General features: G+C 34.4%; 2 protein-coding genes and 2 pseudogenes across 2 annotated transcripts; all 4 read left to right on the top strand.

Annotated features, from left to right (window-relative positions):
• The first annotated feature begins 411 nt into the window (after positions 1-411).
• LOC128182219 (multivesicular body subunit 12B-like) lies at positions 412-13,833 on the top strand. The gene is made up of 6 exons (XM_052850816.1): positions 412-619; positions 3,381-3,488; positions 9,121-9,211; positions 9,480-9,612; positions 10,087-10,227; positions 13,698-13,833. The coding sequence occupies exons 1-6, from the start codon at positions 467-469 to the stop codon at positions 13,831-13,833; spliced, it is 762 nt and encodes a 253-aa protein (XP_052706776.1). The 5' UTR covers positions 412-466.
• A 1,493-nt stretch (positions 13,834-15,326) lies between these two features.
• Positions 15,327-29,852, top strand: LOC128179382 (antiviral innate immune response receptor RIG-I-like). Its single transcript, XM_052846794.1, has 16 exons — positions 15,327-15,523; positions 15,942-16,076; positions 16,391-16,726; positions 17,385-17,570; positions 19,009-19,485; positions 19,689-19,870; positions 19,962-20,143; positions 20,246-20,435; positions 20,525-20,687; positions 20,821-20,916; positions 21,041-21,198; positions 21,286-21,424; positions 21,526-21,765; positions 21,900-22,067; positions 28,916-29,174; positions 29,471-29,852. Exons 1-16 carry the CDS (start codon positions 15,358-15,360, stop codon positions 29,850-29,852), a joined length of 3,459 nt encoding a protein of 1,152 aa, XP_052702754.1. The 5' UTR covers positions 15,327-15,357.
• On the top strand, positions 22,381-27,045 carry LOC128179383 (uncharacterized; annotated as a pseudogene).
• A 4,846-nt stretch (positions 29,853-34,698) lies between the features above and the next one.
• Positions 34,699-39,691, top strand: LOC128182218 (antiviral innate immune response receptor RIG-I-like; annotated as a pseudogene).
• The last annotated feature ends 21,257 nt before the right edge of the window (positions 39,692-60,948 follow it).

Raw genomic sequence — 60,948 nt, 5'->3', positions numbered from 1 at the left:
AACTCATTTGAGGCGGTGGAATTTTTTATGTGATTCATTGTTGTATAAAGGGATAAAATTCATTAAAAAGGAAAAATAATTGTGGTATGTTCCCTATCAAAAATCTTTTCGCAATCAACAACTTCGCCTTTTTTTTTTTGCATTGGTATTTGTTATTGAATTGAATTTATTTTAATTGATTTAAGCAGTTCATGAATTGTATTAATTCACTTCTCACTTTAACTGTTTAACGGCGGGTATTCTTTTATATATTTTAGCAGGAAATTAGTCTTTAACAGCTGTAAATTAAAGTAACTAATGGACTAAAACCGAGGAAAACGAGCGGGAATCTAATAGTTTTTTTCATTGTGTATGTATTATACCTTATGTTCAAAATATGTTTGATATAGTCATCATACGTAGAACAGTGATAAAAATTTGTGAATTCTTTTGTGCAAACCCGGTTAGTTTAGAGGTTCACTTTACTATGATCTATCGTAATAATGTTTTTATATATTCTATTTTGTATCTCTGTTATACAGTTATTCTCTTTTCAGGTGACATGGCAGAGAGTTACAGACCAATCACTCAAGTTGCCATTGCATCAGATCCAGGAAGGTGTCCACCTGGATTCACTCTGGTAATATTGTTTGACTTTCAAAAAATGGTCTTTTTTAGCTCACATGTTGTCCGTCGTCCGTCCGTCCGCCTGTCCGTCCGTCTGTAAACTTTTCGCATTTTTTACTTCTTCTCTAGAACCACTGAGCCAAATTTGGTACAAAGCATCCTTATGGGAAGGAGATTCTAAATTGTTAAAATAAAGGGCACAACCCTTTTTAAAAAGGAGATAATTGCGAAACTGCGAAAATTGGGTGGGTGTCTTAAAAAATCTTCTTCTTATTAAGAACCACTGCACCAGATATGCCAATATTTACACCAAAGCTTGTATATATAGTGAAGATTCTAAATTGTAAAAACCGCGATCCCCGGGTCAATATTGGGTGGGTGTCTTAAAAAATCTTCTTCTTAAGAACCACTGCACCAGATATGCCAATATTTACACCAAAGCTTGTAAATATAGTGAAGATTCTAAATTGTAAAAAACCGCGATCCCCGGGTTAATACTGGGGTCCCAAGAGGGGTTCAAAGTTGATTATAAAAGACAAATTTAAGAGAAATATATGGGGAAAAATGTTTTTAAAAATGTATTCTCAAGGACTACAGTGCTATAATTAGTGAGATTACTATACAAGTACCCTAAGATAGTGTAGATTCTAAATTGTGAAAACTGTGATCCCCGGACTAATACTACGTACGGCTCCAAAATATGTTCAAAGTTATTCTCTTTTGAGAAGTGGACAGGCATAGCCTACATCCATGTGGATGTAAGCTATGCCTGTTCACTTCTCAAAAGAGAATAGTTCAAAGTTTAACTTAGACTTGTATATATAATGGGAAAATGGTTTTTAAACTCTTCTTTTTAAGAATTACAATGCTACAGTTTGTGAGATTACTATGCAATCATTTTAAATTAGTGCAGATTCTAAATTCAATTTGTTTAAATCATTTTTCATTAAAAGAAGTATTCAAAAAAAAAAAAAAGAAAAAAAAAAGAAAAGAAACCATGATAAGTTTATCATAGTTAAATTATCTGGAAATACATGTGTATGTTTATCGACTAGTTTTTTGGGTTTTTTTTTTTGGAATTTCGATCCCGACATCAATTACTCACATATCGGGATCCAAGTGATCGGGATCAAAGATCATAAATTCAAACATAGACGGAATTTTCCAATCCCGATTAAAAAAAGATTTCTAAACAAAGCGCCTAGCGCTCAATCTAGGACTTGTGACACACGGGTGACACCGGATTCTTGGGAACATGGGTGTCTCCCCGTGATCCCCGGTCCCAAAACGGGCCATATTAACACCGATTTCTGGCGCCAGGACGCTGAGTAGACCCTATCATACTGTTAAATAGGGAGTCTAAACTGAGCGCATAGCGCCCAAACTAGGACTTGTGACACCCAAGTGACACCAGATTCTTGAGGGTACGGGATGCCCCCCCGGGATCCCCGGTCCCAAAACGAGCAATATTAACACCAATTGCCGGTGCCAGGGCGCTGAGTAGACCCTATCATACTGTTAAATAGGGAGTCTAAATTGAGCGCATAGCGCCCAAACTAGGACTTGTGACACCCAAGTGACACCAGATTCTTGAGGGTACGGGTGTCCCCCCGGGATTCCCGGTCCCAAAACGAGCAATATTAACACCAATTGCCAGTGCCAGGGCGCTGAGTAGACCCTATCATACTGTTAAATAGGGAGTCTAAATTGAGCGCCTAGCGCCCAAACTAGGACTTGTGACACCCAAGTGACACCGGATTCCTGGAAGCATGGGTGTCCCCTGGGATCCCCGGTCCCAAAACGGGCAATATTAACACCGATTTCTGACGCCACGGCGCTGAGTAGACCCTATCAAACTGTTAAATTGGGAGTCTAAACTGAGCGCCCAGCGCCCAAACTAGGACTTGTGACACCCAAGTGACACCGGATTCTTGGGGGCACGGGTTTCCCCCCGGGATCCCTGGTCCCAATACGGGCAATATCAGCATCGATTTCTGGCGCCAGGGCGCTGAGTATATCCTATCATACTGTTAAATAGGGAGTCTAAACTGAGCGCCTAGCGCCTGAACTAGGACTTGTGACACCCAAGTGACACCGGATTCTTGGGACACAGGTGTCCCCCCGGGATTCCCGTCCCAATAAGGGGCAATATTAGCACCGATTTCTGGCGCCAGGGCGCTGAGTGAACCTATCATTCTGTTTAATAGAGATTAATATTGCCCCTTTTTGGGCGCTATGCACTCTGTTTAGACTCTCTATTAAACAGAATGATAGGGTCTACTCAGCGCCCTGGCGCCAGAAATCGGTGCTAATATTGCCCCTTTTTGGGACGGGAATCCCGGGGGGACACCCGTGCCCCAAGAGACCGGTGTCACCTGGGTGTCACAAGTCCTAGTTTGGGCGCTATGCACTCTGTTTAGACTCTCTATTAAACAGAATGATAGGGTCTACTCAGCGCCCTGGCGCCAGAAATCGGTGCTAATATTGCCCCTTTTTGGGACGGGAATCCCGGGGGGACACCCGTGCCCCTTAGAATCTGGTGTCACCTGGGTGTCACAAGTCCTAGTTTGGGCTTGACTGACCCAGTCCTAGTTTGGGTTTGACTGACCCATGAGCTATGCGTAAGCATACGCATAGCTCATGGGTCAGTCAATAAAGTAAGTTTTTTGGCTTTATTGATAAAAATTCAAACTCCTGTGCTTATTGCTGAGTAGCTTCACTTTGGTGTCAGATGACTGTTTGCATAAGTCTTTTTAATTATTAAATTAATTTAGATTGATCGTTCCTACGATCGTCGGGATGACGCTGATCTGTGGAGAGATGGCTTGTTTGGGAGAAAAGTGGTTCGATATCTCTGTGTAGAAAAACTGACACCATCACCGGTAGGTTTAGCCCTATATGAATATATTTTCTACATCTAATTCAGTGTTTTAGAATTAATTTTCAACAGGTATTTTAACCAATTTTTGTTTTTTTACCTAAATGAAGATATAATTTAAAATACTAATAGTTCATTTCATATATTTTAAAATAGAGTGTTTGACTCATTTATAACAGGAAATTCGTTCAATATGTAAACTCTAAGTTTAAACACAATTGATGGTTTCTATCTAATTTCTATTTAATAGACCAATCCACACTTTACAAAAGTTATGTCCCTTGGCCGCCATCTTTGGGGAAAAACCCATATATTTCTCACAGTAGCCTTTGTAGTTTGAAGGGTTGTAACTTCGTCATTTGACATTAAAAATCTGCTCCCGCTGTGAATTTTATTGCCCAAAGTTGGGGCAACCCACACATCGAAGGAATAAATTAAATTCCAAGAGATTTCTTCACAGGACGCCCAAATATCGCATAGCCCCCTAACTCCGTCACTACCCTAACTCCGTCACTTTCGGGAAACTCCTCGCCGTTTGAAATCAAGTACGATTATGACGTCATTTTTTACATGTCAAAAATCTTTAATCAAATGTCAACAATTTGCAACGGTTAAATATAAGAATGTGTCAAAAAATAACAGAATTAAACCTTGTTCAGTTTATGCACCATTAATTGTGTGAAATCAGCTAAAACTTTTTCACGGGTGCACTAAAATATCGATATTTCTGACATGCGGGCCCATTCGATCATTTACGGTGGTCAGCCATTTTTGGAAAGGTCAAGATGAAACATTTCACATGTAATACATTTTTGATTAAGGTAATTAATACATTTTTTTCAGTCCGCAATAGCCTTCATGCACTACTCTTGACAATAACGTCAAATCGCTCATGCCGATACTTTTGCCGTATACAGGGTATAGATATATCCGGTATATCGCTATTTAGAATATGCTAAATTTCTAAAAATGTAATAAATAAATAATATAATAAATAATATATTAATTTATGGTAAAAAATATTTGAAATATGTAAGGACATAAATCAAACGGCATCCATACATTCTGAAAAGGCCATTGTGATTGTTGTAACATGGACCCATTTTTTTTCTGGCGATCATTTCATTTCAATGAAATTAACGAGGCTGAGTACAGAACGAGTACGCACGCTTTCGCGCAGCGTTTCATTTGCATTGTGACGTCATCTTTTTGCTTTGTTGACGCCATGGCCTGATAGTTTCAACTGCAGATATTCAGCAAAATATGTTGAAAATAGCTCGTTTGATGCGTAATGTTGATATTATATTGTGGAAAAAAAAATGTCTCGAAGTATAAGCTATATTTGGGCTCGGGTCGAAAACGTGAAGAGCGTTCAGCAAGCCTAGCCCTCTGTCACGTTTTCTTAACCCCTTTAAATATAGCTTAATTCATATATTTTAAGACAGTAACTATTTATTTTATATTAATGACCCTTAATATGTGATGTTATATATTTATTTATTACTTAAATATGTTTAAATGTTTTAATAATACTATGAAGGTCACCATTTCCGCCGTTGTCAAATAAAAAATAGCCATTATCTGACAAATTTGGGAAATTGGGCATACAAAAAACAACTTTGATAAGACCCCTGGAACAAACCAGGAGGTAAAAGGTTTTTTAGCTCACCTGAGCTGAAAGCTCAAGTGAGCTATTCTGATCACTTTTTGTCCGTCGTCCGTCCGTCCGTCCGTCTGTCCGTCCGTCTGTCTGTCCGTCTGTAAACTTTTTACATTTTGAACTTCTTCTCTAAAACCGCTTATCCAATTTCAACCAAATTTGGCACAAAGCATCCTTATGGGAGGGCGAATATAAATTGCAGAAATAAAAGTCCGATCTCTATTCAAAGCGGAGAAAAACTTGAAACTGTAGAAAAAGGGGGGTGCATTTTAAAAAATCTTCTTCTCAAGAACTACTGATTCCAATTCAACGTAGTTTAGCATAAATTATCCTTATGGGAAGGAAAATATAAATTGCAAAAATTAAGGTCTAATTCTGTTTCAAATCTGAGTTATTACGAAAATAATAATAAAGGAAAGGCGTGTTTCAATCAGTTTAATAGCTTCGGATTCGGCATCCGGTAAAATGGGTAGACAAGACTTGGCCTGGGCAAAACAAAAGATTGGCAGTTATTAATCTGCCAATCTCATTAAAATTTCAGGATATTTGATGGACCAGTATATTTGTATTTGCTGTAAATATTGCTGCAAAATAATGCGTATTTGGAATTGACGATTGTCGATCTGCCCCGGTTTTTATTTTGCCACGGCCCGGGTTTGCGTACCCATTTTACCAAGACTCGCATTCCATACTTCTAAAACGAGGTTCTTTGTTTAAAGCAGCCATGACATTATACGAAAAAGGGTCGATCTGACTATGATCAATTTGCTTGTTGTGCAACAGTTCGCGTATGAAGGGAATTTTTTGAAACATGAAAAATATATTGGTGCCTATTTTGTGAAGTAAATTGAGGCTAAATATTTCAATGCGTTGACAGTTTTCACACATGACGTGTATGTTAGCTTGTTCTGATTTTCGTTTCGTTTTCATTATTTATGCTTTGTAACCTGGAAACTGTCGTCTGTATTTCGTGATTTTTACGTATCAAATCAAACAGAGACTTCGGTAAATCAAACAGCTACGTTAACTGTTTACCTGCGCAAATTAAGCAAAATCTGATGTATGAGTACTGAAATACAATTCATTCTATCGGTAATTCGGCATTATCTTTTGCGTAATGGTAGATTAATGCAATAGGTTTTTGTTGAGATGCTCGGCATTTTCTCTAGTTTATTCAGTTTGAAAAGAGTTTGATATCGCTTACGGAAATATGTAGGTATCTATATGTATATATATATGATTCATTTCGAAAAAATAAATTGTGTTCTTTATTTGTTATACATGTAGTGCATGTTTCTTGTGTTTGATTGTTTACAATTTCTATTTACTAACCATATTTGAGTGTTAAGCTTCGAATTATAAGCAAGATACAGAGATTTGCTCACAATTCTATGTTTGTACACAGATCTTAAAAGCTAAAGATTAAATCAAAGTACTGATAGTATTGAAAAGCGCTAACCCAGCTTCTGTATGTATATAACAAATATATGTATATAGCATTTCAGCTTCTGTATACGCACTATATTTCCTCATCACTGCATGACAGTCCCTGCAATGATGTATGTAAGCCCCGTACATTAATTTTACAATAGCCCGTAAATTAGATTCACAATAGCCCGTGCAGTTATGTGCATAAACCCCTGAAACTGGTTCCCTAACCAGTTTAAATGATGTATACTTTTGCTTATAGGTGGCGGTTATTCGATGCACCGGAAGTTGAAGTCTAACGACAATAAAGCGCTGAGCTATGCTTAGCGCTTTAAAAAGTAAAAAAAAATTGTCAATATTTATTACGAAAATTTTCAAAATCTGTTCTTATTGAATTGTAAACTTAACCTTTTTAGCTCACCTGAGGATGGGGCCACAATGGGGGGGGGGTCGAAGTTTAACAAATGAATATATAGAGTAAATCTTTAGAAATCCTCTTCTCAGAAACTAATCGGCCAGGAAAGCTGAAACTTGTGTGGAAGCATCCTCCGGTAGTGTTGATTCAAAGATGTGAAAATCATGACCCCTGGGGGTAGGGTGGGGCCACAATGGAGGGTCGAAGTTTAACATATGAATATAAAAAGTGAATCTTTAAAAATCTTCTTCTCAGAAACTAATTGGCCAGAAAAGCTGACACTTGTGTGGATGCATCCTTATGTAGTGAAGATTCAAATTTGTGAAAATCATGACCCTCGGGGGTAGGGTGGGGCCACAATGGGAGATCGATGTTTTACATAGGAATATACACAGTCAATCTTTAAAAATCTTCTTCTCAGAAACTAATCAGCCAGGAAAGCTGACACTTGTGTGGATGCATCCTCAGGTAGTGTAAATTCAAATTTGTGAAAATCATGACCCCCGGGGGTAGGGTTGGGCCACAATGGGGGATCGAAGTTTAATATAGGAATATATACAGTAAATCTTTAAAAATCTTCTTCTCAGAAACTAATTCGCCGGCAAAGCTGGAACTTGTGTGGAAGCATCCTCAGGTAGTGAAGATTCAAAGTTGTAAAAATCATGACCCCTGGGGGTAGGTTGGGGCCACAATTGGGGATTGAAGTTTAACATATGATTATATACAGTAAATCTTTAAAAATCTTCTTCTCAGAAACTAATTAGCCAGGAAAGCTGGAACTTGTGTGAAAGCATCCTCAGGTGAAAAATAATGATTTATTTTAAAATAATAATGGGGGGGGGGGTCAAAGTTTAACAAAGGAATATATAGGGTAAATCTTTAAAAATCTTCTCAGAAACTAATCAGTTAAATGATTCTTTATAATTGTTAAGACTTTGGCCCCAGGACAATTCTTTGGCCTCACGAGAAGGTTTAGAGTTTGATGTACGTTTTTATCCCATATATAAACTATTGTTAGGGATCTTTTTTAGAACTGCAATACTCAACATATGATATGACTATAAAATCATCCTGTTAGAAAAGGGACTAATGATTATAAACATAAGAATATCCAGGGGAAAATGGATTTTATTTATACAGGATTTACATGAATTATTGTACATTGTCCAGATAGTTTGTATTATGACTCCATTGAGCTGATTTTATCATACCTATTGTTCCTCAGGTGAGCGATGTGGCCCATGGGCCTCTTGTTTTATTTGACCATTTGATGCCTTTTAGCAATAACTATAATATATAGAACAGAAAAAGAAATCCCTAGGGCAGAAGTTTAAAAAAAATGTAGAAAATTGATACATTTCAAGCAAAATCCCATAGGGTCCTATGTTAAAAATTAACAAACTTTGAGATGACCCCTTAAACAAACGGTGTGGTAAATGTCTTATTTTTTTATCTTTAAATAATGTTTATATCAGTAGAAATTCGTGTAAAAAATTTCATTCAAAAATCTAGGGCAGAACAAATTAGACCCGGCCTCGTTAAATACAATTTAAATTGTATGCACCATTTTTACTTATTATAACTTGGTCTAGATACAAATTGAGTTTTAACTAAATTGTTAATGTGTCTTCATTCCCTGCCATATCATAGAGCATGTGGGTGAGGGAGTTAGGTTCATAAGATATAATTAGCACGCGTGATAAACGTCGTATTCAGAGGGTTATTTGAATAAGAATAAGAATATTTTTGTTAATAATTTTATAAATTATATTGTTTCAGATTATATTTAGTGATTGCAAATGATAAAAACCACAAAAAATAATTTACAGAGAAACGCGGGATGTTTTCTGCTTATGGTGACGGAGTTTGGGTACTCGGGGATATTTGGTTGCAAAAAGAAGGGAAAAGTTGTTTTTTCCCTTTTGACCTTTGGGTTGACCCCGCAAAGGGGAACAACTTTTGCAAAGTGTGGAATGAACTATTGAAATGTTATGCTCTTGATACCTGTTTGCACTGGCACATGTTTAAATACATGTAGTAGAAATGAACAGGAAGTTCAAACTTACAATTTGCTTAAATTCTTTAGTGAGAAGATTATATTTGTACAGAGTTGTTTTCTTTCACTTTTGATAGGGTAGAGATGTATTGGTAGATGTCACTGTCATCGGAGATAGAGATGCCATTCCAGCGGGATTTAGCTGTGTAGATTACACGTGCGATACTCGTATGTTCTTTTTTACAAGTAAACAATCTCATATTAAGTTTATTATTGTCACTTAAAAGGAATAACATGACATTTTGGTATCAAAAGCTTTTACTCTGGAAAATCCATTTGTGTACCTATTTCTTTGAACTTTGAGATGCAGTTGAAGTGCTTGTATAAGAAATTTTATTTTATTCTGCAACTTAATTTCTCCATAGTCAACATTGCTGTCATTTTATAGCAATAATACTCAGATTGAAGTTTTGATAAAGCATTTGTGATTTTTCAGGTGAGAAGGCTGTGAGAAAGAAGATGCTATGTGTAAGATACATGTCCAGTGATTTAACAAATGATGCTATATGTGAACTTATCCTCCTTACAAGGGGAGTCAGGCGGCCACCAAATGGGTATACATTGGTCGGGTAAGTATCTGTTTATGTCAAAAAGAACACTTGTTTAGTTGGAGTTTCATATAATATAGGGAGTTATTTCCCTTATCTAGATTAACTGAATTATAACAATATACCGGTAGATTAGATAATGATATATGCAGTATTTTCTCAATGTTCGTTGTTGAATATAAAGAACAATTCCATATAAAATTGAAAAGTAGAAAGACTAAAAAAAACTCTCCTTAGTTACTATGTAACCATAAATTTCCTATTAGTATTTTGAACATCTTCGCTAGCCAAGTGTCCGATTCGTTTTTCTCATCTCCCCCTTGGCAGCAAGGGGGAGAGGAGAAAAACGAATCGGACACTTGGCTAGCGAAGATGTATAAATTTGAATTGATATTGAAGTTTCTAGGGTTAATCACAATCAAGAGATTTACTAAAAGAACAATAAGTATGGTAAAAAAATTGATCACATGGTTCAATAGTGTATTTATTTACCAGAGAGCTGAATTACATGGGACTGTGCTACAAGATGGCTTGCTTCAATAAGCCTGGAGTTCAGATGGATTCCCACCAGGGTCATGCTAATAACTCCACCTTCCACACACAGGGCTACACAACTCAATCCACACCAATGAACATGTAAGTCACCATATTGATTTCTGGGCAACCACACAAATTTTGGCAAGCACTTACTCTTTTGAACGCGCCTCTAATATTTGCTTGATTGAGAATTCCCTTTGGTTTATTTTCAGGAATGTTTAATTTACCTATAGATACATATCCCATACATTTACATGCATGCAATAATAATGCATCTGTTCTGCCTCGTGTGAATTTTATGTGAAAATTACAAACAAGGGAATAGATGTAAATTCTATTAGGAAGAAATTAAATGATATTCTTGTGAAAATCTTGTATGCTATGTCTCTAAAAATATATCTTACTTCGGTACACTAAATCTTAATTTTTTTATATGCAAGAATATTTTTCACATGAAATTTTGATGTTAATTTTTTATATGAAGTGAAGTATGATTTTAATTCTGTGTATTATAACCAGCAAATTCATTGACACTTCTGGGTATTCTGCCTTTGCCAACAGAAAGTTAACAAACACAACAATCCAGTGCTTCGAATTTATTGTGTAAGCGGTAAAAACTGAAACAAAATCAAAGTATGAATTACTCATACGTTCTAAAAAACAATGTACATGTAAAGACAAAATGCATATAATAATAGTTTGTAATGAAAGAATAGAAATGAAAATAACAATTTGAAGATAAGGTCCAAAACAATGAATTTTAACACAAATGGGTTTCCATAAAAAATTGTAACAAACGTACGTAAGATTGACAATGACAATAACAGCGTTCCGTACTTTTTAGAGTGAAATGAGAGATTTACTTATAAACTGCATTTATATAAAATACGAACAGTAAACATATAAACGAATAGTCGCCTATGTAATATAAATCAACAGAAAACTACTTACAGTGTGTGGCAGCATACGAATACAAAAAACACGTTGGATGGACTGAGTGTCCTTGTAAAGTTGTGTGGGTCACACAAACAACAAAAACAGGAAGTCGGCAATATGGAAAAGTAACTCTAGATTATATAATGAAAGGATAACTCTCGGTTCAAAAAAGAAAGATAACTGCAGAAAATACATATCAAAATGATAATGGAAGATAACTCTAAATGTATTTAGATAATAATTAAACTTTAGCAAAATACACAATCATACAAAATTTTGTAAACAATACACTCCCCTTCTGATATCTTTAGATATCACTGTCCAACATATATACAAAATAACCAAAATATTCCAAACAAACGAAATACCAAACAGTTCTGAATAACATGAAGCACTGTTACAAATATTCAAATTGCCATCAAGAGCACAGTCTCTGTAACCGGGCGCGTGTAGAATGTGTTAACGCCATTCTTGTTAATTCACACGAAGTTGTACTTTACGGACTCTCTGGTCCGATACGCTTGGGAACACTTGATCCACTACTGCCATCTTCCAGTCACAGCGATGGGCCGAACTGTCCTTCAATAAAACGACATCGCCGACGGATAGGTTTCTTTGGTGCTGTGTCCACTTTTGTCGACATTGAAGGGTGACTAAATATTCCTTACGCCATCGTTTCCAGAAGAGGTCTGCGAGTAGTTGGACTCTTTTCCATTGTGCTTTGAAGGCATCTCTCTCGTCAAAAGGTCCAGGCGGTTCTCCTCCTTTGTCTGTTTTCTGGGTCAGAAGGGTATATGGAGTGAGAATGAATGGGTACTCTGGATTAGTTGGAACTGGCACCAGTGGTCTTGAATTAAAAATGGCACTAGCCTCAGTTAAAACGTTACGAGGGTCTCGTGTGTCTACTTCTTTGCTGTACAAGTAATCAACAATGAATCTAGTATCCGTCTTGTACGGCCTATCATCCTCTCTTATGCGCTACCCATGTGGGATGAGTGTGGTGAGTTGAATATCCATACTGTTCTGTTGTCAAGAAGAAACTTGTTGACAGGTGCATCTTCTACGTTAATAGCCTCAATTCCAAGACTTTCTGTTGAGCCAACGAAATTTGTGCCACGATCTGATCTAAACTCTTTAACGCTTCCACGTATAGGTACAAATCTCCTGAGTGCATTAATGAAGGATGAGGAACTCATCTCTTCGATGACTTCAATGTGAACAGCTCGCGATGAGAGACATGAAAACATTACAGCCAAGCGTTTTGCATGAGCCAGTCCTCCTCTAGTTTGACGTGCAAGAACTTCCCAAGGTCCGAAGGTATCCACTCCTACACTTGAGAATGGAGGTCATGGTGTTAATCGATCTTCAGGTAAGTCAGCCATGAATTGATGTTCTGGTTTTCTCCTCATCTTTCTGCAAGTCACGCAGCTGTATATCATCGAGGATATGATACGCTTGGCTCCTGTTATCCAATATCCAGCAGATCTTATTGAGCCTTGTGTGAAGTGGTGTCCTTGATGTTTGGTAAGTTGATGGTAATGGCGCACCAACAGTGTAGCTATGTGTTGTTTGCCAGGAATAATGACAGGATTTTTCTCAGTGACTTCCAATTCTGAATTCATCAATCGGCCTCCTACACGCAAAATGCCATCATGGTCTAAAACTGGATTCAGCTTTACAAGTGAATTCTTCTTATTGAGAGCTCAGTTTTCTCTGATACTTCTGATCTCTTCTCGAAAAGCTTCACTCTGGACTGCTCGAATGATGTGTTTTTCTGTTTCAAGATATAGGTCAACATCTTTTGCTTTGTTGCAGAAATGCCATCCTCTGCATGGTTTTGTTCCACTCCAACATCTGGCAACATGTTTCAAGCGTGCAATACCTGAAACTAAACTACTCCAGGTTGAGTATTTGGTAAACCTTTCAGTTCCAACGGAGGGTTCTTTAATGTTCAATGTTTCAATAATTAGCGTAGGTCAAATATCTCTGTCATTCTCTGAGTCTACGAGGTCATACTCTTGTGGCATCTGTTTGTCATGATCAGATATATCTGTTTTGCCTTGGTCTTTACTTTCAAGGAACCATCGTTTCGGACCACAAAGCCATGGGCTGTTTTTCATATTTTCAGCTGCGATTGGTCTAGTTGCTTGATCTGCAGGATTGTGCTCTGAAGGAACATAGCTCCATTGCACTGGCAAGGAGAATCTGTGAATCTGCTGTACTCTGTTGCTGACGTAAGTATTGAAACGTTTAGTTCTGTTGTAGATGTAACCAAGGACAACTTTACTGTCTGTATGGTAATGAATGTCTTTAGGGTCAATATCCAATTGATGTTGAATGGTTTGAGAGATCTCAACACCAAGCACTGCAGCACATAACTCCAAATGAGAGATGGTGACTGCCTTCTTAGGTGCAACTTTTCCTTTCCCTGCTATGAATCTTATATACAGGGACTCAGGCTAATATTCCGGGTTGTTCATGTATGTGATAAAAAATGTCAATTCATGATTTTTATATCCTTGTAGAAAATATCAAAGAAACAATAAAAAAACATAAGGTGATGAATCATTATATATACTTTTACCAGTTATTAGCCTCACCACAATAGTATTACACAAATTTTATTATTACAGGAGTTCTCTAGCCTCCAATTTGCAATACAACCCGACTCCTTCTAAAAAGAATGAACCATTGGAAAGGGGCACCAGCTTCACTGATTCTGCAAATACTCTGCAAGGTATGTGTAGTGTAGAAAATAGAAAAGTGTGATCTTTGCGTTGTTGTAAATATATGCTGTGTGTGAACCAGTATGAGTATTGCTTGAATAAATGTATTTTATCTTAAACTCTCTGGTAGTTATGGGACAGCTCCATTTTGTGATGTACACTCATTCAAAATGAACAATAAAGTAAACTTTAACTTTAAATCATTTATCATGTTTTATTTTTGGAAAACTTTTAAGTTTAAAAGGTCAGCTCAGTTGTTGTATAAGTATCACCCATTGATCTGTAATTCAAGTGTTCAGTTCTAGGGTTTTAACATTTCTTATCTTTTCACAAATTTTTTAACATGTATTTTATGGCCAAATACTGTAAAAAAAAAATTGAATTGAAATTTTTAATAAAATTTGAGAATGGTTGATTTACATCTATATATCATCATGATCAATATGTCAAGGTATCCCATACCCCAGCCACCTGCAATACCAGTTTTTTAATATGAACCACTTGATAATTTTTATAGTTTCTTTTTTTTTTCACTGGAATGATTTTAAACTCCATGAATTCCATTTAGTGATGATCTCCAACACTATGAATTACATTTGTATATATTTTATTACAGTATTGTATATTATTGGGAGTTGATTTTGATCAACCCTCCTATGCAGTTACACTCTCAAACCGAAAGTGAAACAGTGTTCGGACCTAAGCACAAACCATCACGCTAACAAGATCTAGTTCTCAAAAATATTTGATTTAATCGATGTAATGTATGCCGAAGCATTCCTTTTCAAGGAAACGTACATGTATTTATAAATACCTTCAAAGAAGTCAGATTTTAAATGATACAAACAATTAAGATATTTTTTAGGTCGTATGTATTCCTACGCCAGAGTTCAAGATAGTCTCGTTCAACCCGACGCTCGGCCATCTCCGTAAAAGCAGAGAGTCATTCTTTATTTAGAGGTCACGTGACCTGGTGTACACATTGGCAAAGAGTTTCTCTTGCTTGCCGGAGATTAACAACGACAGCTGTGTGTCTGGTTGAACAAGAATAGAGTCCAATATTGCGTGGCTCCATATCATTTTCCAGAAATATTTTGATAATTCTTAAGGGGTTTTCTCGGAATTCTTGTCGGAAAAGTCCAAAAATTCATATTATAAAAATGTGACATTCAGATAAAGATTGGAAACTACTTGCCATGCATATCGTTGGTTTTAAGATAAATAACAATCGATAAAATCAACTCCCGTCAGTGTTTCAGTACTTTGATTTTATATTTATTGCCTGGTCCCTAAAATGCAATTTGAATAAGACTCTTTGACATGTCAATTTAAGGCTTTAGACTCAGCTGACCGTCAAGCTTTGTGGACCTTTTGTAATTAAAAAAAACTTTTTATTCTTTTCAAATTTTAGAATATTTTTCTTAATACGAATTAAACAAACTGTGAAGCAACATCCAAAATAAAGGGAATTCGCTAATAACATTTACTTTTTTAAAAGTTTTAACTGTCTGTAATCAATAATCTGGTTGCAGCTTTTTTGGACCACCATAACGAAGACATATCGGTGATGTGCTCTAAGGGCCCAGTCAGCACCCTCTCTGGGATGGTCAGTATAAGATGTACACTAGGCACCCGTGATGTCCCGACACTAGTTGCTCTGTATAGGCCTCTGATCGTTCGTTGTGCCCGAGGAATAGAGCTACTCTTTCACTTAAAGGATGCTATTGATGATCGTATGTGCAGTCTATGGTTATTGTAAATCATTTTTTAAAAAGAAAACATATACAAGCTAAATACTCCTATGATTTATTATTTTACTTGAATTTTCACTTGAGTAAAGTTTAATAACCCTTTCACACTCTATCGCCTGCAATTTAAATTCAAATTCATTCGAAAATCTAAAATTCTAACAACCTCTGCATGCTTTCTATCAAAATATAATGGTTTCTACATATTGTACATATTTTGAATAAAAACTTTTTTATATACAACAAGCATTAAACTTGTTCAGTTGTATATAAAAGTTTTCATGAAAAAAAAACTTAGCTTATTTTTCAAAAAGAGGTATATGTATTCTGAATTGCAAGTGGCGACCCACTTCATCAATATTTGTTTGGTATTGTTGCACTTGGTACTTTTCTTTTCGAACAGAGGGCCGACAAGAGGTACGTCAAGCCAGCAGAAATCTAGGGGACATCGCCTCTATGGAATGCTTGCTTACTCATTTAGAAGTCAGCGAACATCCTCAAAAATGGCAAATGTTTGTGGATGCTTTGGAGAATAATGGTTAGGGTTTGTGATTTTAAGAGGGCTAGTGACCATTTTAGGGCTTTTGTACAATAATAATCACCTTAAGACGAAGGGCTTTGAATAGAAATATAGGTAATTTTAATATTGTAAGCATAAGCTAAACTATTATGAATTTTCTTTACTATAAATAATGATTTAAAAATTTGAGGCAGATCTGATAGTTCTTTGTGGACCATTTAGCCTCCTTTAAAGATATAGTAGTATGTTTGAAAAAAAAACTAATAGGGACAGGCAGATGTCTAAATCAATAAAAAAAAAACTCGTGGCTTCTGAACCAATGTTGATTTCAGAGTACCACTACCTCGCGGACGCTCTGAAAGGCCAGGAAGTGCCAAGAGATGTATTCGTCAAATTTAGGAAACTTTTGATGGAACACAACCTTCAGTTCATCGGACGATTTAATCCAACGGACGTCCTTCCAGAACTTCATAGGAGGAAAGTGTTAAACGATATGGATAAAGAAAATATTATAGCAGAACAAAGGACGCAGGGAAACATGGGAGCCACAGGCGTTCTTCTTGATCGAGTATGGCGGCGGCATACCAATTGGTATGAAGAATTTTTGGATGTTCTTTGCAAAGACTACCTGGACATTGTCAAAAGAATGGACACGGAATTTTATGAGAGTATGTCTATGCAATTAAAAAAAATTTAAACATTTTAATCAAGGCGTTGTTGTCTTAGTATATTCTTATGGGAATGTCGTTGTTTAAAAAAAAAGATTGAAATAATGCAACATACAAATTATCATTTAATCAAAGGTTTTGTACAATGTATGCTTCTTTGTATTTGATTTGGGTTTTTTTGGGTCTAAATACTTGTCCCAATTGTTTTGGTTTTACCATTTTTTTTTGGGGGGGGGGTATGAGTTACATATTTATATACTAAAAGAACCAGGCGGGCGTCTTGAATAGACAGCAAATGGGGGGACCAATTAGTAAAAGAGGAATCAATCTCTTTTTATTTGTTGCTCACTTAACCATAGAATCTTAATAAGGAAAAGATTCACAGTTTTGTTCAATAAGGTTAGACATTATACTGGGTAACAAAAGACAAACTTAGTTTTAAAACAGATACGAAATCACTTATTACTGGTCAAGAATACCTAGGTAGTATGATTTGAAGCAGTAGTTTTCAGATCATGTGTACATTAGTAGCGTTACAGTTATTTATAAAATTTTAAGTTAATAAAATTAAGCTTATCAGTGCTTGTTTTTGCTAATTTTAAACTTTTATTATAACTTGCAAGTACATCATTATAATTTACAAATGACCTGTTTAAAGAATGGCAGATAGCAAACAACAGGCAAGTTGAACTTCCAGTAAAACAACTTGCCAGCTCTTCAGAAATTAGCGGTAGTAAAAAAGAGGATTCAGATATGGTACCACCAGAATCTTCACCTAGCTCAAACAGATTGGATTCTTTTGGCAGGAAGAGTTCTTTCTCAATTCGTGAGGACTACATATCAGGTAAGAGCTAATTTAATATGTAAAGTGTTTAGTTAGATACAAGTTATATTTATAAAACATATTCATGGAATTAAAGAGTGAGTTCCACTACAAGACAGTATTTATTTTGCATCGGTAAGATGATAAAATTGTTTTCTGCATACAGTTTCGAGAAAATGGTGCATAAAATTTCTATTTCGCGCATATCTGCATCAAAGGTGTCCGGTCAAGTCGTACACAGACCAACTCGTACACAGGTCAACTCGTATACAAAATTTTCCGCATAAAAAAACCGTAAGTCAGCTCGTATACAAAAATTTCCGCATAAAAAACCGAAGTCAACTCGTATACAAAAAAATCCCGATACAAAATCGAAAGTCAACTCGTATACAAAAATTCCCGTATATTTAACCGAAATTCAACTCGCATACATAAATCACTATAATTTGAAAGTCAACTCGTATACAAAAAGTTAGAAACAAAACGTAAAAAGTAATTTAAAAGTAACTTAAAACACTTTGTTTCTTGTAATAAATTTTCTTTATATATTGCTTCCGTAATTCAGCGTAAAAAGGACATGTTATCAACTATTACAAAGATTGCAAAATTCATACATGTATAATTGTGCATTATCATTAAACTCGGTAACGATGTGATATTAACAACAAAAAAATAACGATAACTAATTGTGTCAATCCAATCATTATTATTTGGTATTTGTTTCTACACATCAATTCAATAATTGTTAAAACAACGCGGTGTTTCTTGCTTCTCCAAACGGATGACTTCTCAAAGGCTAATTAAGATACTCCTCATTATTTTGTTTGAAATAAATATATCCAACTTTCCGCTTTTATATGTCATTTCCCAAACTTCTTTCAACATGGTACGACACCTGTGTGTTTCCTGTCGACGAACTGTAAGTAATATACCATTGATTTATAAGTTAAAAATTTTGTTTATTTATATAATGAGTGAAAAGTGAATACAAAAGTCACATATGAAATTTCTTTAAATAATTATATATATATATGTAAAACTTTTGTAATATTCAATAAAAACATATTTAAAATTAAATAGACAGATATACGGCTAGCAATCTATTGCCTACTTAAAAAAGACATACTGGTTAATTAAATTAATTAAAATTGGAGCTGAATTTGAATTTTTCATATCAATATTTCGTACCTATTTTATATGCGGAATTTTTTGTATACGAGTTGACTTTCGTTTTTTTATGCAGAAAATTTTGTATACGAGTTGAATTGACTTTCGTTTTTTTATGCGGAAAATTTTGTATACGAGTTGACCTGTGTACGAGTTGGTCTGTGTACGACTTGACTGTAAATCGCATCAAATACTGCAAACAAGCCCTTATGATGGATTAAACTGTCGATTTTTGGAAGGGTAGACAATAAATTACTACAATCACCACCATTGTTTTGTCTCACTTTTTTAGCAACGGGTGATCCCCACAATACCCTTGGTGATCGCTCCACTTCCCCACAAGATAGCATTGCTTTTGAACCAAGTGGCGAGCTGACGTTGAATAGCCTTTACAGTGATTTTGGTGATTATGACGATGAAATAACTCAGGAAAAGAGAAGGATTGCACAAGAACAACTAAATTCCCTGCATTCAGTTCAGAAACGGGAACCGGAGGATAAATCTATTGAAGATTTGGGGATTCCAGACACATCAGGAGGTCATACCAAGAGTTTTGTGTCAACCACAGGTTCAAGGTCAACAAATCTGAGGGCAAACATCCAGGCTGGTGACCAGGAAAACCTGAGTAGTATTCCCTCCCTTAGCGGCGGTGCAACTTCATCTTTGGTGGGCCGGCTGTTACAAAGTATAGAGAATTGTGTCAATGAAGATTTGCAGAGAGAAGGGGGCGCTGTTCCCAATATCATAGGACCTGAACATCCAATCATCGGTATTGAATGATATTTAGATCAATTTCGTTGTTTTGATCCGTGAATAAGATAGTTAGACATGTATCTTATCGTAAGTCTAAGATCTTGTTATGGTCACATTATGATCACACTTAAAAAATTAAAAACAACACTGTTAAATATGGAGAAAAAACAAAAGATTGTCCAAGGTGTACATACTGTTAACCTTGATAAATTGTTATAGATACAGAGTCTGTTGACGAAAACAACGAGAGTTCAGACGAAGAAGAACGCATCCCTGCTAAACCTCTAAACTTGCGCAGCTATCAAATGGAGTTGGCACAAGCAGCCCTGCAAGATAAAAACTGCATCATCGTTGCTCCTACTGGAAGTGGAAAAACACATGTTGCTATGAAAATCATACAGGTGTTTATTTTACAATAATGACTGCTGACTGTCCTTATCTACATTGATATCAGGTCTGTAGGAAAACCTTCTTCTTCTTTGCTAATTTCAGAATCATCGTGAAAAACGGAGGCGTCTGAATATACCGAAAGTCGCTTTTTTAGTTGAACAAAGCGCTCTTGCAGAACAACAGGGAAAAGTTTGCAAAGAGTATCTGGGTTGTAAAATTAAGGTTATCACTGGAGAGAAGCAACGGACAGAGAGCCTCCAGAGTCTTTCGTGTTGGATTCAGAAGTATGTGACGTCTTGTACAGTTATAGTTATGTAATCAGCAAGAAGACATTGGTAAGAACCACACAAGATGAAGGAATGTAATTTATTATGTTATGATTACAGAAAGGATGTACTGGTCATCACTGCACAGATTTTGGTTAATGCGTTGGCTACGGGGGACGTTCAGATTGAAGCTTTCTCCTTGATAGTTTTTGACGAATGTCACCACTCGCACGCCAAGCATCCATACAATCAAATAATGGCGTACTATCTGGATCTTAAGCTGGAAGATAAGCACAAGCAACTCCCCCAAGTATGTTTAACTAAAAATGATTAATGATAAAAGTGAGATTTTTTTGCATATAATTGTAATTGCATCTAATTTGTTTTGTTTCAAAAAAGATTGTAGGTCTGACAGCTTCCGTTGGAGTTGGTACGGCGGAGAAAGAAGAGAAAGCAATTGGCTGGATCATTAGCATGATGGCCAACATGGACGCCGAGGAACTTAGTGTTGTTGAAGAAAATAAGGCGGAATTGGCCCAACATGTTTATATTCCGGATCAAGGTAGGATAATTGTAGTTTTAATTCTGTTCATTTCCTTAAAAATAGTCAAGTATATAATACAAAAACTTGGCAAATGCACCCCCCTCTCTCTCTCTCATATAAATGTCAGGTAAAATAAAGGTATTCTTTGAAGATGTGGTAAAAACTAACTCAAGAAAGAAAAACGACTTCGGGCGAATCATAGATGGCATCATGAAGGCGATTCATAGATGGATGATTCAATCTATACGTAAGTACTGAGTATTAGAAGGTTTTTTAAGGTGACAAGTTGTAATGCAATCAATATATTTGCATTGGTAACATATTGCTATGAAAAATGATATGAATGAAATCTCTAAACTGAATTTCTGTAGATGCCAAGGCTCTGACGGACCAGAGTGTTCTGAAGCCCCCGGCGGAGTGTGGCAACAATCAGTACACACAGTGGCTCAGTCGACTGTGGAAGGAGGGGGCAAAAATAGTAGACGAGAAGGCCAGGCGCTTCATCCATTCCTGCAGAGTCAATCTGGATGTAAGTTTGCGTATAGTACTCCTTTTACTTAAGTACCGTATGTAAATTATTTTGTGGCTAATCATATTTCATTCCTCTTGTTTACAGATGTACAACAAAGCCTTGATTATATATACCAATGCACGCACCTCTGATTCCCTTGCCTTCATCAAAGATGAACTGAGGCGTTGGGACAAACACCAAATTCTGGACGATACCGACATTAAACTCAGATCTTTCTTCGAACGTAAGTTTATGTATGAATTTCCTATTCTCGGTTACATTGTAATTTAATTTGTCTCTTTCCCTTCTAATGAATTTTACATTCTAATTTAATTTTTCGTTTAGAAACCTACGGAAGACTACAGACATACACAATGGATCCAGATTACAATAACCCAAAGCTGATGGAACTAGGAAGGTTGATATTGCAAGCATTTGGGTATGATGCTGATTCACGAGGCATAATATTGGTCGGAACCAGAGATTTGGTGAAAGCAATTCACCGTTGGATGATGGAAACGGATGATCTGCGCCATCTCAAACCTGTCATGTTTACCGGAGCGCAAGCCAAGAGCAGCGCAGGAGGTTCGAAATCTTCTAATGCTTATCAATTTTCAGTTAAATATAAGCTCAACTACTGATAATAATATTTGTCAGTTGACATAATGAGATTGGTTGCTGACACGATGAGCTTAGTTGTTTTCTATTCTCTAAAACAGGAATGACAAAGGTACAGCAGATTGATGCTCTAAGCCTGTTCAAGGAGGGTCGACATAAAATTGTCATTGCTACATCTGTGGCTGAGGAAGGTCTAGATATCCAGAAATGTAATCTTGTGATTCTGTATTCTTACGTCAGTAATGAGATCGCCATGGTCCAGGCAAGAGGTAAGCTTTGCTGAGTTACATTCAGTGGTGGCAGAAGAAATTAGATTTTAAGTTTTATTTCGTTCGTAATACTTACCAGTCGTTATATACATAAGGATATCTTTCCCGTTTTGACGTTCGTAACTCGCGGGCAAGCGTTTTAAAGAATAAGATTCAAGCGCTTTAAAGACTGAGATCACCTCTCAGACGCTTGCCCAAATCAGTTCATCTTTCGGCGTGCAACAAGAACGTTCGTTTTTAGTATCTCTCTCTATCGGATATTTTTTTTTTCTCTCTCTCTTCTATGTAAGATATAACTGAGTTGGGCATACATGGAAGAGTCAGAGATACCTGAAGAATTAAACTCGGGTTCTGAATGCCAAAATGGCGAACCCATAATGGCGTCTCGGACGAGAGGTGCACGAGCTTCCAAGAAAAGTTCGGCCAAAAAAGAAGCAACAGACAAAAGGTTTGAGGCTTTAGAAAATAAATTTAATGACAAATTAGACACAATGATGAATTTCATTAGAGAAAGTATACAGACTTTATCTAACAACGTGTTTACAAATGCCGATGAGTCTAATGAGGCTCATGACGATTCAATGCCTATGTGTCGGGATACCGGTGGTGAAGCCACGCGGAGACCTGTACTCAGGCAAACGAATAACGACGATTCCGAGGGAATGCGTCTTATTATTCCATTAGAGAGCGACGTCCGTATTGAAAGGACAGTTAGTGTGCCTACTTTGGACGATCAGATATCTCTCGCCTCAAGTACTAGAGAAGTACGAGAATTATTGGGAGATGACGAAGTGTCTCTTTCTGACGATTTTGAAAGAAATATTCTGTTAGAGTCTGATCAGAATCAGATGAGAATAGACTCTAATAATAATCGTTTTCAGAATTTGCTGAATAAGAACACAGATTCTAATCAAACAAAAACTTCTCTGAATGACAGTTTTGGAAATGTTTCTTCTACAGAGGAAGAAAAAGTAGGTCTTTGTTTAGACAAGGCACAAGAAGAAATCTTGATGAAGTCATGGAGATCATCTGATCCAGAGAAGCTAATGCTTACAGAGATGAATACAGACAGTGTTTTTCCTGTACACAAAGATTCTTCAGATTTTCTTCAAGTACCAAGCTTGGATGATATTTTAGAACCAATGCTTCGGAAAAAGCATGGAAGCAGGGCTAATAAAGGTTGGGGTAAAAATAGAAATTTAGTTACACAACCTTTAAAGAGCATTGAAACTTTAGCTTATCAAGGACAGATAGCTGCCCATATGGGAATCATTGCCATAGCATATATGCAACAAGCTCTTGGAACTTTGTTAAACTCTGTATCTAGTCAAGACGTTGATACAGTACAGTCAATCAAAGATATTTTCTCCATGTCCACAAAAGCTATAGATCAGATGGGCAGAACTGGAGCTCTTCATCATTTGATAAGAAGGAAAGCAGCAGCTCAAGACACTGGTTTAGTCACTTTAAAAGACATCCATAGTAAAATTATAATTCTGCCGCTGACAAATGATGGTGCTTTTGGTAAGAAGTTAGAAGAAAAGCTCAAAGAACGAAAAGAACAGAACGACTCTATCAAAGATTTAATTCCAGAATGGAATGAAAGAAATCAAAAGAGAAAATTTCCAGAAACTACAAGTGAAAATTCAGGAACTTTCAAGAGACCAAAAACATCTGTTGTCCATAATAGAGGACAACAATTTCAAAGATCAAATTTCAGTCGACGATCTTATGATTACAAACAAAGGGATGACAATTCTAGAGCCACTTCAGCGGCCACATCTGTTGACAGAATGAATTCCTTTCGAATCCCAAAGAAGACAAGTAAATGACTTGAATCTAGAACAGGTACCGTAAACATACTAGCAATGTTTCCCGAGATACCCGTTGGAGGTCGTCTAAAAATTTTCAGGGAAATTTGGAATCAAATTACTCAGGACGAATGGGTCTTGTCAGTAATCAAAGAAGGGTACAAACTAGAATTTCTCCCAAAACTTATGTTTATGGGGGTGAAAAAAACTTCAATTGCAACTGCACAAATAGATGTTTTGTTAAAAGAGGTAGAAGAATTATTAAGAAAAAATGCAATAGAAATTGTACCACAACAAGAGAAGCTGTCAGGTTTTTACAGTACATTTTTCCTTGTACCAAAGAAATGCGGAAAAATGAGAACCATAATAAATTTGAGACCTCTCAACCGGTATCTCAAGAAACAACATTTCAAAATGGACACTTTGAACAAAGTTTTGAATGTAGTGAAACCAATGGACTGGGCAATATCAATCGATCTAACAGATGCTTATTTACACATACCAATTTTTCTGAAACACCGAAAATTTTTAAGATTTTGTGTACAAAATCAGTGTTACCAATGGAAAACGCTATGTTTTGGTCCAACATCGGCACCAAGAGTGTTCACCAAAATAGTATCACTAGTAGATGCTTATCTGAGAACACGCAATATTCGCCTATAGTCTGTCCCAAGATATCTTGGATTCACATTTTGCTTAATTGCTTGATATTTATAAATACCTCAGGGTTCAAACGATGTTCATTCAAAAGTATAAAAAATTTCCAAGATTTCTCAGTCGAAACGCCCCTGTTAGCGTATCAGGTTTCAATACAATGCTAACAAATATGATGTCTACGGAGATTTTGTATTGCAGCAAGCCCGGATGATTACGTTGAAAAATTGCGCGACGTATTCCGAGTGTATTCCGAATGGAGTAAAGATGTAAACATTCCCCATTTTAAATCTCCGTAAGGAATCTGTTTTCGTTCCTGTGAATTTTTCTGAGTGACAGTTGATAATGTGTCAATGAAATTATCTTGGAAATTATCCCTTTCAACTATTACAAGTGCACTTCTTTCACAGGTATGTGTGTTTTTATTAAAAATCGTCCAAATGTGCTGCATAGATATCTTGGGACAGACTATAGTAGTGTATTTGGACGATTGGTTGGTAGTAAACCAATGCAAAGAAAATTTAATTCAAGATCGAGAGATATGCTTGAATCTTCTGGTTTCACTAGGATTCATAATCAACAAAAAGAAATCTTGTCTAGACCCCTGTCAATCAATTGTTTATCTGGGAGCTTTGTTTCTGTTCAAACAAAAAATAGTACTTCCATCTCAAGACAGATTGATAAATTTGGTACACACAACCAAAATGTTAATGAGGGGTCAGAAAACAGCCAGAGATCTTCTTCAATGGCTAGGAATAGTTTCCTCTTGCATAGATCTAATTCCCAATGCTCGTCTTTATATGAGACCAGTACAATTACACCTTCTAAGTTTTTGGAAACCAAGTTCATTAGATTTGGAGAAGGTAATTCCTATTACACAACATCTCAAATTACACCTACAGTGGTGGTTAAATACAGCAAACATTTCCAGGGGCAAATCTCTGCAACTGGAAGAAATAGGAATGACCATAACTACAGATGCATCTCTAACAGTGTATGGGGGTCATCTCAACAATCAGATAGTTCAAGGATCATGGGACAGTTGTCACCAGAAATGGCATATCAACTGTCTAGAGACGGAAGCAGTATTTTTGACTTTGAAACACTTTCAAAGAAAAATTCAAAACAAAACAGTGTTGATCAGATGCGACAACACAACAGTAGTTCAGTACATAAATAAACAAGGGGGAACAAAATCTCGTCTTTGTTACCAAACTTGGGATCTTTGGAATTGGGCGATAAGTCAAAATATCAAATTGAAGGCTGCACATATAGCTGGGAAGTTGAATGTTTTAGCAGATCATTTGAGCAGGGTCAAGATCAGACAAACAATGGATGTTGAAGAAAGAAATAGTTCAGACAATTTTTCAAATGTGGGGACATCCATTGATAGACATGTGTGCATCAGTTCACAATCGTCAAACTCAAATATTTTGTACATGGTATCCTCACAATCAAGCATATGCACTAGATGCTCTGACAATTCCTTGGGAAGGGATGTTACTCTATGCATATCCCCCAATATGTTTGATCCCCAAAGTTCTTCAACATATCAGACAATACAATTGTCAGGTAATTCTGATAGCTCCATTCTGGCTAAGAAGGCCTTGGTACACAGAACTACTTCAATTTTTAGTAGCTGTGCCATTGAAACTTCCAAATTGCCCACAGTTACTTCAACAACCAAACACAGAAATTTTCCATCCAAATGTAGAAGTACTACAGTTAACTGCATGGCTTCTATCGACAGAGGCTTCAAAGAAAAGGGCTTTTCTAAAGACACTAGAACCTTACTTGCAGCAAGTTGGAGATCAGGCATCCAAAAAGATTATACTTGCAAATTCAAACAATTTAATAACTGGTGTAGTGCAAGGAAAATTGATCCCTATTCAGCATCTCTAGTACAAGTAGCTAGTTTTTTTGACATATCTTTATGCTAAAGGTCTTCAGTATAGAACCATTGCAGGGTATAGATCAATGTTGTCATCAGTTTTACCACCAGTGGGGAAAATTTCAGTAGGTCAACATCCATATATCATTAGACTCTTGAAAGGGGTGTTTAACTCTAGACCACCTAAAGTTAAGTTAGTTCCTGAGTGGGACTTGCCTAAAGTTCTACAAATGTTACAAAGTGCCCCTTTTGAACCCATTGCTAAGGCATCTTTGAAACATTTGACTTTCAAAACAATTTTTTAATAGCAATTACTACTTTCAGGAGATGCAGTGATCTACAAGCTCTCAAACTTGGAGAAGGATGGGTCAATATTCAGAAAAAGGGAGTAACTTTCATTAGACAAGGTTTGGCAAAACAAGATCGACCTAATCATTATGGAACAAAGATATTTGTTCCTGCGTTTCCAGAAAATAAATTATTGGATCCAAAGAGGTGCCTTTATTTCTATTTGAAAAAAACTGAAGTTTTTAGAGAAAAACTTAAAGACAGCAACAAGTTATTTTTGAGTTTACTTGAACCACATCAACCAGTATCTTCACAGACTATATCAAAATGGATTGTTCAGGCTATTCATATGGCTTATGAAAATCAGAAAAAATCAAATGTTAAAGGACATAGTACAAGAGCCTTAGGACCTTCATGGGCTTTATTTAATGGTGCCTCAGTTAATAAATCAATTATAGAAGCAGCAGATTGGAGTAAAGAATCTACTTTTTGTAAAGGACGAGTGCACTTATGGGCCCCGATAAAAAGTGAAAAAATGAAGAATCAAATTAAGCATATTTTCCCCCCTAACATTATCTATTGATATCTATTCCATAAGAATTAACAAGTTTTAGCGCTGAATTTATTGTTTATAAAAAGCACGAAGCTTTAAAACATAGTAGGGGTCAGCAGACATTCGTGATTTTGTATAGTAAATCGAGGACAGGCATTCATTTTAAAGCCTTTGTTTACTGTCAGCCTAACCGAGTACAAACTTGTGGAAAAGACAAAATACACATTATACATTTAGAAAACTCCTGTGAAAGTAAGAAGTTTGTACTCGGTTAGGCTGGTACCTAAAAAATGAAAAACGTATGAAAATTTCAAGATTTTTCCTATAGCAAGCGAAAGCTATTACCTGCGTGACCCATGTTTGAACTCACGCATGGAATAAATTATATATGTCAAACAATCACGTGGTTTCTATCCAGGTAAACGTTTGTCAAATGTGCTCACTGTAAAACATTGACACGTTTTATATCACTTTCCATCATATTTGTATGGTCAGGAATGTTTGTTTGTCACTATGGAAATATGCAACTTCAAAGCTTCATTCGATTTTTTTTAAACGTAAAATAATACATAAAGTATAATTCAGCAAACGCGCCAATCGATCCACCAACAGAGCAATGTTGATTTAAATGTCTCCTCCCTCTGATTTAAATAGACACAATTCAAGTAGGTTCGGTTCGATTTTTCCGGATTAAGATTATTTATAGGCATTTAAAAATCCTCAATTTTTTAAATTGTATGCTAATTTTGGTAAAATTAAGTATGCATATAAATCAGAAGTATCCATGAGTGCTTAACTATTACGAGAAAAAAGCAATTTGTTGATATTTTCTACGTATAAACGGCACTGAAAAAGGGCCCATTCTCTATAGCGTAAGTGCACTTGTTCTTTTATTTGAGGGATGTAGATGACTGTGTTCCAGTTCTTAAATGTGCTGTAAATAAGTGAAACAAACGTAGTACATGTATTGTATTTTGTTCTGTGTAAATTGAAACAATGTGTTTAAAGGAGGAGATCATCTCCGGCGAGTTGCATGAAGAAATATTTCTTCGTGATTGTGTATATAGTGTATATATGAAGACTACTAGATGGTATTGGGAGAAATACCGGAATTTCTTTAAAGTTTTGAGGTAAGAAAAAATTTTTCTTTTCCTCCATTTAGTTAGATTGCTTTAGAATCTAATTTATCCTTTTGTATATAACGACTGGTAAGTATAACGAACGAAATAAAATTGGAAAATTTGTATTCAAGTTTCAATTTTATAAGTGAGTTATACTTACCAGTCAACTTTCCCACCTCCCACCCGAAATAAAATGTTTTAAGGGGTGAAGGTGTTTTATTGTGTAGGTTGGGAACGTTTTGCTGCCCGCCTATATGAACTGATTTGAGCAAGCGTCTGAGAGGTGATCTCAGTCTTTAAAGCGCTTGAATCTTATTCTTTAAAACGCTTGCCCGCGAGTTACGAACGTTAAAACGGGAAAGATATCCTTATGTATATAACGACTGGTAAGTATAACTCACTCATAAAATTGAAACTCGAATACGAATTTTCCAATTTTACCGCAAATTTAATGTTGGAATATGAAGGAATAATCTTTTGCATAAGTAACACATTTTACAGCTTTCATGTTTATGTTTATTTGTGTTTAGGGAGGGAAAGATGTGAGAATGGAAAATACTCTGTGGTGGCTGAACAGGGAGATAAGACTGCTGAGAGGGAGGAGTTGAACATCATCAGAGAAGCTATGATGAACCGTGCCATAGATCTGTTGAGGGAGAAATTTAGGAGGGAGCGGAGAGAATGTCTGAACATCATACTTGGCTTGCAAGAAAATGCTAAAACAGAGCGTGACCTGGCAGCGAAAAATGAAGAAGGATTCTTAGTTCGCCGGGGCGAATACGTGCTCAGGTTAGTATGTAGATAGTAATGATGATGTGAATGTAGAGTATTTGCGAGAGATACTTAATTTGCAAAAAAAAAAAAGAAGACAAAAGATTCGAAAAATAGTATTGATATAACGAAGATGCTACTGGTTAGGAGAATCAGTCAAATTTATTTCCACTTGAGAACTTTAATTTTTTTTTTTAAATAAATTTTTTTTGCTTGTTAAAATTAAAAACGTTTATGGTTATGCAAAAGAAACGGAATAAAAAGTTGGCTTTTCCGGGAAAAAAAATTTAATATTATGTCATTTTCTTTAACAGATGTCAAAAGTGTAGTAAGTACATATGTATGTCAAATGAGGTCAGAAAGATACAGAACGCCCACCATGCCTGTATTTGTGACGACATTAAAGAGCGAGTCTTGGGGCAGCTCCTGCCCCGCCCCCAGTTCGAGGACGTGGACCTTAAGTGTGCCGTCGCCAAGCTCCTCTGCCGATCCTGTGGGTCAGATCTAGGAAACGTCTCCGTCTACAAAAATGCCCAGTTCCCGATCCTGAAGATAGAGGGGCTCTTGATGGAAGACAACATGGGCCGACGAGACGTGAAGAATAAGTTGAAGAGCTTGCCATTCTTGGTGAAGGAAATAACTGCTGAAGATATACAGCAGCGTGCTCGTGGAGAGAAACTCATTGATATGATCTAAATTATTGTCAAAAATGATGGAGAGGGGGCGGAATTAGTTTAAGCAGCTTTTTGATTTGTTTTTCATGCATTGTAGTTTCTGCTTGCATACTGTTCTACACTTGAAATGAATTCTGACTTAAGACATTCGAGAATACTGCGGAGATTTACCAGTTTTACAATGTACAGTCATTCGTTTTGCACGACTGAATATCATACATTTTTAACTATTTGTAAAGAGGTAGAAAAAAATGAATTGAAAATTCTGATTTGCTGGTGCACTTCATCCTCTTTTGGACTAGTGTACTAATTTTACAATATTCAATAATTATGTAAAACATTTTGCATATGTATTTCTGTGTTGATTTTCATGTTGCCTCTATTTTTTCGTTATCCTTATTTATGAATCAAATCTTTATGTAATTTCCCCGTCTTTATCTGTAAATAGATTTAATGTATTTATGACCTTTTAAAGTAAATGACATATAACAATATGTGGTTCTTTAAATGACATGTATATTTGAATGTTGTAAACATTTTTATTTAATGCTGAAAGCAATTTGCACTAATAAGAAAAACTTCTACGTGTACAATATAGATTTGAATAGATAATTTTATGTACACTGTTAAGGAGCGATCTTCCTCTTGATGAAGAACACATTTGTGAAAGCAAGAAGCATTGTCCACGTTGTGTAGACATGACATTATGATTTATCATAAATGTACAGTATTTATTATATTTTATGAAAAATTGTTATAAAACTGTCTCTCATTTTGTTATACATTATGCATGCACATTCATTTGATGAAACAAATCTACTGGATTAATGAACACAACATGTATATTTGAACTATTGTGCCTTTGTCTAACAGAGAATTTGATTAAAATGAGTTAATTAAATTCATAGCTATTTTTAAAACTGTTCTGTGTAGGCCCTCGATTCAGTGGAGACAAGTGCAATGTCGTATTCCTAAAGTAATCCCTTTCAAAAAATGATTCTGATTAAGTTGAAGCGCTAATGGTTGTTAGTATGGCGGCTATGTAATAGAATTTTTCTTTTTAGTGTCGCTAGTTTCATTTGTTCTTTCATAAACCGAGAACTTCCATGGTTATTATTATAAATTTTTTTTAAAAAATAGTCTGGCCATTGGTATTTATAATAAAAAAAAAATGTTTCATAAATATTAGAATTGGAGATATATATATATATATATATATATATATATATATATATATATATATATATATATATATATATATATATATATATATATATATATATATATATATATATATATAAAGATTCAGTAGTATTATAGCCTATTTCATGCCTTTAAAAACCGTCATTTTGTATTCCAAACGACTGATAAAACATGAGCATTCTGAAAAAATGTTTGATAAGTTGTAAAGTGGGCACCTGACGATAGATTAATGAATGTTTCAGGCAGGTTCAAGCAGAGGTGTACCGAAAACTATATATACATGCATTTATATTTCTCTTACGTCTGTAACAATAAAATGCATTTACAATTATCTTTACTATATCGTATATATAAGTTTTAAACAGGTTTGACGTTTTGAGTTATCATTTAAAGCCCTTCTGATCTTTCCGCATTTCCAATATCATTGATTTTTTTTGTTACCCCGTCACGTGACCCCGTCTATTGGTTTACTGTCAGCCGAAATCTCAAACCGGAAGGCACGCGTAGAACACATGAATTGAGTCTACGCGTAAGAAAATAGTGCAGAAAGTTTTCATGCATTTCAGTAAATATATATTATAAAAGCACGCATTAAATCTTTTTAATTCCTCTGTGTATAAACAAAATTCTATTTAGAAAATAAACAAATAGTTTTATTGATCAAAATATTCTTGCTCGGGTTCAAATGTGGAATGAGTTACGTAACTGAATGCACAGCGCCGTTGACGATTCAGTTGGTGTACGAGCTCATTAATCAATAGGTTGATGGTGTAATCGAAATTGAAGTTCCCAAACGCAATTTGCCAGTTTTGAAAAGTTGTGAATTTTATTTTGACAATCTTTCACTTTAATGCTATCAAACTTCATGCGCAAGCCGAAGTTAAAATCGGGACGGGTTATACACAAAGTACAGATGTTTTACAAATTAAAGGTATATGTGGCGTATTTGGAGTAAAAATTTTGTCATAAGTTTTAGTAAAAATATACATCATGCTTCTTATAATTAGACGTTTCACAAACTCTAGGCGCGTAAAAAATGATCTTTCTTTAGTATTTGTCTCTAAACTTTGCTACACATGTGATGAATATTTAATGTGATCGGCTATTTGTAACGCCACTGCGCATGAGTGCGGGAAAACCTAGTATTGAAAAAGTTTGTTTACAAATTAGAATCACGTTTTTCATGTCTTAAATCAGATAATTCTTGTATCGTTGGTACCCGAAGCATTATTATTCCGTTATTCATTAATGTAGAACGATATAAATTGCTAATTATGTGTAATAAAGATGAAACACTATTTTAGCATCAATGACACGGTAAAATAAGTGAATACCCCCTCTCCTGAGGGATGCATGATTGTACTGAGAGTGTTTATTTATTCTTTATTCAAAAATTTCTCAAAACGAAAATCCACTTGTGGTTCATAACTTATAAAGTAAAGACATGGAACACATGGAGCACGTACAAACCTGACTAGCAAAACCCCTACAACTTCATGATAAAAACTTTTTAAACTTAAGTTTAATTCGGCTTTAATTCCTATTCCATCAATCTACATGGTCTCCGATGACAATCTTCCCTTTGTTCCTATCCTTGTCAGTCTCGTTTTTCTTTCTTGGCCAAATCTGTCAAACTTAACGGTATTACGGGTATACCTATCTTTCTCGTCGTCGCCATTGTTGTGATAGACTGAGCGTGGTATCACGTGGCCGATTTAAGGCGGGGTTTATTCAAATGCTGTATTTATTGTGGACGCGAAAATAATTATAAAAATTATTTATTAATTTCTATATCTTTTTAACCCGATTGATATAAACTGCGTAATTTATTGTGAAGATATATCTTTATATAACATATTTAAATAAATCAATTAATCAAATATTTTTTAGTATAAAAAATTAGCCACATATACCTTTAAATAGGTGTTTCATTGGCTTCAAGTCTACTTGCAGTATGACTGCTGTTCGTCTCGAAAGGAATTTTGTACAAAGAAATTAAAAACAAGTCTGAATTTGCCTTCTCGTTCGTTGGCTCTTTAGTTGATTAAACTGAATTAAAATTTTAAACAATTTGTAAGCAAAATCAATATTACATTATACATTTTGGAAGACTTATACATTATATAATATATACAATCTTATCGATTGAAGAACCAAGTTAAATGTCAATGTTCATGTTTTCCGACTTAGTTGGAATCAGGCTTGGGGTAAATTACATTGTAAAATAATGCATTACATTACCATTACTTCATGAATTAGGGCATTAAATTACCATTACCTTTACTTAATTTTCTTGAAGTAATGCATTACATTACCATTGCATGAGTAAAGTAATGCATTACCATTACTTTGTGAAATGTCAATAGGTTTTAAAAAAGTATTTTAAAAACTAAATAACGAGTTTTGTAAATATTTCATAAATAAAACATGCTTAAAATATATACAGGTTCATTTTTATGTTCACTATCAGGTTCAAATTTAATGACTTATACAAGATTGCTGATGCCTTTGTAGTTCTCAAATTAAGGTTGGTCCCGTAACATTTACACGCTAATGGCGGAGTTGACAATCTCTGTTATTTATGTCTCTGATTTTCGGAGTTATGATTTTCAATGAAAGGAACGGTTGTATCGTAATTCGTAGGATGATGCACGAGTTTACACAAAAAAGTAGTAAGTGGCGAACGGATTTATTTTTACCTATTAATATTGCAAGAATCGCAAATGAAGAAAATCGTGTCAGATAAGTCGGTCTTAAAAATCAAAATGGCGACCGTGACAAATCTTTTTATTGTCAAAGTTCTTGAAATCTTATTGTAAAAAAATATTTCTAACGTCAGGTGCCTGTGTTTGTTATCGGTATACAAATGTTCACTTTGTTTGTTAACTCAGCATTTTTAGAGTTTTTGGGGTTTTCATAAAACTTTTATTACGGATACCGTCCGACTTGTGGATTTTCCCTTGGATCACAAAATTGAATAAATCTAATGATTGAAATTATCTACTTTGATATAGTTGTTTGATTTTCCCGGTTAGTAGTAATTTTTAAAAATTTTCCTTGAGGTCTTATTTTACATAATATACCGTTGTGTCAGTTTTCTACAATTATGAAGGCTGGGATTGAGTAAAATTTAGACAAAGTATCAGACAATTGCAAAAAAGCCGAATTAACATAGATTGTAACAACGAATTCAAACTCATAAATTTTGGAAGAATATTCGAGGAAATCCTGGACAATTACAAATTCAAACTTTCAAGACCCCGTCTTTCAGTACTCTCAGTACTTTGATTGTTTTTTTTGATGTGATGGTTGTTGTTGTTCTTTTACGCATACAGTTTTACTTCCTCGATATAATTATTATTAACGTAGAAACTCATAATCGGATTAAAATCACAGTACCTTTTGTAGAGCGATCAATGTGAGCGGACCCAAGGTTCAGATTGTACTAACTCGTTTCCATCGAAAGTTCGAGGCCATTTGAAAAATCATAATTGATTATGTTTTAATATTAGAAAAAATGGTTTGGTGTTAAAATTTTTTTATCTACAGACCGTTACTGTAGCTTAATCAAATTCAACAATTTATATTCAATGTTGAAAAAATTCAAATCATTTTCTATAACAATTACAGGGAACCTATAAACATATCAGAATAAACACATTCCAATGGAACAACCTCCGAGTATTTCGTTGTACGAGAGGACGGAGGACGACACAAATGCTTTAGGAGATGACATAGCTACTAGTAGGCTACTGTAGACCAGATAGACGATCAGCCAACAGAAGTATCTTTATTTGATGAGGAGGAAGAAGAGGAGAAGGTATCGGAATCGAAAGCGAGTAAATACGCCTATTCCGAGAATGCAAACCTTGCTGAAGAAAACGGTAAAGTGTATAAGACTAGTACAACGTTAAAATTTAAAAAAATTTCACGCAGAATTATCACACTAGCAGAGAGGGCCTTAAGGGGAGATAACTGTGTTATCATAGCTCCAACAGGAAGTGGCAAAACACATGTCGCAACAAGAATAATCCAAGTATGATTTGTAAAATCTCTAGATATGTGAGAGTTTTATCAACAATGAAATTAATATTCGTGACGTCATTCTTAACTGATATATAGATATTATAACTTTATGCGACTCGGAAACTCGGTAAATTGTATCAGTCAGGTATTTAAACAAGTTAAAATTCTTCATTTCTTAGAAAAACTTGAGCGAAGGAAGAAAATAGTATTTATTGTCGTCGACAAAAACAACCTGGCCAATCAACAGTCAGAGAGGATAGAGGAATATCTAAAATGCAGATTGAAAGTGATATCCGGGGACATCCAAAAAGAAGTGGGGTGTGTACAGGACTGGGACTCGCTATTACCTCAGTAAGGATATCTATATATCCAATTAGATTTTTTAATTGACAAACAGCTCATTTAAACGCACTAGTAAAACAAACACATGTATATGTCTATCAACGCTAAATTTTGAAAATTTTAAATAAAATTACAGTAAACACTAAAAAAGATTTTGTTTGACTATTTTCAATGATGTTTGGTGTTTGCTCTCTTTGAATTTTTAAGCTACGATGTTTTCGTGTCCACTGCACAAATGTTTCTGAACGCTATAAATGACACTGAACAGAATGTCTGTCTGGAGTCGTTCTGTCTGTTCATCTTCGACGAATGCCACCACTGCGGTAGGAAACATCCATTTCAACGGATCATGAATGAATACGTGGACACCAAACTGGATCGAAACGGCGATAAAAGTCAGCTCCCACAGGTAAAACACAGACCAGGAAAAAGTGGTCTGTTGTTTTGTTTCCCTTCGAGAACAACCACAACTTCTCGGGTCTTTCCAATAGAGCGTTTGCCAGAAAGGCTTGAGATTTTGCAAGTGTCTTCAAGAATCAATAACTCGGACTATAGCACTAACAGTAAACGGAAACTGAAAGAAGTTTAGTGCTAAACACATAATTGTTTTTAACCGGGTTTTCCGAAGGAAAAATCCGGTTATTAAAATGGTGAAAATGGCGGGCGGGCGGCTGCCAAAAGGGTACCCTCATTGTACGGATAACTCCTCCTACAGTTTTCAAAATAGGAAGTTGTTGTTTTGCAGATCAATTGTATATATATCAGAGGTGTGCATATTGCTAGGATTTTGATTTCTGATAATTTATGAAAAAATTACCAGCTTTTGAACTTAGTCATTTTTTGGCAAAATATTACATATAGGGTGCCCTCATTGTACGGATAACTCCTCCTACAGTTTTCAAGATAGGATGTTGTTGTTTTGCAGATCAATTGTACATATATCAGAGGTGTGCATATTGCTAGGATTTTGATTTCCAATAATTTATGAAAAAATAACCAGCTTTTGAACTTAGTCATTTTTTGGCAAAATATTGCATATAGGGTACCCTCATTGTACGGATAACTCCTCCTACAGTTTTCAAGATAGGATGTTGTTGTTTTGCAGATCAATTGTACATATATCAGAGGTGTGCATATTGCTAGGATTTTGAATTCCAATAATTTATGAAAAAATAACCAGCTTTTGAACTTAGTCATTTTTTGCAAAATATTGCATATAGGGTACCCTCATTGTACGGATAACTACTCCTACAGATTCCAAGATAGGAAGTTGTTCTTTTGCAGATTAATTGTACCTATATCAGAGGTGTGCATATTGCTAGGATTTTGATTTCTGATAATTTATGAAAAAAATACCAGCTTTTGAATTTAGTCACTTTTTTGCACAATATTGCATATAGGGTACCCTCATTGTACGGATAACTCCTCCTAAAGTTTTCAAGATAGGAAGTAATTGTTTTGCAGATCAATTGTACATATATCAGAGGTGTGCATATTGCTAGGATTTTGATTTCCAATAATTTATGAAAAAAATTCTAGCGTTTGAACTTAGTCACTTTTGGCAAAATATTGCATATATGGTACCCTCATTGTATGTATAACTCCTCCTACAGATTTCAAGATAGGAAGTTGTTCTTTTGCAGATCAATTGTACATAGGGTATATCAGAGGTGTGCATATTGCTAGGATTTTGATTTCTGATAATTTATGAAAAAAATACCAGCTTTGAACTTAGTCACTTTTTGGCAAAATATTGCATATAGGGGTACACCATTTCACTGGATATGGGTTGACATGGATTATGGATAAAGTTCACATAAAAGAAAACCCGGTTTGCTGTCACATTGACAGCTTTTCACTTGTTTTCTATTGTTATGTCCTTTATTATGTATTCTTTAACTTCACTTAATGCTACTAGGTAAATTATTCTACTTAAAAATACCTGTACACGGAGTGAAGATACTATTAAGAATTCGCTTTTTTGTGTACAGGTCGTTGGGTTCACAGCCTCGCTCGGAGTGGGAAAGGTTATATCTCTAGACAATGCAGTGGAACACCTAAAGACGTTCTTGGCCATCATGGACGCTGATTGCTTAGTAACGGTGCAGAGAAATAAACAGGACGTAAAAAAAGTTAGCAACGCATGTAAACAACCCAAAACAATGTATCAATTGTCATACTACAGTGCATTAAAAATCATTTACTTCTTCATATTTGAACGATTCGTGATTTTTTAACAACGATGATTTTTAACTATTTTGATACATGTTATATTAACATGAAAGACATCGTTAGTGTTCCTGGTCGACGGATTGACGATTTTGGAACCCGGATTAAAATACTGATGAGCAGAACTGAAGACTTTTTGGTATACACTGGAGGTAAATGCACCCCCTAATAATCTAGACTATTTCAAAGAAAACTTTCTTGAAACGCTTATTGGAAATGATATTTCTAAATCATTTCTTTTTTGTTTGTTATGTCCAGTTGGAATGGTTAACAGAATTGCAATTAGACCTCCATCTATCAAAGGTGATATACAGTATACCAGTTGGTTGGAAGGTACACTGCGAAAAGCACAGGCCAAACTTCAGGAACCAGATATGGCCAGAACACTGTTTACCATCAGACAATTATTAGAGGTCTGGTTATTTCAGTTTATTGCAACATTGATCAAATGATAAATAAATTACGAAGCATTTAATATTAACCTACTAAGTACCTATTTTAGACTTATATATTTTTTTTTACATATGCTCTTATCCATTATACCCACGCCAGGGCAATAGATGCGCTAAATTTTACCAAAGATGAAGTAGAAAAATCCCCAAATATATCCAAGTATACAGAGATTGAAAGAAAAGTTAAATCAGTATTAGAGGGTACGTCTCTCTCTCTCGATAGTGTTCGTGAGGACTCGGATAATGACCGAATGTTTGGTGAGCTGGATGGAGGACACCGAGGAATTACAGCACATCAAGGCGCAGAAGTACACCGGCGCAAAGGCGTCTATCTCAGAAGGAGGTGAATTAATTATAACATTTACTAATAGGCAAATGTCATCGCTTTTAAATAACGTAGCTAAATATATTTTCCAAAGAAACTTTGAATGAAATATATTCGACGATTTATCTTGTATTTTTCTATTCATGTCTATAATTTCCTCTTATTTATCTCATGCATGCATATATATCAATATATATTTTTTAAAACTTCATTATCTTTAAGCTTTATCCTGACTTCAGTTTATGAGAATAAATTCATTACTTATCATTATCAGTGTTAATTATCTACATAGATGTGCATATAGATGTACATATAACCGGTTACAGACTGCTTTATTGATTGCTGAAACGCTTGTGAAGTTTTCCTTAAGGTCAGACGACACGTTCCTCGAGATTTTTTTTTGTATCTCCTCGTAATAAAGAGTTCCAATGAAAAACATTAATTTTATAATTACTTTAAAAATGATCAAAATTTACTTAAATTTGGTTATATGTGTACATGGTCGAGTGGTTAAAACCGGGGCCACTCACTGCCAGAAGCGTATAGGTCCTAGAGGTCGTGAGTTCAAATCCCCGCCCCGGCGGAGATATATTTCTTATTTAGTGAATTTCGCTGTGCTGTAGATGTATTTATCTTTATATCAGCAATTCAAGTGTATTTTCAAGAAGATTATATAGGAAATTGCATACTCTAGTATTTTCCAGAAATGCCTGGTAAGGTACCCTAATTTTTTTGCAAGAAAGCTTGTCAAAGTAGTAGTAAACCACGAACAAATTCCTGGAAAAAGTTATCTAAAATTGAGAAACGTGTCGTCTGACCTTAAGGCATGGAAAGGCATGAACAAGTGAGCGCTCTCGAGCTGTTCAGAGATGGTGAGTATAAAGTCATAATGGCGACCACGGTGGCAGAGGAAGGGCTGGACATCAAGGAATGTAACCTTGTTGTCAGATATGACTACGCAGGAAGCCCAGTCGCCATGATGCAAGCCAGAGGTACTTCTAGTTTGCTCTTTGATAAAAGACGATACGTGGAAAAACGATACGTGGAAATGAACGAACATTCTTTTTATACATTGAATGCAACTTATTTTATAATGCACAAAAACTTTCCAAATTTAATGACGAGTCAGTCATATTTTGAAGTTGAGCATTATGAGGAGACCATAATAGTCAGAACGTTATCAAAACCAATAAAGCTCGAAGGTCTTAATGATAGATTTTATCACGCCCAGACCATATAAAGTTCACTTCATGATCACTGACAATGGCTGTGATAGTTTTCTAGTTCCTGGCGTCTGCAGATAAATGTGTCGCTGAAAAGGAGCAGGCCAACGTCATCATAGAGCCGCTAATGGAGGCAGCCATGAAACAACTCCAGCAGCTTAAAATATAGAGCTCGATAGCTACACCTTCCAAGTCCAGAAACAAGGGTGCCAGCGTCAGATGAAGCGAGAACGCGAGCTTGAAACATATCAACAGCAGAGCAAAGTGACTGTTCCAAACTATAGTATTTACAATCTGAGGTATTTATTTGTAGCATTGCAATAACCAAATATTCTTCCGACTGTTAAATATATGATAACTTCATCAGCGGGCTCAAAACTGTGTTTTAAAATACTTTGTACTCTGATTCTTTGCAGTTGTTTTAAGTGCAATGCATTTTTATGCACTTCAAATGATATACGGAAGATACTGAATCACCATTATGGCTGCATCCGGCAAGATTTGAAATACAGAGTCGTTTGTACGAAAGTATCCGGGTGAAGACATTGAGATGGGGGTAGGTCAGGTAGACTGCAGTGGCAGGGGGTGCGCTGTAAAACTTGGAACTATTGCCCTCTATGAAGGCATTTACATTCCTATTCTGAATATCAAGGCTCTCAAAATTGCAAAGGGCACAATGAAGGGAGACACTCTTAAGAAGTGGGGAATGGTTGAGAAATAGTTCACGGTGCAGGACATGACAGAGTATGATATGGAATACCTTTCCAAATCCGACAGACAATGGGCAAATTAAAGATGGTTGTTATGTTTTGTTACGCGAATCTCATAGACCTATTTTATTCTTGGTATAAGTATTTTTGATTTAGAACAAATTTTTATACACTTATAATGGAATATATACATGTATGACTGTATATGATGTTGTGAAATGTTTACCTTCCAATTATCCATGTAAAAAATATGGATAAAAACAGTTGTGTTGGTATTGATATTGACTATCATAAACAGTCCAAAACAGTGATGATTCAAATACTTTCCAGCTGATGACATCATCGTAACTGTTTCCGTCGAAAACTCGGTTCACTAAATATTCTTATTTTTCTTCTTGTCAATTTATTTGTTTACTCAATCTCATTGCAGATACAATTGGATTTAAATATATCATAAAGCCCTTCGGGCTTTATTGGATTTGACCACGCCCCGACCGAAATTATCACCCCATAGTACTCAAAGAATGATTCCTTATTCCTTAAATATTTCCATTACTGATACAAATGCATATCGTAGAGTTGACGACGTTAATTATATCTTTAAATATCACACAACATGATGCATATTAGGTTTTTTGTTTTTTCGTCTGTACATGAAGCTCGAAACTCTTCTATAAAAAGACTAAAAGTTCATATTAGAAAAAATGTGTGCAATTCTATTCATATACAGCTAAGGAACTTCTTTCCAGGCATAATAAAATGTCATTGATTTTAGCATAAACAATAAAAATCAACTCCCGTCAGTACTTCAGTACTTTGATTTTTTATCATATTCTAGCATTTGTCTCCAAGAGACATTTACTAGTATCTAAATTTTTGAGAGTTTTCACCATGGATTCCTTGTGTCAAGGTTAAATAAAAACGTGTACAACGGTTGTTCTAAAGAAGAACTATGAAAAGTTAATGCAAATGACAGCAGCAACAACAATGACAGCAAGCATGGCAACTTTTGAACAGAACACTCTCCTGCATTATGTTATTAACTACCTCAATTGACATTAACCAGATAAATCCATTCCTTGATGGAATTACAAATATACACAAAGAAAACGACTACCACCATGGGCAATCAGTGAAGCAGCATCAACTCGTTTTAGATGATTGTGTGTTATCAGTGGTTTTATATGTACCTCTAGATAGACAAATGGATTATATCAAAGCAATAACTGCATGATGAGAAAAGCTGATTGAAATGTTTCATATGAAACACGTTGCTGTTTGGTTTGCGTCTTCCGTTTGTTGTCTGATTCCGATAAAATAATCTTCTTAAGCGGACTTGGAGTACAAGGGACGCAGAGAATTAAAAAAATCAGTGCGTGCGATATGAATATATTTAGCAAAGCTTTACAGATTATCATATCGTCCGACTAGTTAACTTCATTAAATGCTTAAAGCAAATTGACAAAAAATCGTTTTTCATGTCAGCAATACTTTTTTTTAGATGATTGCATTTTCAGTTCAAGTTCATGAAAGAGAAGCACCGAAAATGTTTGATTATAAATCGATATGTAGATAAAAATTGATGTATGAAAAAGCAACGTATCTATTATCAATCAATTAGTAATGAGATGACCTTTGAACCCGGTACTTTTTAGACACGTAGCATCAATGTTGAAAAAGAAGGATGAAGGCGCCGCAGACCTACTCCAAAGTCCATATCTTGCAAAGCAAAAAATGATAAATAAATAAAAATATGAGGACCAATAAAAAAAAAAACGAAGACAATGCAGCTATCTGTCATAATTTTTATAATAGTCATAACTAACGGATTAATTAATGCACCAACACTGATTTTATTGATATACGAAGTTTCATTCCATTTACTGAAAAGGTATTTTTGTTTTGTTGTTTGTTTGGTAATTCTTTAAAAACAACATGTTTCGTCACCACGGCGCACGGTAACGTTGAAAATGACGTCAAGATGACAAACGCACAGTTAATAATACCAAATCTTTTTATTATACTTTTATGTTAAATACTGAAATCTGATTGGTTAAGACGAGTTGGTAATCCTTTCTATTACCCTCAGAGTTAACAACATACTTGGCAACGGGTAACACTATATAAATAGTGCCTGTTTGGGAGGGTAACAGTTGAAATTGAAACCCCGAGAAAACCATTGTCAACCGACGCGAAGCGTTAAAAATGACGTCAAGATGACACGCGCACAGTTAATAGAAATACCAAATCTTTATATCACCCTGACTCTTTGATGCTTTTTCATCGGCAATATATCACTTTACATCTAATTTGTTCGAGAATCATAAGTAAGTTTCTCGAATTTTCATTTTTTTTCCCCCGCATGTCTCTTCCTTTTCTATAAGAAAAACCCTGAACGCCAGATACTAACAGATATTAAACTTTCTATTATACTTTTGATGTTCAAAATACATATACCACCACTCCCCAAAAATGTAAGACAGTTGAACACAACCGTGCTTATATATTTTTTTTACTTATTTTTCCCACCACTGAGCATTTTGACAGTTTATATTGACTTTTCCCCGAGTTTAAACCATACTTTCTTTTTTTTTTTTTTTTTTATACTTTTCGTTGTGCCGTGACGTCTGGTAACGTCAATGTGTTTATTCAATTATATTTACATTTTCCAGTGTCTTTGCCTGTGATAACACTACGTATCGATTTTGTATTATATAACCCATAATACAAATGACGCCAAATTGAGGCGCCAGCGGGGTTTGCTTATTTATATTTAAATATTAAATCATACGATGGTTTAAAATTATATAAATATAAGTAATAAGGAATCATTCTTTGAATATTATTAGGTGATAATTTCGGTCGGGGCGTGATCAAATATATCATAAGAAGGGCTTTATTGGATTTGATAACGCCCCGACCAAAATTATCACCTTATAATACTCAAAGAATGATTCCTTATTTCTTATTTAGATAGGACTATCCGCCTTTAGTTACTAATATCTATTCAACAAAACTATATATCCCGTATTTGGTACATAGAATATCAGAACAATTCTTAATTCAAGGTTATAATATAATATAACATATATTTTGTTTTTAGCCCAACTTATACAAATGTTGCTTTCAAAAAAATATTATAATACAGTATAATAATATTATTATTAAACACAAATTGTGGCCGTGGGCCGTGACCTCATTTTGGCTGGATAGATTCTAAATAATTCTTGGAAATAAAGGAATATATAATTTTTTTGGATTTCAAATTGTTTGAATCTATTTCTAAATAAATCCTACGAAATTTAATAATAATATGACGTTAAGTAACATAGCTATGGGAAAAATTCTTCGTATGTTTTGATTGACCCTCCTAAATAAATAAATAAATAAATAAAACTCAATTCGCAAATCTTCAACATATTCATCCAATTGGTAAAGGGGGTTGTGGTTTGATATTGGTTTCCTGAATTGTTTGAATATATATAGATATTGAGTTTCTCTATCATTTACTTTTTTTGTCACAAAAAAGTGGGCGACCAGTTTGTTATAAATTGATGTTTCTTTATGTACATAATGTATTTTAGAATGTCTTTTTATAAAAACAATGCAAAAAAGAGGCCTTGTTGGTGCTACGTGCCTGCTCATTACATTAATGCCCTACGTGGTTACATTATGGTGGCTGGTAAGGTCAAAGTTGCCCTGGACATCTTCCCATTACAGAGTGTGAAGAAAGTATCAATTTCCAATCTGAGAAATATATAAGATTGTCTATTGGGTCATAGATTTGTCCTCTGCTAAAGGGACTCTTTCACAATGCACGGGAACTATTTCACGCTTAGATAGGAAAGCGTGTTTACATGTATTCGTTGTAATTTTACATAGAAAATATTAACAGAGGTATAAAAATTTATGTTTAGGTCTAATGCCAAGAGGAAATAATTGCGAAATGAGAAAATACAGTAATACATGTGATCATATTGCTATGTATGTATTTTCATGAGTTGTTTAACAGTAAGTAAGAAATTGTTTATTTAAGTGTCACATGCCAATATTACAAAATGATATGGGCCTAAAATGGCCCCCTAAAATGAACATCATCATTTTACTGTAATTCTTTGTTTTCTTTATACAGATATATATGCACGATGTTTTTACATAATGTTCATTTTGATTCAAGTGCCCACAATTTAGAAATATGATATCATAAAGACAACCTTTTCCCGCCATTTTTGCATTTTTAGCCTAAAACTGCTTGTTTTCAAGCAGTTTTTCTTTAAGAAAACATAGAGCGCATGCTTGCACAAAGAAAATATTTAAATCAGAGATGTAACTAGCCAAGACTAATAACTTACAAAAATTTTTTACTTGTTCAAGCATGCGCTCTATATTTCCCATTCGTTAAAAGATGAGAAAAATCAAAATTTTTGACTGATTTTGATTAAAATCATAGAAATAGCGTCACCTCTGATGTCATATACTGCAAGTGAGTGCAAATAGATTAAATAAAAAGGCGAATAAAATATTTTATAAATATACTCTTCTAAAAATTAACATAACATTTTATAGTTCCCGAAACACTTTAAAAAATGGCGAATTATGGGGGCCAAATTCAACTCATATCATATATTAATAGTTCTTCATACAGATACAATACGTAAAATATTAGTACAACGTCTCAAAAGGTATACGGGACAACCCTTTGCATTAAAAGAACACATCAATCAAAATTATAAAATATCTGCATGTTTCCTACTTTTATTCATTAAAACAAGTTTTTTGGCTAAAATGTCTTGTACATTACATTTTATTCATTGAAAAGTATAACTTTTCATTTTCATTAAAATTTTCAAAATTTACCTCAACTTTGATTGTGCAGATAGATCAAAGCGCAAATCACTATAAAATTCACAATGTATTGAAAAGTTTTATTCATGAATTGTTTAACAGTAACTTCCACACTCAAGACCAAGACGCTAACAAACCTTTTTAAAAAATCAGACCCTCTGTGTAGGTTGCTAACTTCGTCCATCTAGAATCGGTTTATCGCAAGGAAGATAACTCGTAACATTAATTTTTTTTAAATTTTCTCTTTTATGTCTTCCATTGTAATACACTCAGTATGAATGCCTTCTTTTAGATTTTCCAGTACCCAAGATAATAAAAAGGTTTTCATGTCTTCGCGGTTGGATTAGAAATCATACTTCTAATGAATAGTACTTTTTATCGAGTTTACCATGCAATTGCTCTGTTTAAGAGAGCAGTTATCTTCCTTGCGATAAACCCTCACTTCCGTTGATTCTAGATGGATGGTTCAAAACTTGCAACTCGTCGGTGAAAATTGTCCTAATTTACCCAAAAAATGTATTTACACGGGCATAGCATGCAGATATTCAGTGAAGGGAATCATCGGGCTACGATAAAAAGTCACCGTTTTTACAGGTACAGTACCTGCAACGTTATTTTTTACAAGATAAACGATAGGATAGGATTCACGCACGATAGGATAGCATTTACGCACGATAGAACAGTATACGCACACGATAGGATAGGATTAACGCACTATAGAAAGGTATACACGCACGATAGGATAGGATTGATACACGATAGGAAAGGATAAACGATGTTCATGATAAACGTAAAATCGCTTTAAACGATTTACACGAATAATCTTGTTAATGGCAGAATTTGAGAAAGATCACGTACGAATAAAGATTTACGTGGAAATTCTATTTAGTAACAATTGCCGAGTTATTAATCATCGCTGCATTATTTATAGAATGTATAAAAATGACCAGTTAATTTTTTTCACTAAAATTATGAGCTTAAATAATCAATAAATCTTCTGAATTGTTATCATTGTTTTCAATACCGAACACCCTAGCCGATCGCCGCGAATATATCAGCCCGAGGTCAAATTACACGGAAAATAGCGGGTTCAATTATAAAAATCACTCTCTTGTTTAAGTAAATATAAAATCTATCATAAATACATTTCTTTCTGTGTAAGAAAATGATGCATTAAAAACGAATTATATTACATACAAGTTAAATAAATATTTCCCCAGGTTCACATTCTGCGTACGATTTGCTAACATTGTTTTCACTACCAAAGACCCTAGCCGATTGCCGAGAACATTTCAGCCCAAAATCAACTATCACACAGAAAATAACGGGTTCAACTCTGGTTTTAATTAAATATAAATTATATCATAAATACTTTTGTTTCTGTAAAACATGTTGCATAAAACACACATTATATTGCATAAAAGTTAATGTTTACGCAAGTATACACTCGAGTACGATTTAATATATTCGATATACAGGTAAATATGTTTCTTTGTTCCTAAGAACTTCGATAGTTTACATTAAGTTTTCATTTTTAATGCATACAGATATGATTCACATGTATTATTGGTTTATTTTGATCTAACAAATTAAGAAATTAGTACTGTAAAACGAGAAAATTTGGCGCATACGTATTTTAGCGCAAACGCAAGTGCCAGTACATTAGCGCAATTATATTTTAGCGCATGCATCTTTTCTTTAAAAAGGAATACAAAAAATGTTGTTGTTTGAAAAACGATCACGCCCAAAATTTAGTTCTGTGTTCACTCAAGCACGTGAACACAACGACTTTGTTTTATATTTCGCATGCTGTAAACTGTCGTTGAGAACAATACACTTACTTTTGTGTAAATCGTCAGTAGATAGATATGAAAACTTCATTTATTGGCGATGATGTATAATTTTTGTTGGTAAACAAATTTGAGTTATCGGACTTTGAATTTAACGTGTCAACTTGGATAACACTAGAAGAGTACCGAAAACAAAAATGAAATCGAATGCTACATTTCCCATGAGTTTCGATCACCATGAGATATTCTTTTTACAGTAATTTTACATTTACAAAACACAAAAATAGGTATCGTCTTGTTATCTTTATATCCACTAATCAGAGATCAAAGAAATTATGATCAATCATGTATTGTCAGCGTTAACGATCGCCACGCTTAATCACATTTTCACCTCGAGGCGCTAAATGGAGGTGGCATGGGGAGAAGCCCAATTTTCAAGGTGCTAATGAGAGATATTAAAAAGCAATTAAAACTAAATTAATTAATCCATGTTTAGGCACTTATACCCGATAACCCATACCGTTTACCTGAGTAATTATTTAAACAAACAGAACGGACAGCATCTGATATTTAAATGAACACTTCTATATAGCCTTACAAATGGACTGACGTTATTGTTCTGCAACTTGAAGAAATTTAATACATATGGAAAATCGTTGGCGCACTATTAATTTTAGCGTTCAGAGGCAGTTGCGCCAAAGGCGCTAAAATTTGTAGTGCGCCATATTTTCTCGTTTTACAGTATCATAATAGAATGCTGGAAAGGATTTTACAATTCTTGTTCAATAAATTTTCGTATACGGCGCACTGAGCGAATTGCAGCTTTGAAATAAATATATTAATTTACTTGCTTATGAAAAGGCACGAAAAACGATTAACACGATAGGATAAATAGAAAGACTGTTAAAATTGAACGATAAACCTGATAGGATTCACGCACGATAGGATAGCATTAACGCACGATAGAACAGTATACACGCACGATAGGATAGGATTAACGCACGTTAGAACAGTATACACGCACGATACGATAGGATTGATACACGATACGATAGGATAGGATTGTAAAAAATAACGTTGCGGGTACTGTAGATGTAGTTTGATAGTACATTTCAACAAATATTCATTGGCAGTGCCTCTCGACTGGCAGACGAAGTTAGCAACCTTCTTGTATTATATATGATATCGCGGTGGTTAAATCTTTTTGTCGAAAAATCTATCAAATACTTAATGTTCAAGACCGGGGTTGACCTAGTTGAATATCCACACGGACGGCAATTAAGCATATATAAGGAAGCAGGCCCCACCTCCAAACTGATAACGCTGCATCGATAATCTATTAATAGATAGCTGAATACAAAAAGCACGTGCTGATCGGATAACTACAAAATCTTTAGGGTCATTTAATAATGAAACGGTGTGCATAGTTCCTTTCCCTTATTTTCATTCTTTAAGTAATAAGCATCTAAAAATGCATGTACTTCTAAACTGATCACTGCCAAAACAAACATCCCTTTTGTTTTTTTGGGGGTTTTATATTTAGAGCTTTGTTAAAACATCTATATCATAGTAAGCATCATTTTTTCACATACATGCAATTATTTAGAAAATATTTTAAACTTAAGAAAAAACAACCAATTCACTGGTCAGAATAACTCTTATCAACAACAATGTGGGTTAGTTGCAAGAGGCTAATGCACATGAGTCCTGACACAGTGGGGAACCCTCCCGCCAAATGTCAATACATCAGCCTACAAATCTGCAAATGTGAAAGAGGCTCCAGGGAGGAAAAACTATATTTACCTGATGATTTTGCATATGGGTCTAATATTTGATTATGAAAAATATTTGAAAAAAAATATTCATATACAATTTATTAAATCAGATGTTAAGGTTACAAACTATTTCAATGTAGTACATTACAAGCTAAAGTTTCCTTTTGGTTTACCTCTGCCCTAATAAAATTCCCTCCAAAACATTCTTGTAATACAAATAATGGCGGAAAAGACCAAGCAGGTTAAATTGGAACAAATTAAGAGAAACAGTCTTTCAACTCATAAATTGGGATTTAGAAGAATAATGGACTAGTGATATAAAGTAGTGAAAAATGCTGTTGAGACAGATGAAGACTGATAATTTACTCTGTTTCACAGAGCTGTATTCTAGATTCAAAACACACCTTTGAGAAAGTTGGATTTTTCATTAGAATCTGAGATCAGTATAATCAGTGGCATAGGATTGCTATTATAATTTCTCACTTAATGTGATGACCTATGTTTATAATTTAAAACTGCTAGAACCTGTGACCTGGGAAGCCCCATGCGTTAATAGATAAGAGAACTTGATACTATCAGTGTGAAGCTGCAGGACTGACTCTCCATCGTTACACAAGTGTGTGTTCTTTCTCTTTGTTTATGATTACCAGTGATGATAGAGTAATAAATCAATTAAGAAGGATTACTTGTGTTATTTAGTTTTGAGGTAAGACAAGCTGTCCCGCCATTTACTGTGCGTCTATAGCAATAGGCATTTCCGATATAGAGATGTAAACAAAAAGCCGATTTCTCATCTGTCAATCAAATCTGAGGAAATTTGAATTCTTGGATCATTTCAAAATTTTAAATAAGAATTTCTAAAGTAGTAATGCATCAATAATAATTATTTTACTATCTAGAGATGCCTTTCAGTTTACTTTAGTTGCATGACAAAATCTAATTTATAGTTTTTGTTGATTAAAGTGTAAATTCAAAAATTTGTTCTCTGAAGTGAAAGGTGGCAAGAAAATTGAAATTTCCCCCATTTTCCTCATTGGCTGCTATTTATACCCAAGACCCGGTCTGTTTTCTAAGTCTAAAAATATCCCGACGTCAATGTCAATTTCAGCGCGTGCTACTTTTCGTAAACAGAAATGCCGCGATACCATAGAACCCGCGATATGATAGGAAACAACAAATGTATGAAGTTAAAAGGGAAGGGCGATGTCTTTTCAGTCTTATCAGAATTTTATCTAACATTCTTATTTGGGACAGTGATAAAAACCTTAGAATATAATCTAGAGATATGACGTCCTAAATACACACTCACTGGTTTAAAAAAATCATTGTAAGTTATCATTTTCTACTCAGCTGTAACAAAAAGAATAAAGGTCATGTACATGTATATATCATCCGATACAGTTTAAAGGTCAGGGGCCCGTTTCACTGAAAGGCATACGCCCGGCGTAACCTTACGCCTGTCGTAAGTCCGGACTAAGTCAAATATTTGGACTAAGGTCCGTTTCACTAAAAGGCGTAACTTTGCACCCGCCTTAAGTTAAGACAAAAATCTACGCCTAGCCAAGGGTAGTCGTAACTTATGGCGTAAACATGAAATGATTGCTAATTCTGTTGCTGAGAATATCGGTGCTGACCGTAATGTTAAATTGTACAATTTGTCATGTAAATTTTTTTTAATTTTATATGAAATTAAGAAAATAAAGAGTTTTGATAGGTGGTACCAATTCTCGATTAGAAACTTTCTCACCATGTTTTATGCACATTCTTTATATTTGCACTTGCCGTTTACATGTTAAAATGACATATTTAAACAATCGATATATAGTTTTCATTCGATTATTTTTATTCAATAATTTGATTTACATTTCATATATTTTAGTAGATTGGACAATGAATAATGCAGAAAATATACATACATGATGCATATGTAGTACAAAGGTATATTTGTCTAGCATTTCAAGCATTTCACCCCCCCCCCCCCCAACTTCCACGCAAAATATGTGTGAGCGGGATTTTTTAAAATTTAAAACTCACTAAGTGAATTATTGACTTTTTATTTTCCTCTTTTTTTGTATAATTTTGTTCTATGTGCCTTTAAAATGTAAAGAATTTGGCGAGTAAAAAGTGTAAGCTTAGGTAGTCTAACTAAGGTTAATCACAAAAGTATTTTCAGTATTGTTAAAATGTAAATACCAAAATATGATGAAAGCTCAAACTATGTTTTAGAGTAGTCAAAAGTTCCTAATTTTTTTAAATATTAAATAATTTATTTATCATACAACCGATGCAAAACATTGACTCCAGATTAAATAGATTTTATTTTGTAGGTTACATAAACATCCTCTTTATTAGCTTCAAATTAATATGAAGACTCGTTCAATAATTAAATACACATGTAAGTGTACTTGGGTAGTTTATGTTGAATCAACCATACGTCTGACACACACAGTTACAAATAAACGTGCATGCACTTATGCCTTTGTACGTACCATTTCACTTACATATTTCGAAAAAAAAGCTAACTTCGGAAACAAATTGTGTAAAAAAAAATTAGACTTGGAATTCATCAATTATTTCCAAGGTCATTTTTGCTCCACATTTTACATTGATACAAATCTTAATATGAAAGTAATAAATATATTTATTCGAGCCTTTTCGGGTTTTTTTTTTGCATGAAATATTAAAATTTCGCTATTTTTAGTATCTGTTGTATGGGTGTTCGATGCTTGCTTAATATTGTCCAATCCATGGTTAAAAAGCTCGTTACTGCATTAATTCGCTATATTTTCTATTTTTAAACAAATTCACTGATTTTCTTTCAATGATATAGCAAGAGGAAACCAGAAAATTTAATAAAAAAATATTTATACTCAGGCCATAATTGACGCATGATCAAAATAGAAATTCCAAGGGTGTTCGAAACATGGTTAAATTTTCGGAGATATCGATAACAAAATAGTTTTGTTGAGTAAATAATTTTAAATTAACATATCCTATATGCTTCATCAAATATATCTTTCAAATAAAACATTTTAGCAAGTTTTGCTGTGTGATTCTGTCACTAAACAGGATTAATATGCCTGAATACTCTCTCTCTCTCTCTCTCTCTCTCTCTCGCGCGCGCGCAAACACAATTGACAAGTTTCTATCTTTTTATCTATCTAAAGAATATCTATTTATCTACATATCTAAATATTTATCTATCTATTTTCCTTTCTACTGTTTATCATCTGTCTGCGCATGTGCATAAGCCAGTTGTCAAGGACGTAAGTCTGGCCTTAACTTAGTCCGATACTAGTGTTTACGGCCAGGCTTACGCCTCTTAGTGAAACGCAGTTTACGCCTGACTAAATTTTGGCGTACGCCCTAAGGCCTAACTTAAGTATCGTCGTATCTTACGCCTTTTAGTGAAACGGGCCCCAGGGGCGTACAAGGCGTTGTTATTCCCCCACTTGGAGCAATAAAGACGAACGATTTTCAGTTCAGTTAAAATATTAATTTTTGACTTGTAAACATTGTTTATTATATGTCATGGTGTTAGTCAAACATATGTTTTCATTCTCTCAACACGACAGATATGGGTTTCCAAATTAAGCTGCACAGCATTTTATGCAAAACACTTAATCGTTTACTGTTCTAAATTGCAAATGTAAGGTATAAATGGGTCTTAACTCCATCCTAAAAGTACTTTTATTTAAAGGATAAGTTTTTATTCATTTTTATTAAAGCTGCTTGATCCGATTTTTTTTGTAATTACAGTATCAAATTTTTTTTCATACAAATCATTTATCTTAGAAAGTTATGTACTTTCTCCTATTTACACCAGCAGAATCAGTCTCCTTTCAAAGTTAAAAATATTCAAAGTAAATAAAAATAATTTCTCTTTGGGCAAACGAAAAAACAAACCAAAATGCATCACGGTTATGTTTCGAAAAGGAAACCGCTTGGTTTCTTCCCCCGAATGATTGGGGTTATTCAACCCGCATGCTTTGCATCAATTGTAAATAAAGCAGACTTTAAAAATATTAGCGAACAAAACGTACACATGTTTATTTGTAATTTGTCTGATCATTCCGACCTTTATTTAAAGCGATGTCAAATTCGTAATACAACCATACCCGTCTCGTCGTCAGGGGTGAAATTTAACATGAGGCGAAATAACGCGGTACCTTTTAATGTCGTTTGTTTTGTTAGCAAATTTTGTACCTATTTTTCTTCATTGAAATTTGGCACAATTGAAGGATAAAACTACTGCAATGTCTATTATTATACATATACTAAGCATAGCCATCGTTTAAAAGCGTGTATAAAATTTGATATAAAATCGGACCAAGCAGCTTTAATGATTTATCAAAATGGAGTCTAGACATATAATGGGTCATAATCCATGGATTTCACCAAAAACGTTTCATTTTTATTAAGTTATTTCAATAATTCTCAAACAATCAAAGTTATTCACTGTTCCTGTAGTGAATCAGAGTAGCTCAGTGAGATAGGCGGAGGCTTATAGACTAGACTTATCGTATTAGAGGGTGTTCGAATATTAGATGTCGTTTTATTTTTAATTTCTGTGGTAAATCATTTTTTTTTCATACGATTTTTTGGAAAAAAATACCCTCTAGATAATGATAAAAAATACGTAATGTTTATGTTCTTTACACACAATGTCGCATAAAAAAGCGCTAGCATTGATATGATATCATGATATTAATGTTAAGAAAACATACTGATAAAACAAACGTGATAAGTACCAAATATAAATGTATATTTGTTAATTTGTCAGAGAATGATGTTTTATATTATACATGTGCTGATGTACACTTTCAAATGTAAATTTCTTTTTATATGTACGTATGCCATTTCAACATTATGGATGCGGGGGATTTGTCAGGCATTGTACGCTCTTGTTCTTTTCCATCCCTTTGTTAAATATCCAGTAATGCAGGGGCCCGTTTCACTGAAAGGCGTAAGATACGACGAAACTTGAATTAGGCCTTAGGGCGTACGCCAAAATTTAGTCCGGTGTAAATTGCGTTTCACTAAGTGGCGTACGCCTGGACGTAAATATCAGTATCGGACTAACGTAAGGCCAGACTTACGTCCTTGACAACGAGCTTCTGCACATGCGCATACAGATAGATAGATAGATAGATAAATAGATAGATAGATAGATAGATAGATGGATATAAACTTATCAATGGTGTTTGCGTGAGAGAGAGAGAGAGAGAGAGAGAGAGAGAGAGAGCTGCAAAGTATTAAGGCATATTTGTGACATTTAATTCAGTACAATGTTGTTAAAAATTTGTCCTGTTAAGTGACAAAATCACACAGCAAAATTTGCTGAAATGTTTTATTTGAATGAAGGATATATTAGATGAATCATATAGGATATGTTCAGTTGAAATTATTTACTCAACAGAACTATTTTGTTATCGATATCTACGGTGATTTCACCATGCTTCGATCACCCTTGGAATTTTTCTTTTGATCATGCGTCAATTATGGCCCGGGTCTAAATATTTTTTTTATTTAATTTTCTGGTTTTCTCTTGCTTAATCATTGAAAGAAAATCAGTGAATTTGTTAAAACATAAAAAATATAGCGAATTAATGCAGTAATGGTCTATTAAACATTATTAAGCAAGCATCAGACAACCATACAGTAGATTTTAAAAATAATGAAATTTTCTTATTTCACGGAAAAAAATCCCAAGAGGTTCGGGTGAATATATCTATTACTCTCATATTTAGATTTGTGTAAGTGTAAAATGTGGAGCAAAAATGACCAAGGAAATAATTGATAAATTCCAAGGCTACTTTTTTTTTTACACAATTTGTTTCAGAAGTTAGTTTTTTTTTTTCGAATTATTTAAATGAAAGAGTAAATTTGCACTTGGTTCTTTTAAATGCCGAACATTCAAATAACCTTTATGTATGTCTGCCTAGAACCCATATAAGACAGGAATCAATGAGAGAGTTGAAATGTCCTTTGTGTAAAATGTGTGTAACCAAATTTTTAATGATGGCGTATTTTTCGATGCCTATACTGCTATTTCTTTGATAATGTGATAGTCAAATTCTTGATAATCAAAGTTCATCAATTCTAATTCGGGAATAAATAAAACAAACCATAAGTGCATGCACGTTTATTTAATTTGTAAATGTTTATCCAAGGTAAAGATGTATGTGTCCGATATATGGTAAACTCAATATAAACTACCTAACTACACTTACATGTGTATTTAGTATATTGAACGAGGCTTCAATAAAATTTCAAGTTAATATAGAGTAAGTGTATGTAACCTACGAAATAAAATCTATTTAATCTGAAGTCAGTGTTTTACATCGGTTGTATGATAAATACATTATCTAATATTTAAAAAAAATTGAGGACTTTTGACGTCTCTAAAACACAGTTGGAGCTTTCATCATATTTTAGTTTCAATTTACATTTTAACAATACTGAAGATACATTTGTGATTAACATAAGTTTAACTACCTAAGCATAACACCTTTTACTCACCAAAAATGAAATAAAAAAGAGGAAAAAATAAAAGTCAACAATCTCTTGTAGAGTTTTAAATTTCAAAATATCGCGCTCACACATATTTTGCGTGGAAAAAATGAAATGCTTGAAATGCTACACATTTCTTATACAAATACACATTTGCTCTACATGTGCATCGTGTATGTATCTGCATTATAAATTGCCAAATCTACTAAATTATATGAAACGTAAATCAAATTATTGAATAAAAATAATCGAATGAAAACTAGATATCGATTGTCTAAATATGTCGTTTTAAGGTTCCTCGACACACCAAAATTTTATTTTATGGATCGATAGAGAATCTTTTTTGAAACATGATTCCACAAAACAGAGATCAATATCGGCTTTCAGTTATTTTATACGATTTTTTTTGTATTTTTTTTGTATTTTTTCGGTGAAATGGGAAAAACTGTTTTGCAGACAAACAGAATATAGTAGAGCCTAAAACTTGTTGTCAATTAATGTGTAATATAATTAAGGTCTTCCGTTTCCAACGGAAGACCTTATAGTTTTCGTACGATTTCTTCTTCTTATTATTATTATTATTTTTTTCCACAAATTTTGTGCACAAGATTTCTCGAAAACTATTCGACCGATTTCGACCATTTTTTCAGAGAAGATGAGTCTTGATGTAAACTTCATACGTTTTTGAAATTTTTTCTGTCGGTACTTCCGGTACCGATTTATCGGCCATTTAATACATTTTTACGACCTATTTTGTGCAGAGCTGATCTCAGAAACTATCAGAGATATGACTATGAAATTTTCAGGATAGGTAGTCTATCGTCTGAAGTTGTGCACTATTATTTTGTTTTACGCCAGTGGTGCCATTTCTTGGAGCTCGCCTAGGCACGAAAATTGGGTACGAATTTTCATTCAAAATTTTCATACGTTTTTATCTGTATCTTTTTATCAGTTGATATTTTGTTAAGATATATATAACAAAAGTGGTAGAGAATCAAAAGTTATTTCCAACAAAATCAAGAAAAAGGGGCTGGCCCCATAAATTAGGTACCAAGACACTGGTAAACTCTATTACAAATAACTTAAAAACGATCAAAATTTTGTAATGCAATATAGAAGCAAAGTTGTTGATTGTAGCAATATTTATCAGAAAAAATCATTTTCACACCCATTTATGACGTAATTAGGGATTTTAAGGGGCCAAAGTACTTAAACTTTGATGCAATATATCTAGAGAAGGAGACATATTTTGTTAGGCAATGTAGAAAAGAAAATGTTTGCATTGATGATTCTAATCGATTCCACTAATCAAAATTCTAAAGTCTGTCCCCATTAAGGATCTATAGGGCTGGCCCCTAAAATATTCAATCATTTGTATCTAAAAAATGAACAACAATTTTAGATGGGTGTAAGAACAAAAAATGTTAGTATTCGTGAGAACTTTCGATTGAACTCAAGAAAAAGGGACTGGCCCCTTAAATGAGGGGCCAAGACACTCGTAAACTATATTACAGATAACTTGAAAACAATCAAGATTTCAAATATCTTTGGTACCTAGGCTTTTTACAAAATTGATACCAGCGAGATTTTAGTCACTGTAAGTGATTGAGACACAAACTTTTATAAATGATAGACAATCGATTGAAGATATATTTAACGGGTTTTCTTTTGTCAACCGTCACTTCCGGTACTCACCAGAAGAGTTCAAACAATTCATTTTTTTCAAAAGTTTAACTGATTATCTTTGGTGTTTCATCTTCCATGATTAACAGTAGTGTACACTAAACAAATGTATAAAAAAAACCTAGCTTTTACTTTTATAAACCTCTTTTGTTCGTCCGTTTTCGGTCTCGAGACAAAAAACCTAGATTCACCAAGATCGCAGATTTGGCAGAGAATATCGATATTTCATCGTATCACATGAAAACAAAATCGGACGGAAGACCTACTCGTTACTCGTAACGAGATCTAGTTATAAATAAATTCATGCCAAAGATCGTTTGGTCAAGTGTTTAATTTTTTAATTAAAAAAATATTTCTGAAAATCAAAATTGTAATTCTTTAATATCTTTTTAATCTATGGATAAAATTTTAAAAATAACATATAGTCACATAAACTATTTACTAAACAATGATATTTTACAACGAAATTGAAATGAAAATGCGAAATTTTGGAAAAATTGCTATTTATCATATTTGAACCGATCCCGATTGAAAAAAAAATGATCCCGATCAGAATTATTTTAAAATTGAAATTTTACAAATAAACTGCAGTTTTTTTCTAAGTAATTGATATAAATTATAAAGTTAGTAAATGACGAAACCATTTTACAGCTAAACAACCTAAAATTTTGGCAAAATTCTGATTCATTCTAACTTTATGTGATTTCGTTCGGGATCAGTTTAATTACAATCGGGATCGGTTCGATTTTAAAATTTTCCAATTATACTTTAATTTTCACTATCTGGTTTCAATTTCTTGTTGAAATATGATTGTACAGCAATTGTTAAATGCGAGTAACAGTTTATCTGCAGTTTTTATCCATAGATTTAAAAAATATCTACAGTTAAATATCGGTATCTCGAACATGGGATATCTCGAATACCCCGGTTATGTCGAAGTCGGCCGCCGGTGTTATATAGTGCCTTTTCCCCCTAGCCATCTTTCCCCCCGGAAAAATGGCTATATAGCAGTTCTTCCCCCCGGAAAAATGGCTATATAGCAGTTTTTCCCCCAGGGAAAGCTGACTATATAGTGGGCTTTCCCCCTTTTTATAGCCAGATTACCCCCACGGAAAACCTACTATATAGTGGATTTTCCCCCTTTTTTTACATTCCGGCCATGTATATGGTGGACCATTCGTGACAATAATTATAATTTGCAATAATTGATATGATATTAATTTCTCATAAAAAAGGATAATTATTGCATTTATTAATACATATAATAAAATAGTATTTCATGGTTTTTTAACCCCAAATATGAACTAAGGCACGCACCTCCATAGCATTCATGTGTCATCATCGTTTATAGAACAATGTCAGTATCTTTGCTGGTTACTTTGGAAAATGTGTAATGGAGCCTAAACTAACCTTATGTATATATTTACACTCAGTATTTCCTAATTTTCCACTTTCAAGTTTGCAACGTGATTTATAAATGATCAATTTTGAAAACGCTGCCATATAAATCAAGATATACGATTCACTTACCTAAAAATCGTATATTACTATTTGTTTCATATTTTTGCAATAAAGATTTACTTGTGTACCATATTATTTCTTCGAACAATGAAACAACGGTAATTAAAAAAAAAAACCCAAACCCCCCAAAAAACCAACACATCTATTGTGATGAGCTGACTTACTTTTTTTAAACATAAGCTTGCATGGTCTTCTAATCAACTAACAAGTTAAAAAAGTCGTATACATGTATGCGCTTAGGTTGGTCATTTATTTTTGATTTTCGGTTGCTCCTTTTATGAATAAAAGTTTATTGATTTATTTATCTAGTTATTTATTATATCATTAGTCATCTTATGAATTGATTAAATGTTTTGAAGAATAATGAATTTACCTGCGTACCTTTTTAAAAAAAAATGTTCGTAAACTTTGGACTATATATGATCTGGGCGCCTTAGATGGCCCCCTAAAATGAGCATCGTCGTTTTACTTCAATTCTTTTTTTTCTTTGTACAGATATATATGTGATGTTTATACATAATGTTCAATTTGATTCAAGTGCTCACATTTAAGAAATATGACATCGTAAAGACAACCTTTTCCCGCCATTTTTGCAATTTTAGCATAAAACAGCTTGTTTTCAAGCAGTTTTTCTTTCAGAAAACATAGAGCGCATGCTTGAACAAACAAAATATTTTAACCAGAGAAATATATAGCCAAGACTAATAAGTAACAAAAAAATATCTTTGTTCAAGCATGCGCTCTATATTTCCCATTCGTAAACGGATAAGAAAAATGTCAATTTTTGACCGATTTTGATTGAATTGTAGTAATTGCGTTACTTCTGACGTCATATACTGCAAGCGAGTGCAAATAAATCAAATGAATAGGTAAAAAATATATTTTAAATCAACTCTTCTAAAAAATAACATAACATTTTACTGTACCCGAAACACTTTAAAAAATTGCGAGTTATGGGGGCCAAATTTAAATCATATTTTATATAGTTCTTAAAAAAGAAAAGCAGAATCGTAATTTTCAATCATTTTGATAATAAATATATGAGTGATTGTGTATTTTTAAATGATGTTTTTACTTTTAAATGACCGTAAAAATATGTTCATGTGGTCATCTTTAGTTTTTGAGATATGGGGCCCTAAAAAATACATTTTCTTTATAATTGGATTTCAAACATCGGGCTCGAAAACAACAAAGGCCCCAACCCTGCAGGGGGGCTAAAATTTTCAGTGTCATCTACTTGTGGTATAACACTATCACTGTGAAAATATGGTTAAGTGGTCATCTCTAGAATATGAGATTCAGATCCCCACTTATAGAACACTATTCAATCATTATAATGGGGTTTTAAACATCGGGCCCTGAAACATCAATGGCCCCTACCCTGAGGGCTGAAATTTTCAGAGTCATCTACAAGTGGTAAACCACTGCCACTATGAACATATGGTGATATGGTCATCTCTAGTTTATGAGACACTGGACCCTTAAGAATATGCACTATAATCATTATAATAGGATTTTAAAAATCGGGTTCTGAAACATTGGAAACAAAATCTCTTTAAAACAGAGGTTTAGCCTGGATGAAATTTTGAAAAACAGACAGCCAGTCTGATAGATTTATCAAAAAATTCTTAAAACATTCTCGCATAGTACAATTTCAGAACACAGAATTATGCATATAAGTGTATAACTTGTAAAACCAAGTATTTTTCTTCCAATTAATTAACTAAATTAAGTTTTATGTGTAATTCCATTACACAGATGTTCAATTTTCAGCATAGTCTATGAAAATAATAAATCGGCAAAACGAAACTTAGCCTTTATAGATGAATGAAGTTGTACATGTATGCAACCTAGGAGTGTAGAAACATTAATTTTAATCCTTACTGGATTTCCATCAATATTTTTTATAAAATCTGAACCAAAAACGTGAGGGAGAAACCCTACTATGGGGGAAAAGCTACTATATAGTAGCTTTTCCCCTCAGGGGAAAGGCTACTATATAGTAGGTTTTCCGGGGGGAGAAGCTACTATGGGGGAAAAACTGCTATACAACACCGGTCCCGGCCGTTTTCCCTATATATATATGATTTAAAAAACTACTGATATCTCGAATACGGTTATCTCGAATACCCCGCTTATGTCGAAGTATGTTTACGGTCCCAATAACAAATTTTACCTGGGTTATCTCGAAGTGAAGTCAATTTTCCGGTCTGCTAATCGCACCCCGCATGTCGTGTCCTCGTTATTCTCGCCCGCGGCAATTCACACCTTTTCTCAAGACTGATAGTCTATTAACTCCACGCTTAGCCAGTGCAGCTATCGATGACACGGTAATTGTTATAACAGCTTGGGTATATACTCCGGTGATTGATAAAACAAACAAGTTCACAGCTCCCAAAAGTAAGCACCCCTGACATTGCCGATAATATGAATAACTAGATACGATCTCGTTACGAGTAACGAGTAGGTCTTCCGTTCAAT

The sequence above is a fragment of the Crassostrea angulata genome, chromosome 4 (genome assembly GCF_025612915.1).
Source record: "Crassostrea angulata isolate pt1a10 chromosome 4, ASM2561291v2, whole genome shotgun sequence".
Taxonomy (NCBI): Eukaryota; Metazoa; Mollusca; class Bivalvia; order Ostreida; family Ostreidae; genus Magallana; species Magallana angulata.
This window is presented reverse-complemented; position numbering and strand designations above follow the sequence as displayed.

What these genes read in the sequence shown, in the direction of transcription:
- LOC128182219 (XM_052850816.1), top strand. Translation starts at nt 467, where the DNA reads ATGATCTATCGTAATAATGTTTTTATATATTCTATTTTGTATCTCTGT. An exon ending in AAAAACTGACACCATCACCG is followed by an intron (nt 3,489 to 9,120) that starts GTAGGTTTAGCC and finishes CACTTTTGATAG; the next exon opens with GGTAGAGATGTATTGGTAGA. An exon ending in AATGGGTATACATTGGTCGG is followed by an intron (nt 9,613 to 10,086) that starts GTAAGTATCTGT and finishes TTTATTTACCAG; the next exon opens with AGAGCTGAATTACATGGGAC.
- LOC128179382 (XM_052846794.1), top strand. Translation starts at nt 15,358, where the DNA reads ATGTGCTCTAAGGGCCCAGTCAGCACCCTCTCTGGGATGGTCAGTATA. An exon ending in CCTGCAGAGTCAATCTGGAT is followed by an intron (nt 21,199 to 21,285) that starts GTAAGTTTGCGT and finishes TCTTGTTTACAG; the next exon opens with ATGTACAACAAAGCCTTGAT. An exon ending in AGCCAAGAGCAGCGCAGGAG is followed by an intron (nt 21,766 to 21,899) that starts GTTCGAAATCTT and finishes TCTCTAAAACAG; the next exon opens with GAATGACAAAGGTACAGCAG.